Here is a 71,584-nt window from a genome sequence, read left to right on the forward strand (position 1 = left end):
TCATCCGAACTGAGGCGATACTTTCCACCAATATTGACCACTAATAAGTGGATACAAAATCCATTTGACGAGGAAAATTTAAAGAATGCCAACTTAGCAGCAGCCCAGGTATATACTAATTTTTAGATTAACTTTTTTGTTAAAAGTTTTTAATTCTAATTTTTTTATAATTATAATTTATAGTCAGTTATTCCAGTTTGTTACATATTTTTCTGAATTTTACGTTCTCAATGCCTAGCTATTCACGTTCGTGGAAAAACAATTCATTACTTTCAGAACAGCTGACAGCTGGTTGATATACTTACTGCAGCTTTTAGGCCCAGTACACACGTAACGATTTGGCCTGGAGGTTTGGCCGTTCAGGCCAAATCGGTACGTTTGTAGCGGGCCTCTGAAAAGTAAAAAAAATATATATTCTATTATCAATCTGTTTTTTTTTCTCAGGAAGATGCTTTAATTAAGTTATCATGTGACTCCATCATGAAAACGATGTTCAAGGAGAAAAGTTTGATCTCATTTTGGCTGAATGTTAAGCCAAGCTGTCCAGGTTTATTTGAAAAAGCAATGAGATTCTTAATAGTTTTTTCAACAACATATCTTTGTGAGCGTGCCTTTTCAACTTTGGTGCATATCAAGAACAAGTATAGGAACAGACTGGATGTGGAAAGTGACTTAAGACTCAAAATATCAAATTTCAACCCTGACATTGAATCACTGGTGCAGTCAAAACAATGCCAGAAGTCACACTAGTCCTAGAGTCAAATTATTTGCAATAATCAATATAATGAATACACTCTTATTTTTTTCATTATTAAACTGTGTACTTATTTATTGACATTTTCCCAATACCACACATATAATATATACACGATATAAATCTTACATAAATGAAAGCCTATATACATATTATTTGTATATATATATATATATATATATATATATATATATATATATATAAAAGGGTGGGGGATGGGTCGCTAAGATAAAAAACATCAAAAGGTGGGTCATAGGATTAAGCAGAGGCAAACGTAAAAATTACTTGTATTCTACATAATTTTATAACTGACAAAGAGAGATTTCATGGTCATATTTAAATTCTTCGATTACTTTGCTAATTCGTTCTATTTACTACGACTATTTATTATATATATATATATATATATCGCAAAAGAACTCCAAAATTTCTAGAAACTAAAGAAGCAAAATAAGCAAATAAATATATGTTTCTAGAAATTATTCAAAAGAAACAATGTAAATATACCGCCTGCTATAATAAAAAATTATATTACAAAATCAAATTTTAGGATTCCACTAAATCCATACAGGACCGGCTCTAGGGCAGAGAGGCGTTGTAACAGATGCTATCATAGTCGACACCGAATGTCGATTTAAAGCGTACATACAGCTCTACAGAGCTATATGAGTAACTCCAGCTTTTCGAAATTAATTGAGTAGACTCTATCGACGAGATGAAAAAACTCATTCAGTACATTTTACTAAATAAGTTTGGAAGAATTATATACAAATGTTTAGATAACAATTATAATAATGCTCACAGTTTCGGTCCGTACCGCTTCCGCTGAGAGAAGCTTCTCCAAAGTTAAAATTCATTAAGACCTCCTTGAGAAACACAATGAACCAAGACAGATTATCTGCATGTAAATAATTGGTGTGATAATTCGGCTCGTGTAATTCCACGTGTTTTTTCTATTGAGAAAAAAAAAGGCCTCGCAAACCTGATATTTAGAAGTCAGAAGACAGATTTAATTAGATAGACCGTCGTATTCTTTGTGGAAAAGTCCTTGAGTCCTTTCACCATAAGCTACTTATTTCTAAAGTTGGCGTAACTTTTAATATGGAAAGTATTGTACATTCAAGTGTTATTATGTCTGTAATTGAGACCAAACTACGCACCAACTATTGTGAATTATAGTAAGCATAAAACTTAGAAAGAGAACTACCGTTATTATGCTTACTTGTTGGTGCTATCAGCGAGAAAAAATTTTTATTGCGCTAGTTCAAACAGAGTTGAAATGTAAATCATTTTCTAATAACGCACAACTGTAATTGAAGAGAATAGCGCCTCTAGTAGCGAATTTCAACGCAGTAACTCCCATTAGTACAATGGAAATAAAAAGAACTATCAATCGTGACCCTTCGGCTGCATCGGTCAATAAACCAATGCTCTAATTCAAGTGCACGTTATCTCACTTTGCTTCTGACTTGTTTTTTGAACTATATCATCGGAACGAAGACGACCACGGAAGTTAGCAAAAAGTAGAGAAACGGCAACAGCTGTAAAGAAGTACGTTAATAGAAAGATTGAATATTTCGATTAGTGAATTTATTGATGGTGTACAAGCCGAAAACTGTCGAATAATTATAGATAAAAATATTCATTCGTTGCCAAAATAAATTGTGATAAAATTTATGTATTCCGGCCTAAAATATTCTATATATTTACATGAAACATTTCTGTTTTTTATTAACCACGAACCGATCCAATAAATCCTTCAGCTGGTAACTGATCTTGATTAGTATAAACTAGACAAGATGACAGAATGACGTACGTAAAGGTAGCTAGCGTACGTATCTGCCCGCCTTGTCTATCAGTCTGGGCATACCGTGACAAGTTGACGCGCTTGGCTGAAAAGTTTCGCCCCAATGCAACCACGTGTACAAACTCTCTCCAAAGTTCTTTAAAAAGCCCGAGAATCCGTCACACTTACTGGTTACGATCGCAAATAGAGAACGATGTGCCTTGTAAATTACAAACTGGACATGAAATGTTCGAAAATGACATTATTTATCATTTTATAAGCCACAACATGAATAAACCATGTCAGTTTAGTAGTATAGTCTTAGAAAATAATACTTCGAAAAAAGAATAACTTTTTATATTCTCCGCATTACAGAAATTAATAGAATTCCATTAATTATGTCAACATATGCAAAATTATCAAGAATGAAACACAAAATTTGTACTGCTCATCGAACATCTTCAAATTACCTAACTTCTATCCAAAGTCCCACACTACACATAAATTATAAACTCTCGGTAGCAATGAGAGAGTTATAAAATGAAAAAGCATCCATAATCCATAGGCAAATCACTAGAAAACAGTTTTACCTCGAGTAATGACCAGTCTTACAGCTTATAGTATCAAAAAAACAATAAAACTTGTTAAAGCTCATATTTTGGAATAGTAAGTAGGTTTTATTACTCTTTCGTACACTTCTAATCGCTGAAAAAACATATACTTACATTTTGCCTGCGTAAATCAGATTTTCTACCCAATGTCACTGTCATTTTTAGTGACAGATACTTCAATAATAAATTTGAGTTCAGTTTAAGTTGAAATATACTCAATGCCTCCTCAGTTAACTGAAATTCAGAAAGCTGTCATTATGGCAGATGGCTTGTCTATCAGAAAACTGGTAATTCATCTAGATCTTGATGCGAGTACCGTAGCCAGAGTGAAGAAGCGATGGGAACAAGACAGGACTTGCGTTGAAAGGTTGGGCCTAAAGACAATATCCAATGACGCACAAAATGTTACATTGATATATTTTTTAATAGAACAACCCTTTGAAGCGGCTGCTAGTGCTGCATATGCATCAAACTTTCTAGGATCCCGTCTTAGGGCATGTAATCTAATAAAAGCTAGGAAAGCATTGCACTTAATTATCTGTATCCTGATCTGGACTTTTGGGAAAGAATTGTCTTCACAGATGAAAAATCATTCAAATCGTGCAATGAGGGACGTATCCGCATTTACAGACAACCAAATTCGAGATTTGAATATGTTCAATTGGTTCAACTCTGAAGCTCACTCCAATATTCATTATGTTGGTGAATCAAACTTATGATGGAAACGATCCTATTTACCAACATGATGATTGTTTTGTCTAAACCGCCCTTATAATTCAACAATGGTATCGACAAAACAATATTGAGTCTTCACCATAGCCGACAAATAGTCCTGAAATGAATTCCATTGTAAGTTTATTGGAGTTGTAGGTAAAAAAAATTTAAAAAAAATTAAAAATTTAGTCCCTGAAACCAAGAAGAGTTATGGAAATCCATTGAAACAGCGGAAGACCTTGATTTAAATGGAAGTATTTGTCGGAATGTAAATCACTCCATGCCTAGATGATTAGAAAAAGTGATTGAAAAGAATGGAGCTCTAATTAATTACTAGCAAATTTGTTCCCCTGACTTTATTGAAATCAAACCGTAAAACAATCGAATTTGCTATTCTAGTATGAACCATTACGATCTGTAGCTCTATTTGGTAATAACAATGGAAGACCACATCGTTTTACGTTCTTTGTTTCATTGTAGATCACTGTAAGCATTTTTCTTAAAGCCCAAAGATCTCAGTTTTTGACCAGGTGTTCATATCAACTCAACTCTAGGTCGATTCAGAAAGATAGAGTCAAAAAAGTTTTTCTTATTAGAGATATAATAGTGAGAAAAATATTTTTATTACGAGGATGTATCAATATCTAGTTATCCTAGACCAGTTCCATGCATAAACAAAATATTGCGTTACCATAGCAACGAACAATAACTCATTAGAAGTGTCAGTGTAAAGTTTGACGTCAAAAAACTAAACCAGAGTTACGCAATAAATTAAAAGAAATTGTGAAAATCGGAAAATTGGAGTATCGAGTTACTATGGATGAGACTTGGATACATTTCTACGATCCAGAAACAAAGCAATAATCGATGGAAGGCGACACTCTGGTTCTCCAAGACCTAAGAAGTTTCGTGTTCAAAAATCTGCTGGAAAAGTTCTTGCTTCAGTTTTTTTGTGATGGAGTAATCATGGTTGATTTTTTGAATAAGGGTAGAACAATAACTGGAGATTACTATTCGACATTACTGACCACTCTACGGGAAAAAATTGAAAAGAAAAGACGCGGAAAGCTATCCAAAGGTGTTTAGTTTTTGCAGGACAACGCCCCTGCACACAAATCTCATGTTGCCAATCAAAAAATTTGAGATTTAGGGTTCGAAGTACTAGAACACCCCCCTTATTCACCAGATTTGGCTCCATTCGACTATCATCTCTTTCCTCAACTGATAAAAAGTTTAAAAGGTCCTAAATGTTCTTCCAACGAGGAGGTAATAAAAGCTATGGAAGTCTGGTTTGCAGAACAAGAAGAAACATTTTTTTTATAGGTCTAGGGACGTTGCAGGTTCGTTGTAATAAATGTATCCAATTAAGAGGAGAATATGTTGAGTAATAAAATATTTTGACATTGAAATGTTGTTTGTTTCTATAGAAGGCTAGGAATTTTTCAATATATTCTCGTATTAGTGAGTGATGGACTTTAGTAGTCTTCAGTAGAAAAAAGTCATGCTCAAGGATAACTTATAACGAATAAAAGGATTTGAATGGTAAGGGTTTATCCTAGTCGGCTGATCTGAAAGGTTTAATAATTATGATATAACGAATATACCTTTGCAAATACTCACCTAATAGTGATAACTAAATATTGGTAAACAAATGTACATAAAAACATAAAAATAGACTATAGTAAGATTGTGTTATGAAATGATCATAACATTTAACGCAATATTTTACAGAATCCTTTGTACTAAACATACCGATGTCATTGTCACATTTATGTCACGCCTATTTCCTTTTGTCCATCATCTGGCACAATTTCGTTTATCTGAAGAAGGACTATACAGCCGAATAACCTAATTAGAGAAGATATTTTCAGAGAATATATTATAATAATAACGCAAAAAATATATATTTAGACAAATTTTTATAAAACTATATTTTTGGGTATACCCAATGGTATACTGGTATACCCACGACTACAACCTGGTTATTACGATTATGAATTGAAACAAAAATAAAACAAGTATTTGTAACAACTAGGAAATTAAGAAAAAAACATAGATGATAATAATAGATGGAAAAGAACGTACAATAGCCCATGTAGGCGCCCCCAGACTTGAACAACGGGGCTTAGCTTGGACCCACGCTGGGAAACCCGGCCTTGGCAACCCAATAATGACCCAAGCCTGGTTAAAGTCTGGATAACTCAGTCCCGGCCATCCTATAGTCACCCAAGCCGGGTTGAACTCTGGATAACTCGACCTCGGCCATCCTATAGTCAGCGAAGTCTGGCTGAACTCTGGGTAAACCAACCTCAGCTATCTTATAGACAGCCAGGCTTGGCAGAACTCTGAATAATAGATATCTTGACATTAGCAGTAATCATTTTTGATGAATAAAATTATTTTATTTATAAAAGACACAAAAAAATAGAATAATAGTATAATTTCTTTATTTATTTAAGAATTTAGCTGATATTTTTATGTACATTAATTGGGACATTGTTATCATCCCATAGTCCCACCAATTCTTGGCCAATAATGGCTTCCAAGCTAGGGCCAGAGTTGTTCATACTTGACCCAAATCTGGTCCCATACTGGGCCCATCGTAAAATCCTATATGGGAGTGAGTAGAATGAATTAAATGTCCATGTGCTAGGGATGTGAAAATTGTGGTAATAAGCAAGGTAAAATGAGATGAAAAAAGCTCGAGAGGAAAATTAATAGACTCAAATCCACTGCACAAACTATTTTTATAAGAAGTTATAAAGATTAGGAGAAAATCATTAGGATTCTAATTGGAAACACTGTTGATAGAGTAACTCTTTTGGGTTGCTTATTTCTAATCATGAATTAATGAGCTTTGCAATTTGACTCAAAATTATTTGAAATTATAGTGTCATTCCCCCGAAAATATCGATGCAGTTCATGACATGATTTTATCAGACCGTCGAATTGTTTGAATTATTTTCGACATTTGTTGACTAATTTCTGTCAAATTATGGTAAAGATCGAAATTTAGTAAAATTTATTAATTAATGGGTTTTACCGCACATCATTATCGTATCCCACAAAAAATATTTCCCAAATTTCTATTCTATTTATAGAATATATTCTATATATTCTATGCAAACTTTATAGAATATAGGCAGTGGCGTAGATAAGCGTGGGCTCACACTTAAAGGGGCCCCGCGAGACTTAAACGCGATGCGATCAAAATCGCTATTGACAATTTGAGCAATTTTTGTATCTGGATTCACAAATTCCCCAAAACAGAGAATGAACGTACTGCAAACGCTTAAAAATTCATAGAAAATAGTTATTTTGAGATTTTAATAAATGTAAATAGAAAAGGCTTCACAAAAAAAAGTAATTATGAAGCTGTAGAGGAACCTATTGATTCCGCTGGCAGTAGATTCAAAATTGATTTATTTATTGCAATGGTTAACACCGTGATAAAAGACATTAAAACAAGATTCACTACACTCACTGAATATTAGAACAATTTGCAATTCTTGTACGACATAAATAATTCAAAATATCAAGTTTTTGAAGCACTGTAATTATTTAGGTATAGTACTTCAAGATGGAAAAAGCAAAGATATAGAATTTTATGTGCGTTACGAAGAAATACAACTTTTAGTACCTCCATGTGCCAAACTTTATTGAAGATGACAGTCAGAGTATTTGAAACATAATTACAAATAAACTGGAAGATATCTATCCCGATGATGATATTGCTATTCGAATTATGTTGACTATGCCTGTAAGTACAGCTTCCACAGAAAGAAGTTAAAAATTATTAGAAACAATACGAAGCAAGACCGACTATCTGGTTTAGCAATACTATCAATCGAAGCAGATTTAGTTGCAAAAATTAATTACAAATCCTTATTGCAGGACTTCAAAAACTATATTATTTTTAATAATCTCCCAGCACTCATTTATTTTTTTTTACTATCATGAGTAGGCATTTCGTCTCAAAGTATGTTTGGTAAAATAAATTTATAAGGTAGATCTTGAGAACGAAAAAATGGGGCTGATGCGACATTGCCGACGTCTATATTAGTCCACGATACGCCACTGAACATATGTGTAGTTTAAACATTATACTTCAATTTTCAAACTAATCTATGTATGTTTACATAAAATATATTGAATAGTCTATGCGATTGCTACTTATGAATAGCATTTCAATGAAAACAACAAAACAATTTTTAGAAAAAAAAATACCCTCTTAATAAAACATTTACTGTTTCTGTTTTTCTTTCATAGACACTTCAGCACCTTCAAAAGAGATGGTGGCGTTTTCTCTCAATTAAAAAAAGCGGCTAATGAAGAAACAAATAGCAGTATCTCTTCAGATCTTTTGTGTACAAAGACGCCGACTGTCACAGGCATTTTTTAATTTTGTCACAGGAAGCTTTAGTAGGTTGTTCATCAAACTAGTGACAGGCGATATTTGACACGCCCCGAGCTCTGCCTGCCTCATGTTAGAAACTTTTATTTTATACCTTAACGCTACTACATCAAAAGAAAACGTTCATCTTTATCATACGAGGTATATTGAAACTACTAATCACCATATTCAATTATAAAAATCTTGCTGTACAATCTTAATCTACATTGAGCAAAAATTTGAATCAAGTTAATATCTGTTTTTCCTTGGAATTAATGTTTTTGTAGTCACACTGGTCATTTTAACGAGGAAACACCCTGAAGTCGCAGGAAACTACGACTGGGCTGTACGAAGCCTGTACGACTTGGTTCTTCGTTAAATATCGCTACAAAAATTTCGATAAATGTTCTGAGAAGAACAACAAAACACTTTTTTAGACGACGCCATCTGAAAGTTGCTCGTTCTGTATTCATTTACATACCGAAAGTTGCGTTTTGAGTGTTCCATTAGTGAAAGTGACAGTTCCGAACTGCAAAACACTTTTGGAACGCTCTGGAGTAGACAACTTTAACTTCCTTAAATGTGACTTCACTTCAATGTTGACAGTTGATCTTGTATAACCTTACATTTTTAATTTTCTGAAATTATTTGTTTTATCCGAAGTTTTATCTAAATTATGAATAACAATGAATGATAATGAAAAAGAAAACATCAGCGATAAAGAGTTACTCGAATCTACGCCACCTGATCTCGCCGAAGAAAGCAATGAGGCCGTTCTTAATTCGTTGCCGGATAAATCTCGTGCAAGATACGAAAAACAGAACGAGGTCTTTATGAAGTGGTGTCACAAGAAAAAGGCGAAAAACTCAACGAAAAACGGAGTGCTCGCTTATTTTTCAGAAAAATCTAAAATCTGGAAAAGATCTACTTTATGGTCTACATTCTCAATGATTAAAAATACTCTCGCAAATAAAACAAGATGTTCACAGCAACAAATATCCAAAACTCATCAATTACACTGAGGAAAGAGAATAAATAAAAGAGAATTATAAACATTTTATTTATTGAACAATATAATGTACTTATTGATATTTGCAATGTCAATATTAATTTATTAATTATTTGCCAAAAGTAATGTTGTGTCAGTGTAGTTGGAAAAGTTTTGGATCTTATGCGTCGTCTAAAAAATGTTGTGTACACCGCGGCTGAAATACGACTCGTCTGTTGCTCGCCTAGTTCAACAAAGTAGCACTTTCAGTCCTTGGCATACAAATAACTAATGTAAAGCTGTAGTCGTTTTTCTGTGACTGCGTTCCGTAATTTTTCAACACACTATTTTTTTGTGATCGTAAAACTTCTCAGAACATATAAATATTGCCCTACATTCATAATTAAAAAAAAAAGTTACAGTGTTCACTTCCCCTCGACTTTTTGGCTGTTTTGGTATTGGCGATTCAGAATGCCTCCACTGTGAATACAGTCATTCTCCACAATGCAGTGGCGGTTCCTGCTAAAAAATTCCAGGTATTCTTCAATGAAAATACATAGTTAAGTGGTAATTTTAGTTTGTTTTGTTTGTTTCGACGTTATTCATGGTTAAGTCACAGTTACTCAAGATGTCTAAGCCTTTAGATACTTATTACTAAGGAAACCCAAATATGCAAAGCGCATATTTTACATTTATATGCATTTTTATCAAATATTTGCATATGAATACTTGTGAATTCAGTTGAATTTGCTTCTACCGAGGAGAACATAATTGATTCACAGATGATTTCTACCTCATCAGGTAGAAAATTTAGAATTTCCGGCGATAATACTTTCTGTGAATTTAAGAAAATATCAGAATCGATCATCTACAAACTAAATTTTTGTTAGTACTTGCTATGACCGGTACTACCATCACAACCCCATTTCGAAGTTAATATTAAATCGGGAGACATACGAGGATATATTGAAAAATTCTTAGCCTACTATAGAACCAAACAAAATTTCAATGTCAAAATATTTTATAACTCAACATATTCTCCTCTTAATTGGATACAATTATTACAGCGAACCTGCAACGACCCTAAACCTTTAAAAAAAATGTTTCTTTTTGCTCTGCAAACCAGACTTCCACAGCTTTTATTACCTCCTCCTTGGAAGAAAATTTAGGACCTTTTAAACTTTTTATCAGTTGAGGAAAGAGATGATAGTCGGGAGGAGCCAAATCTGGTGAATAAGGGGGGTGATCTAGTAATTCAAACCCTAAATCACGAATTTATTGCATTGCATTATGAGATTTGTGTGCAAGTGCGTTATCCTGCAAAAACAAAACACCTTTGGATAGCTTTCCGCGTTTTATCTCTTTCCCGTAGAGTGGTCAGTATTGTCGAATAATAATCTTCCTGATCGGTGATCATCTTCAATGGAAAATTTACCTCTTTTGAAGCTTGCAGTCCAATTTGTCACGGTCGCATACGAAGGACATTGATCACCAAAGGTATTAAGCAAATCTTCGTAAATCTGCTTACCTCTTAACCCTTTTAAATACAGGTACTCGATGATGGCTCAATACTTCAATTTTTCGATTTTCACAATTTCGGTGGACATCTTTTTTCTTTTAATTTATTGCGTAACTCTGGTTTACTTTTTTGACGTCAAACTTTACACTGACACTTCTAATAAGTTATTGTTCATTGTTATGGTAACGCAATATTTTGTTTATGCATGGAACTGGTCTAGGCTAACTAGAAGTCAATACATCCTCGAATCAAGGAGAGTAACGTCGAAGTACTTCCATAATTTGTTTAGTATTGTGGTTAAGAAGGAATTGCGATCCAGCTTCTATCATATTTCCAGAACAATTTATCTTTTGCCACACGAATATTGTTATAACTGGGTTATATATCTGCTTCGTTTCTACTCTTATTTTTTGGTACTGACTTGTTGTCAATTTTGTATCAATAAAAGCTGCATCTGGCGTATAAATCATTTTGATTTTTGTCACATTCTTCCAAGCTTTTCGTATCCTGAAGGCACTCTTGGGCGATTACTTCTGTAATCAGTTTCGACGCATTCAATTTTTCTTCCAATCTGCGAAATCAAAACTTCACATCTTTTCTCCAAAACTATTGCAAATCCAATGTACCAGGTGAATCAACACTACGAAGAATTAAAATCACCTAACCTAACCTAACCTGACCACCGATCCTAGAGGACGTAACATTGTTCATTTATGGATAGGTGTTCGTAGCGACCACTTTTTACCAATATCTTACCTCATTACATATAAAGAGTCAGAAAAACCAAATTTACCTATTGATAGTAGCCAGATTTGTACAAGAGACTCTTTCAAAATTTTTGCTTCCTACGCTTGTTCCTGGAGATAAATTTTTAGTCATTTTGTCAGATGTAGCACCATTCATTGAAAAATATGGGCAAAATTTGAAAATCTTTTACCTCAATTTAATACATGTAACACGTCTTGCCCATGCTTTAAATAGGAGATTAGGAAATATTTTTCTCTTGTAATAATTTAATTTCAGATATTTGAAAATTATTTTTAAAGCGTTTATAAAGTTTAAGATCTATAAAGTGAAATTACCGAGCACTCCTCTTCGACCTCACCTATTATTACGAAGCACTTGGTTGGTTAGGTTTTTTTATTGTCAGATTTTTTGTCAACTAAAAGATTTAATTCAGAATTGTCTGACGAATATTTGTAATCTCTTACCGATGTTAAGCAATTATTAAAAAACAGAAATAAAACACCTGCAAACACGATTTCGCTAAAGCGACTGTAGTAGCAGCAACGAACCGGATTCAATCTCGGATTGTGATAGATGATAGTTGAAATAGGTACAGAAATCTGTAACAATTATTTTTTTATCAAACCTGGTACATTTAAAATTTACTTTTATTGGACATATTCATCTAATAAAAAGCATAGTTATCATGAACTATAATTAACATTTGATTAGTTTCCGAGCATTTATAGAAATGAAACTGAAAAAAAATGTATAATCGCCTTATTCATGCACGGATGCGGCTGTCGTTGATTAATGGTAAATGGCGGGAGTCCCATAATTCACGAAATAAGTTCCAGAATGGATTGTCATCTGGAAAACGGCGCTAGGCCTTATGTCGGTTTCTTTAGTACATCGAATCGCTCCATTACACTTGTTAATGATGTAGACTGCTCGTCTCTCGATCCGCCATTTTTATAACATTCATTCGTTTGATTTTTAATTTTATTTCTAGTTTGCAGCCATTTAATGAATGCCATATATCTTCCACTCAACTGGAAACTCGCAGTTTCATCAAATTAGATACTTATATTTTATAACTGCATACCTGTGTTAAAAATATAGAGAAAGGCGCTAAATGCAGAAAGGATGAATTTCCAATCGAGAAGATTCTGATAAATACTCTCATTGTCATTTTTTATAATCCACTTGTCTAAGGAAATGAAAATCATTTCTCGACTGTATAATGAATCCAAAATATCTCATTACATGTGTCCGAATTTATATTTCCGACTTTGAGATCATTCCAATTTCTGGAATTTGGATTTTTTTCACGTAATTTATAGGTAATCATTTACCTATTATAAACCATTTTTAAGAACAAAGTTCTATATTTTCTTGGGGTGAGGTGGAGTTTTGGAAATAATAATATAAGTGAACATGTTTGCACTACAATCATGTTATAAATCAGGCTATTAATGTCAACGCAATGTAAGTCATTAAATCAATGAGAGCCATTGTATCTAAACTTGAAGAAATATTAAAAATCTTAATATGATTCAAGAAATATAAACAATGTATAGGCAACATATAATACAGTACTACATACGGTTTGATTAACTTATATGAAAAAGATTAAATAAATTATTAAAAACAGAAGAAATAATATATGACGTTGACATATATTTTGTTGACGTTTTCACTTAATACGCTTTTTAGGTTAAATTTAAATAAAATGGCTAAAAATCACAGTAACTTTTTAGAATTAGACATAGAAAAGTTGTTCGAAGAACATGGTATAGATGAAATTGTAGAAATCGAAAAGGCACTGGATGCAGAAATCGAAAGGAAACGGAAAGATTTGAGGTCAATGGTAGGGTATGTTTCCATAATTCCCCTTTTATCTTTGTATTGATGAACTTAAAATTAATAACGAATTTTAGAGATCGATACAAGGATGTATTAGCCGCTTCTGATGCAATTAAATCTATGAAAACTATATCGCAGGACATAGTTAGGAATGTAGAACAAATCACAATCACAACTAGTGAACAGCTTATTCAAAATCCTTCAAGCTTCGACAATAAACATAATTTCGCAGTGGACAGGTAGATACTTAACTTCTTACTATTCAACAGTGATTTATTTAAGATATTTTCAGCTTAAAAATTGAGGAACGTACTGTGATTAGTCGTATTAACTTGGCAATCTTTATCAATGAACAAATTTGGATTTCTTTAGATGGAGAAAATAATTTAGATGCAGTACAATACTATCTATTAGCCCAACATATTCATACAGGTTGATATATAATATTTTTAAATTGGATTATATGAAAACTAGAATTATAATTGTTTCAGGTATTAGTCTTTCAAAGAAGCAGTATATTGACAGAGTACCACTTTTGCAACAAATAAAGTCAAATTTGCTTGTGTTGAGGTCTAAAATTTTTGATAAAATTACTAAAAAATTAGAATCTGTAGAAACTTCAGCTAAAGTAAGTAGAATATTTCTTTCTTTTTAATATGCTGTATCAAAAATTATTAATTGTGATTTTTCTAGGACACTAGTGAAAACTTGAATGCTCTATTATTATTAGAGAACCAAAGTAGTGATGACTTAGTAAACATATTTATTGAACATCGTAAGACTGCTTTGACTACAGTTATTAATACCCCATATTCAAGTGTTAGAGCACAAATTTGTTCAATGGTTAAGTGTCTTATGACCACCATTCGACTTCTACATGAATGTTTTATAAGTAAGTATTCATAATATTATGAATTTAAATTTGAAGAATGTTTTCTTATTTCTTAGGTGTTAAAAATGGGTTCAAAGGTTTAATTTGGCAACAGCTGCAAGAAATTGTAGGTAATACAGCTCCCTCGACATTATCAAAATTGGAGTTACCTATCACACCTCTAAATAGTTATATACCAGAGATAATAAAACAATTTAAGTAGGTTCACTTATTCAAAATTTTAAGCAAAAATATTAATCAAAAATATGTTTTAGACCAAAATGTAAGTTTTCAGACCACACTGAAATGTCTTTGAAAGACACGGAAACTGTTCTAAATAATTGGATGGAGTCTACTCAAAAAATGATTAAAGATGGCTTAGAAAAGTCTCTGGATTTGGTTCCAAATATTAGAGGACTACATTTGACAAGAGAAGAATCCTTAAAAATTGGTAGAACTCTCATTCATGTAAAACAATTTCATTCTGACAAATTTTTTTATGCATTTTTAGAACCACCAGATAATTGGAATGAAATATGCAAAGACTCACATCTACCAGATAATTTTGATATATGGTACTACTTTTTCCAAAAACTTATAACACAAAGATGCAAAAATTTGATTACTAAAAAAATATCTTCAAATATTTCTGAAATTCAGAAAGATCTTCGCCAGATATTAGACACAGCTGCAAAGTCAGAAAAATCTGAGACTGATCTACGTTGGTACACCTGGTCAGAAGATATGGATGATATTAGCAAAATTGAAAACGCTCATTTAGGTGAATTCTCTGTATTTCGAATTAAAAAATTTCAATAACAATTTTTTTTCATAATTTTAGGCCTTTCAATGAAAACCAAGGGCCATTCTCAAAATATAGTTGGTCTATGTAAAAGATTTGATAAGAAATATTTAGAATTATTGGAAGACGCTTCTCAATATCTCTATGGAAAAGAATATAGTACCAATTTCACAATGATAGTAAAAGATTTTAAGTTTAAAAGGAAATACATGGATAAGACTGATATTGAAAAACATTTGCAAATTGAATGTACCAAAACTTGTGTCCAGTGAGTAGCTGAATCAACATTTATATTAAGTCACTTCATCTTCTTACCTCACCAAATGGCACTACAGCTCAGTGTGTGCCTTGGTCTCTTGAAAAATTCGCCTCCATATTGGTTTGATCTCTACCACTCTTCCCATTCATTCTTTAGATGTGGCCAAACCATCTCAACCTCTGGGCTGTAATGGATTAATTCATGGATTTTTCTATTATTACAGATTTTCCAATCCACTTCATTCATTCTAACTCCTCCATGCATATTTCTGATAATTTTTCTCTCAAATATCCTTAATATTTCTTGATCTTTTTGAGTAATCAACAAACATTCACTGCCATAAATTACAATTGGTATTATTAGAGTCCAGTAGATTTTTAACTTAACATTCTTCCTGTTATTAGTTCGTTTTTCAAGAGCTTCAGGTTCGCAAAATATGCTTTATTAACACTTTATATTCTTTATTTTATGGCAGTGCTTGGTTATTTATATTTTCTCTGAGATATTTAAATTAATTAAAAAAAATTGTTGTTTAATAAAATAGTTAGAAACAGGAGAAAATTGAAAACGACTCGTTAGATAGCGCCTTACCATTGATATCAAGTGGCTTGTTATGTTGATCTGCAGTGATTTAACTAGCCCTACTTCGTTCTTATTCCGTTTTTTTATGCTAAGTTCAACGGGAAGCTATGACATTTTGATGTCTACTCGGTGAAAATGCTACTGAAACTGTTTTACTTTTAAAAATAGTTTAGAAAAATGTCACTATGGAAAAAACTCAAATATACAAGTGGTTTGCATCGACCATCGAGTGACAATTTAACATTTGTATACCCCACGCACATTTTTTGCCTGATCTAGCCCTGTGATTTTTGGAAGTTTTACTATATATTATTAATTCTTCCACTTTTCTACAATCTTCTTATGCCGACATCTTTATAAATACAATTTTAGATTCATTAATAACCTAACCCTGCTCTGTACATTTTCTTTCTACATCTTTGAAAAGTCTTTCTGTGTTTCTAGCTATTATTGCAATATCTGCATATGCACAAATCTATTGCTTGATTGCTTTGTGTGGTAGTATTATAAAGAGTGTACTTGAAAGACAACAGATGTTATATCAAAAGAATCACTTAATTTGCCACCTATTTTGACTATGTTTGCATTCTTTCAGTTTGCTACGATGTCATGTATCAAAAGCTTCTTTAAAATTTATACCTAGTATATTTAGATGAATATCATGGTCATAGAATCTTTCCATGATTTGCCATACTGTAAATAATTGATTAGTTGTGTCTATAAATCCACACTGATATCCTCCAATTATGGTCAAAATAAAATTAAGAAGTTACAGTGTGCTAAACAAGCGATTACTCAAAGTTTGAGATTTTTAGGTCTAAGAGAAGAGTCTTCGTGCACAGGTCAAAAAAAAGGATGTTAGATCCACCCAGACTGTAAAACACGGCGGATGCTCGGGAATGAATTGGGGATATTTTCTAGAAAGAGAGTGGAGAACAGGTGAACATTGGAGGGATTTTGAAAAAATAAAAAATATTAAAGGAAATTGTAGTATGTTCTGGTCAGCGCCTGATTGGCAGAACATTTATCTTGGTCCCAATATGTTCAAAGAGTATTTGAAAGAATTGGAAAGGAAAAATGTATTGAAAGTAATGATTTGGTTGTCACAGTCACCCGATCTCAACCCGATTGAGGTGTAGGACAAATTGGACAGGGTAGTGAAAAAGCAGTGTTCTACTTCCACTTCACATCTTTGGAATATCCTGAAAAACGAATAGACGACGCTCAATTGTCGAAATTGTTACAGAAAATACCAAAATTGTGCACTGAAATAAAAAAGCAAAAGGGGGTTCCATTAATGAATCAAAAATTTGAATATGTAGTTTCAAACTATAGATTGTATTTGTTGTGTATCACCAAACTATAGTGAAGGCGTGTAGGTGTAGGTCCAATTCAGGATTATTTTTTGAGTAGGAAGAGCAGTGACAAACACAACAGTAATTATTATTCATTTTCAAAATGAATTAAACTGAGAAATAATTTACTTCACAATTTCAATTTTACACTACTTCAAGTTACCCAAAATACAAGAATGCATATTAACTTAGGTTCACAAACACCCTTCAGAGGGAGTATCACTTATGACGGGATACCTATAGGATATGCATCTGGAGGAGCGTACCCTTTAGGATTATATGCTGTACCATGGGCACATGTCTCTAGATAAATAAAACAAAACTCGTCCAAGCTTTGTAAAGTGTGTCTATTACAGAAAAAGAAAAATGTAAAAAATTTTTGTTAGCTATTGACTTGTCAGAATGTTTCATAAAATACATACCCTTCCAAAAATACCACGAGATGAAGATTGAACAAGTAACAAAAAAAATATAACTATTATCCACATGTTTTAATTTTACGTGCAGTTTAGTGATAAGTTTTGTTTGAAATAAAAGTTGTAATAATTAAAAATAATTAAATATATAAATTATTAAATATATAATAATAATTAAAAAGCTTCTAAATTAATCATGTCATATTATTAGTGGTGGATTGAGCTAAAGAGATTATTCCAGGAATATTTCATTATACTTTGTATTGGAAAAATTTCTAAGATGTCAAAAAATATTTAGTACCCACAATTACACTGAAAGTCCTTTAATTATCCTGTAAGTCACTTGATCTTATTTAGATAGAAGATTAGCAGTGTAATTTTGAGTTTTGGTGTGAGAGACCAAAAAAGGATAATAATGTTAATAGAGACATATACTTTTTAGAAATTATAATATATTGTTTCATTTTAGGTTATCAAATTATTGTATCAACGTTCTAATTGAAGAAACATCAGATCTTGTAACTAAATCTATAATACTGGCGAGGTTTGTACAAGCGATAACACAGTCCTGTCTTAACTTCTACAAGTGTTGTACGTTTAGTAACAGTGAAGATTGGTTGAAAATCTGTGATAATTTTAATAATACAAGTCATAAATTATGGTCAAATTGGATAAATGATGTATTGAAAGCAACAGAGGAACATTGCCTCGCTTTAAATGACATTTCTCCGAAAAAAATGCTCAAAATACTTAGTGTAAGTTGTACTTGAAATAAATATAAGGAAATTATATTCAATTTTTTTAGAGATGGGATGAAATCGAGATACAAGAACACACTGAAGAGAAAGTTTTCAAATCTCACATACATGTGCCACTAAAACCGAGTTTGATTTTAAATGATATTTTAGAAAAATTGATTGATACTATGGGCCTCAAAATACCTCACACCATACCAAAATCGATCCATATGCAATACATACAAAATAATATGATGGTTATTTTAACTCACTACATGAAGTTGACGGAAAAAGAACTGAATCAAAAACAAGCTTTACAGTTTTTATTCGACGTGAAATTTTTAACCACTTTGTGCATTCCAAGAGAAAATGTTCAACTTGTCAGTTATTCCCAAGATATTTGTGATAAATTTAGAAGTAGGATAGATCCTTTCGATTTAGATGTGTTTTATTCTTATTTGTTGAACAATGTCAAAAAGGCGGTAGCACAATCACAGGTAAATATTCACTGTAGTCACGGGGGCCATTTAGCACGATTTAGGCACGTTCCGGATCCGGCTCATAATTTGTAGCTAATTTGTTACTTTCCCTTGCAACTGCACTATTAAGTTACAACAGCCATTTGCTTTATCTCGAGACTAGAATTAGTTGTTAAAATGAGCTACTCGGAATATTTTTTCGCTATACAATTGATATAAAATAGCTTCATAAAGAAATTCTAAAAACCACCCCTTTCACTTTTACAAATTTATTTTCATTTTCACTGAGCCATTTCTTCGTCTTCCGGTTTTGTTTTTTATGATTCTTTCTTTCTATAATTTGTTAAGTTCCTCTTTAACCTCCGCAAGTTCCAACCACTTTTCAGATATTTTATAACTTTAAACATTTTCTTCACTTGGATTCAAAAAGCAGTCGTTATCAGTAGGTGTAGAATTTGAAACAGAAGGAGAGTCAAGTAGTCTGTTGACTAAGGTACTGTTGTCGGAGCTTGAAGAAGTATTGTACACGAGACGACCTTTCTCATCCAGAACTATTCTACCTTTAGGACACAAATAGAATGACGTCTCATCCATATTCTTTCCGGGTGTTTGTCATTTCCTAGTAGATCAAGTATTCGGAAAATTTCTCACTTCGATAATTGCGATAATATATTGTGAAACAAATTATTAGTTATTTTACGTTAAATGCTTGAGGATTTTTGAAGAATTTATATAATTGATATGGGGTGTTCAATACACCCAAAATATAACAAATTCTTCAATTAGAAAAGACATTTTTAATACTGAGAATGAAATTTTTTTGTAACAATTGTTATTTTGGAAATATTGTTCTCTATTCTGAATTTTCATTACTTCTTTTGATGAATGCTTGTTTTATCATTCTCAAATGAGACGTGTTTTAATGTTTTTATTTTGGGTAGAAAATGTTAACGAGCAACGAAAGTCCAGTTGCAGCTTCCAAAATTCTGCAGACACATTCAAATGACATCCAAACTTAGATGAGCAAATGGAAAATCAAGACAATCGAAACAAAATCTGCCCAAGTGACCTTCACTCTAAAAAAAGACCACTGCCCTCCTGTTTGTATGAACAATGTACAAATACCACAAGCTACTAACACGAAATACTTTGGCATGCGCCTAGATGCAAGGCTTGCATGGAAAGACAAGAAACCGCAAACAAATAGACCTGAAAATAGAATACCGACTAATCAAAATTAATACTCTTAAACAAGCCCCTACTCTATGAAACTATCATCAAGCCTATCTGGATGTACAAGGTTGTGCAAATGAATCAAATATAGCCATAATACAGAGGAGTCAATCGAAAATACTTCGCTTAATAACTGATTCAAATATGGTATGTGTTGGACCTAACCTTACATAAAGAATTAAGTCAGTTTTGTTAAAGATGTCATAAAAGAACGAAGCACGAAAATTCCAACCATGACAACACGTTACTCCATCCACTTATAGAACTAGAAGATGGTAGAAGACTAAAAAGAAATTAGCCAGCAGACCTACACAACCAATAAAGTCCATTTGTCGCTGAAGAAGACCTTATTACGCCATAGTGGAGCTTATATACTCTGAAGCCATCCCATTAGCTCAAAGATTGAATTGAAATTTCAGCAATAAAAAATGGACATGATCCTTTATAGAGATCAAAAATTTTATCATCACCGATTTATTGGTCTCAACTTCCATTGTTGATTGGTCAATAGTGAAGAACAAGAGAAAAATGGTTCTACTTTTAATCAAAGTTGAAACAAATACTGATGAATGTACTACATATTTGGTATCTGGTAGTTCCAAATTAATTTCTCTGAATTATACACCATAGTTCATAATTAATTGTGGGGAGCCAAGGGACCCACTTGACGTTACCAAAGATGTTCTTTGAGAAGCCGATCAGGCGCTTTGGCTTTAACCCTTTGAAATTATACAAAAAAGGTTCCATATATTCCAACTTATATCTAATTTTTTATGGTAAATGTCAGTTTCTGCTTACTTACAAGTTTCAATTATCTGTCAAAATTCAACTAATGTATGTTTTCAATTGTAGGCGATATTAGGATGTCTCTTGCCATCTACTAATCAATTATCCAGTTTAGGCAAATCAGAGAAATCCAAAGAAGATCAAAATCCAAATTTATTAGCTTTGAGTGTTCCATCTATGTCAACATGGTTTCCACTTTTACCTGTATCAGCTCCTTTACAGAGGTTACCTGGATCAACAACTAAGAATAAAGTAAGTTTAAATTAAAGACTCCCGAAATACACATGCTCATGTAACGCTTGTTTAGAACCTAGAAGCGAAGCTTCCAAATCTCAACTTTGGTTGAATTTTTAATATACAAAGTGTGTCTAAAAAGTTCGTGAAAGGTATAAACAATAAATATTGATCTTCAAAGTATTCAAAACACATTTGACAACGTTCATAAAGCTTATGAAAACTGTTAGAAAATGCTTCTTTCAGAATCGACCGCAGAACGTCGCTGAAACCAGTCGTAAATACATTTTATATGTTTTTCCCAATTTGTAACAGAACTTGATGTTCACTCGTTTCTCCATTGCAAGGTGACACTATTTCTCACCCTGACTACATTCGACTGCCCATAGCGGGTTTTTCCATGACAACCACGACGTTTCATGCTAGGTGGCGCTCGTTGGCACGTCTCTGGAGCATCATATAGAAACGCGTACGCGCAGCACATGTTGTTAAGGTATCAGGCCTTTCACAGAACCTTTAACACACCTCGTACTATTATTCTCAAGTTTTTCGTTTTTATTTTTCTGATGTTTGGAATAATACAACGACTAATAAATTTAAGAACGTTGGTGCTTAATCATTAAGGGGGGTGGTAAATATCTCAATTCATCTGATTTGAGTAAAATCAAATGAGTTCAAATTATCTGATATTTCATGCAAAATAACTACTGATATACGATTCAATTGATCCAGCAGTTTCTGTTTTACAAAATTCAAGTATCTGTTTCATTTTCAGAATAAAGGAGGGCTTTACTCGGTATAAGGTAATAAAAATACCAAATAGGGTATAACTAAAATTTAGTTTATTTAAAATAACGAATTTTTTTGTGTAATTTTTTTAACATAATTAACACATACCGAAATAAAGTAAAACATCTAAAGGGTATTTGGTTGTACATAGATCTTTGACTGAAGCCGTCGTAAGACAGATTTCAGCGCCTCACGTGTCTTAGTATCACAGGTTCTATGCCTACGGCCCTATTAGATCCTACACCTTTGGACCTAACGAGAGATTAAAGCCAAGAGAACAGCATATAGGCTGAATATCCTCAATTAATTCCAGACTGGAGAAACTGGCCATGCGAAAATCTGGCCACATGCTGCGGGTAAAAGTCCAATCATTTTTTTTTTTTTGATGAGCAGTAACCAAATGGAGCTTGTAACTTTTGATAATAACAGCTTGGAGGCATATATCACTGACAAAGAACAATGGATAGTATACTCCAAGTCTATAATATAAAATAATAGAGCCACGTGCTACAAGAATAGCTCTAGGATAAATAGCAGGCTTCTATGGAGGTTACTCCAAACTAAGCGTGGGGAAATGTTTTGGTATGCAATTTTGGAATGTGAACAGGTGATACTTAATTACGCAGTACTCCCAATCTACTTAGACAGTAGAGGTCACCATAATGACTGAATCAGTGTGCTGCTCTAGGCTTGTGTGTGCCAAAATATCTTACAAGAGCTGGTAAGTAATGGCTGCAAAGTCCATCTTGCTTGGATGCTCGATTACCCTGACAACGACGTGGCTGGTCATTTTTAGTGTAGAATCACATCTCTCAGTAAATAGTAAGATGGATTGAAATAACTGGTATGAAACAAGCTAAGGTACACATAAATAGGCCTTCTGCAATTCTTACCAATAACTGCTGCATACAAACAAGCGCGAAATTCGACTGGTGACTGTTCACCGAAAACGACATCTACTGGTATCAAGAACAATCCGAAAAGCTGTTGATGCATGGTGCAAGAAGAAACTGTATACCATGTAATCTGTAAATGCCCAGTGACATTAAAAGGTTTAAGCTTTCAAATGACAATGACTTTCGGTAGTTTTACGTGGGTTCTATTAGAAAGTCTATGTGCATAACGTCCCTAACCATTCATTAACCCAACTATGAACATATCACAAGTTTTCACTAATCTAGACTGACAATATTATTTTTATCGTTGAGTATAGTTACTAGTATGTCAAATGTTACCAAAATAAAATGATTTGGTTTGTGTCATCGAGTGCATTTGTCAAGTTTCAATTCCACCTTTAAATAATATTTTTTTGCTCTAATTCACTGCAAATCATCCGTTCATTTTTTTGGCGAAGTATTTTTAAACATAGTACTTCTATTTTCAGGAACCCATTCAGAAATCCAAAGCTCCAAAGAAACCCCAAGATCCTACAAGTATAATGAAGCAGAGCGCAGCGTCTCTGTTTGGTGGATTGACAAGTGATTGGTTTTCATAACATTTAAACATTAAATATTTGTTAATATTTAATCGTATTGTACATAAAAACAAATGTTATATCGACTTAGTTTTGTGTAAAACTTTTTACAGCGTATTTATTCTAAGGATATAGGTATTATTTTCAAATAAACGCCACAATTATAAATAAATCTTTTATTTCATTTTTATCACAGGCTAGTCATATAAATATTAAAATAGTAATTTACAAAGTGATAATCACAAGAAAAGCTACTTCTAGTTTGATATGGCAACACCGATAAATCAACTCATTCTATTTTACCGTTAATGAAGTTTTCCCACCATGGATAGAGTTCAAACTATTACTATGGATAGAAAATATGGACAACCTAAAGATGGATCAAACCCAGATTTATAATTGGTAACAAAATAACGAGGCGGAAAAGGCTCGCTAAATTCTTGGAGCTACAATGAATACCAAAGTTTAGTGTCGCATTTTGAAAAACTCAAAAAAGAGCCAATTAAAACAAACCTTGCGGACTGCTAAGTAGGATTAAAATTAGATTTGTTTCAAAGTCCTTCGCACGTGAATCCTTCTAATTATCATCTATTTGCTGCAATGAAGAAGTGGCTTTGGTGATAGCATATCACTGACAATGAGGACGATTTAAAACATCGGTTGAAATCACAGGTAAACGAATTTTTCACCTGTTCCATTTAATTCCAACTTCTTTTTACCAGAAAGTAATTGGAATGTGTAAATGAGGATTTGTTTGCTTTCACTGATTAATTTTTTAGATGAGGTACCATAAATTGAGATGATATTCTAAAAATTATATACACAAGATAAAAATGATTACAAGGAAATATTTCTAGACAATAACAAAATTTCTAATAACAAAACAATTAGATAATTACAACAAGCGAGATAATTTATGACATAAGTGAGACTGGAGAAGAAGAGAAAGTTAAGGTAATATGCTGAACAGGGACAAAAAGAAAAGAAGAGGTAGGGACTGGATTGGAGCCATAGTAAGCAAGGGTTAAGTTTATAAGAAATATTACCCCTACACCTATAACATAAGTTGAGCAAAAAAGAGAGTTTTGAGTATAAATAAGTATAGGAAACTTGTATTTATATTTGAGTTATCGGAGTTGACATTTTAGATGCAATACTATCAATATTCAAAGTCAATATGAGTTTAAAATACAGTGCATTTAATACTCTAATGAAAATGAGCTATTTAATGCACTGTAACTCTTAAGATAGTTGAGAAATACTAATATATTGAACATTGGTATTATTGTTTTAATTAGGTTAGGTGCAATTTTATTTATTATTGCACTTTTTGTATAGCTGGGCAACCTAAATGTGGACGTATAATTTTGAGGTATAATTGCATCTAAACTTAACATCACTAATCTGAAAATAACCGTGACACAATCCACTATATCCAATCATTGCGATTCTTGATGAGTATCGAAATAATTACAATAATATAATTTAGAATTATGTGTATTTGACAGTGGTAAGAAATAAATTTATTGATAATTATTGTCGCTAAAAGTCTCTGCGAGTGACGTCACTATATAGTATTCACCCGATTAACGCCGTTTTGACTATCAGTACACCAGTAGTTTAATTTTCTTGAGGTTTACAGACTAATTTACAGATTTACATTTAAATTAAATTTTCTTTTTGTGGGTATTTTTATTTTAAATTAAAAATTTTTACAATAGAAAGCCGATGCTCCAAAACGGATAGATGCATAGGTGCATTGAAAGAAGACAAAACACTTGGTGAATATAAAAATTTTATCAAAGAAAATCTGAACATGAATTATGATGAATCAGTGAACGCCATGTGGCAACACTTCAGCTACGTCATGAAACAAGCGGCCGAGAACACACTGGGTAATGAAACAACAAAGCATAGCAGCGGAAAACTTTAGAAACGGAAAAAAAGTACAGGAATATTCGAAGAGAATGAACAAGGACACATAAAAGAAAAAAAGCATGAAAGGAGAATCCTGGAATCACGAAAGTTCTACAAGAAATTAATACCGTACGAAAATATTTTAAACCAAATGTCAATATTTGTAAGAACAAGAACAAATACATTCTTACTAACAAGAAGGAAATTGTAAATAGGTGAATGGAGCACTTCTTAGAGCTTCTACGCTCTGGTAACCAAGAATTAGAAGCACTAAATGATTACAGAGTCGAACCGCCCAATCTGGAGGAAGGACGCCATCAAGAAGCTGAAAAACCACAAAGCCCCCGGAAAAGATATGATCACAGCAGAACTCATTAAGGCCGGTGGACAAATAACCATCCTACAAATCATGCAAAAAGTATGACGTGAAAAACAATTGCCGGACGAGTGGATTGTCGGCGTTATATGCCCCTCACACCAAAGAGATAATCACCAATTGCCCTGATGGTGTGCAGAAACTTCGCAGGGATGAATTGGGGTTGTAACCCAAAGATCCTACTGTGGATGTACATGGCAATTATGAGACCAATCATCACATGAAGCAGTGGTTTGGGGTACTGAAACAACCTACAGGGGCTGAGACAGGCAAAGACTCTTTTGGGAAACTATAACCAAAGTAGATCTGCTGCAAACTACGAATACTAACAGGAGCCCTGTCGCCTCTACAAACAACTGAAGACGCTAGACCTAGCAGATAATACGGCATGCAGATTTTGTTGCACAAAGGTCGATACCTCTATCCACAATCTCTCGAAGTGTGGAACACTAAGGAATTCCAGAACACTACACCTGCGAGCGCTTGAAATACAAGAAGATTTCTGGCAGCTAGAACCATCGCACATTCTAGACTTTCTAAACGGAGTGGGTTTAATGGATCAGCCCTAAACACTGAGTTCTCCAGTCTCGCAGCAAGAAAGGGGGACACAATAGATCCTTTGTGTCGCAGTGTATACGATACCCCAAAATCCATACATACATACATGCCCCTCACACCATGTGTCCTACTAAACACTTATAAAAAACATAATACACTAAAGAACACTTACTATATACTGACGTCAGTGCATCGCCATATTGGTAATGAGCGTTTTAGCGCGAAATTTAAATTGAAAATGACTTTAAATGTAATGATAATATAAAAAAATTATCATAATTTTTCATATCAAATTAGAGATATGTATAACATTTAAATAACTTTTCCCAAATTGTGTCAAATACTCTTTTGTGAATTCCTCATATCGCCAAAAATATATTTTAAGGTGAATACCAGATTGTATAATGGATTAAGTTATTTTTATATTTAAAATTGGGAATTTTATTGAACATATTCAAAAAAAAAACAAAAACAAGTCGAGGAAAAATTAATCGATCTAATAAAAAAAATTACGGGATATTTAAGATTATAAACGGAAAGTATAGATGCAAGGTCAAATATTAATGAGATAAAATGATAAGAATAATGTAAAAATTCAGTTATAAAAAACTATAAGCCAACCAAAGAAAGTTCACATTTAGATGGCGCTGTTTATATCTTATTTCACTAACAAATTTATTGTATTACACAGTAATTGATAATTGACTTCCTTGAATGAATTAACGTGATGCATTTCCATAAATATTCCAAATAAAACAATTCATTCAAAGATTTTATCAAAATATTTTCCGACATCTCACAACCCAAATATTACAATAATTTCAAAAATGGGTCAAATCAAAATTCTATCTGATTGAAATTGTGTGGTTTTATGTTTTTTACATAAATGGATAGAGAAATTGTACTTCTTTACATTATACTACTCATTCAATAATTTTAGTGCCTTAATCACAACTTCCGGAGTAATTGATTACATTTCAGCTGGTAAAATCCTGACGGGTGTTTCAAGAAGTAATAAAAGATAAAAAATTTGAAACACTACTATAAATCTGCATTATGGGACAAAATAATATCCCCAAAAAAAAACGAAATGGACAAGAACGTAACGATGAGAAGAAAAACTACAACGGTGTTAAGTGACTTGACCATTTAGATATTTCCAAAATGGAAAAACAAATTAATGAGACAGAAAAAATTATTAACTGATAAAAAATGATGTGTGATTATACTGAACGATGGAGTCGTCTAAAATCACTTGACCAGTTATAACGAGACTTACTGGGTCGAATGACATGTCTTAGACAAGAACTCAGTAGGTGTAATTAGGCCTTAAGAGGCTATTCTAGTATGGAAATTTGTAAAAATCGATTTTTTTGTATATTTTCAAAGCTTAGACCCCCAAGAATATGTCCTTAAACGAATTTTTAAAAATTGGCATTTTTTCCGGAGATACAGTAGATTTTGAAACGTGGCCGAGTGGAACGAGTTATCCTACTGGAATTATTTTTTTGAAATGGTTGACAAGATATCTCAAGTTCAACCCGACCGATTCCTTTGAAATTTGGTGGAAATCTTATTTACACCTTTCTATCGGGTCTGCCTTGGATTTAAAAAAAAAATCAATTTGGAGTATTTTTTAAAAATTCGAAAGGAGCAAAAAAATTGATATCTCAAATCGACGCCATTGTGTGAATTTTTTTGGCTAAGGTCAATGCGATAGCGATATCTTTACAAACTAAGAATTTTTTAATCCAGATCACTACAAGGGCTGGAATCATTTCAACCAGGGTGCACCGTTTTTTTGTAGCTCCCATTTTACCATTCTGTAATTTATTTAACGTCTGATTATTTTATATTCTTAAAAAGTCGATAAAAACCATTTAAAAAAGTGGATAGTAAAAATGTTTTTCATTTTGTTTTAAGTTAGTTCAAAAATGCCTAAAATTTAGGCTTGTAGTCCATAATACCCCCTTAAGAATATCAACTTTCTTTCAAGCAGGGCACAGAATAAACGCGAACATGATGCTGGTTCGCTAGTGAACATAACCTTAAAAATGCATGTATATAAAGAAATTTGAACAGTTATCAACTATTTTGAATTATTTAGAATTTATTATTGCCAATACAAGTGTAGATTCAGCACTAGCAACACCGTTTATGTCAATACAGAAATAACCCTTATTCCAAGCCGCCTAAATGACCTCCAAGTCCATATCGAATCAAATAACTCCGCTGCCAAAGAAACCCTTCTCATCCCCTGGTTCAACAATATAGGATCCCTCTGCTCAAAACCCAAGAGGAAACTCCCTTATCCGCCCCTTCGGCTGCTAGCAACAGCGTACGATGACCTCCCTGAAATACACCTCAACTTCCTCGATAATTCTCCCATATCCATCAGATAAAACCCTACCTCCCACACCCACCCTACATACTCTTCATTAATCATCATGTTTATGAAGGTTTTCTGCGGTTTCCCTGCAACCTGGTGAACCGGTTCCCCAGACAAATGGCCGACGATGAGGAATAACGCAGCTGTACCCAACCGCTCCCTTTTAAATTCAAAATAAACAAAAAAATTTTTCACGTTATCCCGGTTTCTCAACAAGTTGAACTATCTTTGACATTTTTGAACATCTAGAGCGCGTCATGCTCGCGTTCATTGTGTGTACCGCTCTAAATAGGTAAATAGGACTCTTTTCGATATATGCAAAATTGTGCTTCATTGGGACCATCTGACAGCAATCAACCAACTTATATTTTAATTATATGTTTGTGCTTGTTACCTTTAAACAGAGCATTTAATTAAGATTCGAATTTTGCAACAAGAATTATTGGTTTTCCTTAAGAAAACTTCGTTGCATATAATATAGTTTCAGTTTTGTCATACAACGGAAAACAATAGAGGGTGAGCAAGACTGGAGGGACAATTGAATACCAAGCAAAATAGTAAAATATTTGATCTGAAGAAGTCACTGGTCTATTCAAATAAATGAGTACACTTAAACTGCCTGCTTGTGCTAGTTTCAGATCTATTTTATTCAGTACACTGAACTGATGAAGTAGTTCTGAGCTAGTGCAGTAAGTTCATCCATAACCTAAATTACACCGAACAAAACACTATTTTGTTCGGCGTAAATCAGTGATTATCGGAGCACTTTTGATCTAGTGCCGTTATAATTTATCATCAACTGGTTAAATAATATCTTGTATCTAAAGCCTGGTTCACATTTTTCTAGTCCGGCTGTACTGGAATATAGCATTCTAGTGATCAATACAATCTAGTTGACTGAAATGGCTATTTCCATTCGAGTACCACTGGAATGGTGTGAATGTCTAATTCAGTGCTTCTCCCATTACTATATACATCAATATGAATCAAAATGATATATATACATCAGTTACTTCTTCTAACAGTAATAAAACAATTTCTAAGCTTCCTTTTTGAAAGCATTGTCAATATAGTGTTACTGATCTGGAATAATGTGGACAATAAGTCCAGCACTGGAATAATGTGAACCGGGTTTAACATGTCAGAACATCAAAATTACATTGATATTTTTGATATAATACTAAACACACTGTTTAATACCATTTAATTACATTGTTTGGTCTTTCGAGCCGGATTGACAGAAGACTCGAAGGACCAGTCTTAATAGACAGTGTGTTAAATCAGAATTTATATCTCATAAAATTATTCAATGGTATTTTTAACAAGTGAACATTTTTTTTAATTTGAAAATTAAAATATAAATTAATAATTATTGTGATATAAAGTTTTTTATATAAAAATACATTACTGTAAAATTTGAACAGTACATATTTAAATTTTTTTAAGTTTCCAATAAAATTATAGGACCTAAGAAAATATTAATTATTCAATAAAATTTAAAAACAAGTTTCATTCTCGTCTCGCACATTCTCACATATAAAATAAATAAAATATTTTCACTTAAATACCCAAAACTCCATTAAAAATGGCAAAATAATATCCAAAGGCAGATTCATTCAAAACTGTTGATGATATTCATACTAAACACACTGTTTATTACATAATTACATCGTCTAGTCCTTCGAGCCCGATATAAACCAGTGATACTTGGAAGATAAAAACTAAACAATGTGTTTAGTATAAAGATTGTTTTAATAAAAAATATAATACATAAACGGTATAAATGAGCATTGAACCAGCCCCTACCTCTAACGCAAATAAAACCATATAATGACCAAATAAACTTTATAAATACAATTTTCGGATATGTAGTGTCGATCTCTATAAAACATTATCTTGTTTCGCGTCATTTGTTATCGTTGGAATCCTAAAAAATCTGTCAGACGATCATCCCAATGGTGTAGCCAATTGTACAAGGACCCATGGGAATCTTGAGTTTTGGAATTCGTCGTGATAGGCATGTATTCTTCACCTCTGATACAGAAGTAACTTTTAATGGGTCCTCGACACATCGGGCAACGATCCAGTTTGTCAAAACAACTGGCACAGATACAAGTATGCCTGAAACATATTAAAATTTGAGTAGTTGATCAAAAACCAATCAAAATATATTTTTAGGAACAAAATTATTTTTTAGTAACGATCAGGTTAGGTGTTTTTAATAAAAAATAACTGAATTGGATGGAATAGTTGGTAACCACCTCTCCTATATTACTAATAACAAAAACACAACCATTTTTGCTTAAAATGTTATAATACCTGGTTATTTTTTTAGGACAAAATTAATTGTTAACAAACCGATTTTATTAATTGAACACGGTTCAAAAAATAAACTGAATAATAAAAAAACCAGTACAATGGTATATATTTTTAATTATATATTCATTTATACAATATTATTGATTATAATTGTCATGAAATCATTGAATAGTTACATATTCAACAATATTTAAACATGAGCTAATGAATCTAATTCTCCTACATTGACTATATAAGGTTTCCACAAAACTTTTTTTCAGTGTATACACTGATAACAGCGATAAATAATAAAATAAATTTATTCATTCAAGGACTGGGTCAAATAAAGTCGATGTTTCCTCTAGATGGATTTTAATTAGAAAAATATAAATTTAAACATAAAAAAATAATATACAAAGTGATCTAGAGTTATGCACTGGGATATTCACTATAAATTAACCTACACTTGTTATACAAAGTGATGGAAAAAATATTTTGTACAAAAGTTACTAGAAATAAAGTGAATTGTTCCGAAATTACCAGGAACGAATCAACAGAGGAAGTTCGCCTATATGTTACATGCATTTTCAGAAAAGCTCCCTTCACCTCTATCCATTGCCTCTCTCACCCTGGTGTAAAAGCCACCGCAAAGCTCATTTCTCGACAGTTCATCGATTAAGAAAGAACTAGTAACGAGTGCCAGAGATTAAAAGTTCTCTGTCAGAGGGACGAGGTGTTACTTGACCTGCGTAGATCGTATTTCTCGCTGGTCAATTAGGTTAGGTTAACAGTTGACAGTCCAGAATATCACAAGCAGGGCTGCAAACCACTCAGAACAATAAACCGCAGTTTCCTCAGACAGTCGGGATTCTTCAGCATAGAGCCCATAGTATGGTGGTATGAAATGTACAATATTGACTAGAAAAATTGATTAAAATAACCATCATTATTTGATATTCAGTTAATTAGTTTAGGGGTGGAATTATTTAGTTCATATTTTGTTATTAAAAATCTCAGCATTTATTAACACCTACTGAGCTTTCAATGTTACAAATTATTAAGTTCATTTTAATGGTCATCATAACATATTAAGATTGTCTGAAACAATCTGATATTCGTTCTTCTAGTTCAAGAAGGATGCCAGAGAAGTTTTATTAAGTATCCAAGTCTTCTACGAGTTAATGGACTCCTCAGAAGGTTGACAAATATTAATACAATCTTCACACCTGTTAGATTAGATTATATTGTTTAGGGGTAGTTCTAGTTTCCCAGCCACTTTTCACCTATAGCTCAAAAGATATTTTGTGCATGACTCCACGTCTCATTTTTCTACCTCCAGAGGAGACTTAATAGAAACCTATAAAATTCTTGCGCATATCTACACTTGCGACTTGGGCATTTTCCATGTGAATACAAAACAGCAGTTAAGAGGGCATTCAAGAAAACTATCTAAGGAAAGAAACTGCAAGTTGCCCCGGAAGAACTTTTTGACAAATTGTATATTATATATGTGGAATGCATTAGAAGAAGAGACAGTGACTGCTGCAAAAACAAATATTTTCAAGAACATATTTGATGCTGGACACTCAGCTACAAACAATCAAATTGAGCACTACTTTTAGTAGACTAAAAAGTGTGTATTCTGAAAAAGTTTCATTTTTAAATTTATAAAACAATAGCTTCATCGGTTTTTTTTAACCGCCTACTATTGTCAAACAATAATAATAATATGGCTTTATGGCTTGTTCCAAGAATCTGCAATTGTCACCCTCTGCCATGTCCATTGTATTCAGGTGGTAATTGACCTGCTAAAAGACCAACATCTTGAGAAGTTATTCAAACTTTTTAGTTGATATAGTTTGAATGCCTGAGTTTCTCATTCAAGAGTTCATGTGATTATTTAGCCATCTGTTTAGTTAGTTGTTGAAGTGACATATCCTGAGGTAACGGTGAGGCTCTAAACCAAAATATTGAGTCATTTTCTTTTTTATGACAAGGCTGTCTGCTTTCTCATTGCCTGGTATACCCCAGTGGCATAGTAGCCACATAGTGTTTTTGAGTTGGTTTACACTCCCACCCAAGCTTGGACGTGCACTTAATAGCCTTCGGGGCCTTTAAGGCCGCTTGGCTTTCTAATGAGGTCCAAAAAAGCCCAATCCAGCTCCTTACTCTGACTCATAACCATCTGTATAACAAAGATATGCATCTCGAGCTTGTGGAAGATCTTTATTGACCCATGATTGGCGATCTATTGGTTTGTCACTACTTTCTAGCTTCTAGAATCCTTCTAAGATCTCCTTATTATGTTTTTTCTCTTTAAGGTGAAGGGGAGGCAGATTTAGTATCCCATCTGTCAGTTTACTTGGAAGGTTAATTCTGGGTAGATATGGGTGGACCTTTTGCTTAACCTCATCATCAGGTAAATATGGCTGAAGGGCCAAAATCTTAAACTTACAAAAGAAAAGGTTACGTTACCTGCATGGTAGCAAAGCTCTGGACAGAGGAAAATATTGACAAACTACACACAATTGCTCTCCAGTGCTATTCCATAATGTAGGGTCTTCGTTAGTAGGACAAACGAGAGTTTGTTCCATCGAATCTGGACCACCTTCTACTGGTTCGGCTACAGCGAATGGAATTTGTCCGTCTTCATATCCCCCGGGATTTCCGGTAGCGAGGTATAATTGCTGCGAGACATAAAACTCAATATTAGATCGTAAGTATCAGTATTGAAGTGAATTTATTAGAATAAAATTGTTGTTTACTCACTTTTAGGCAAGACAACTGTCCATTGGCTTGTTTTAGATATTGCGCTAAAATACTAGTGGGTAATGTACAAACAGAGTCTTTGATGTGGATGACATTAATGAGAGCCACCTAAGAAAATAATTATTATTAGGTTATAAGACTCGAAAAACCAAAAAATAATACTAACCGTTTCGTCTGGGAGTATATTTTCATTTACGTCATTTCTAAATAATATTACAACTAAAGGATAACATAACCTTGGAGGGGAACCTAATTCTAAGGGCTCTTCTAGTTTTAGGGTCATTATTTCATCCGAATGGGGATTCTTCCTATAAAACACGTTTATAGTATTTTATATATTTATAAATAAAAATACTTACTCTATGTGAGGTCCTTTATATTGATAATATATATTCAAGAAATCGCCACTTAGACAAGCCTCTCTGAGATCCGCCCATGGTCGCCACAAAAAAATGTGTAATTCCCTAATATTCACACCCCAATACACCCGGATACCATATTTCCCTTGACTCGAAGTGCAACATTGCAATTCTGAAAATAAAAAATGAATACAAAAATCACATATATTTCAATCGTCGCTACTAAAACTTCTAGGATGCTATGATCCTAACCCAGAACGAGATTTTGATTAAATATTTATAAGATAATTGTTTGGATTAGTTGAAATAAGCATATGTTGTTCTGAAAATAAAGAAAGGACATTTAGAGTTTATTTCCTCTACTGATTCTTAAATAAGAAATAATTCTTAAAATAAAACTATTCACATCTCTTAAACCAACCGACAACGTCATTGTGACATCCATGACAGTTCTACCATTGTATAAAGAATAGGATAGTGGGTTAACCTTATGAGGATATCATTTGATGAGGTGGACGCCATCAATAGATGGCAATGGAGAGTTGGCGTCCACAGCACGTCTTTCCTTACTGTACGTCGTAGCTTGAATTACGTGTTTTCTTAGCTTTGGTTGCCAAATTACCCCAATAACAGATGGCGCCAAAATTATTTAAAATATTATATTCAACCCTTAAGCTGTGTTGTAAAGTTTCTTATTTTGGGTGCCTATAGCGAAGATGCAATTTGAGTTCATTATTGTATTGTGTTCGTTGTGTTATTGTTGAGTTTCGTTGGTTGTGCATTTGGATTATTTTTTTATTTGAGAATCTTTGAACTTGGATATATATATTTCATTTTTAAGGTAAGTGGATATTATTACAATTAATATACATCACTACTCTCTTAGTTAATATATTCAAATTATAAGAGGCACTGTATGTATAAATGCGACAGCATACAATTTCGAAAAAAACCTGTATATTTAGCGAATTACTTACAAAAATGTATTTATATAACAAATATTCACTTCTTCTTTTCAATTTTTTAGAAATGGCTGGAAATAAGTGTGAACTAAGTAAGAGATCAGATCCTACAATTAAAATGTACCGATTTCCCGTAAATGATCTTACCAGATGTCAAAAATGGATCATACACTCGGGTGAGTTATTCTTAAGACAATTATTTTTCATAAAGGAATAAAAAATAGTGAATGTGAATAAATGACTTTCCAAATATTCAATACTAAACATAAGTAGGTATTTAATTATCGTCAAATAAAAGATAATTCGTCCAATAGTTTTTTCTGATAATGAGTTTATTTGTATTATGGTCGCATTGCATATTATACGAGTACAATGATTTACTACATCCATTCAATCTTGTAAACTTATCAAAAGTACTTGAATCATACCTACATTTAAACTTAGAAGCCACCTTTATAGTAAAGACAGAATAGAATAAACTATTTTTAAAAATATTTCAAACTTATACATAAACACAACTAACCGAATACAAAGCACTAAACTTTAATATTTCACAAAAATTGAAATAGTATTTTTTGTTATTTTTTCATGTTTATGAACTAAGCACATAATAATAAGGTAATGCGTCTGTGTGTTTATATTTGGAAATTATCCTGTCAATGAGGCAAAAATTTCACCTGTTCAAATGTATATAGACTGTTTTTTATCACATATTATAATATGGTTATAATACTATATTCTATGCCATAACTTTTTTAACCAATGTAATATCCCTCCATAATATAATCACTATTTTTGTCCAATTGTTCATTTTTGTCCTCATATCTATTAAAGGTAAGAATATAGTAATGCCATATACCATCTTAAAATTGTTGAATACTTTCAATAAAAATGAATTTTAGTTTCAACTTTATTATATATATTGCAAAAAACATATTTAACAAGAGATAATTTTATTTGCTAGTAAGTACCAGCTTTTATGACCATACATACTTGGTTCAGATAAGTAGACCTTTTGCTTGCTTCTATTATACCATTAAACAAACAGATGGTTTTGTAAGCATTTATGGTCTATATTCTCATTGTGAAATATAATTTCTGAAAGTCAAAGGTAGCAACAGGCTCCTCAAGTACATTTTTCCAGTCACACATTATGAATGAATTTATCATCCCAACAAATATTGATGTTAGTTATTTATTTCACGATTTACCTATCCATAACTTCCTACAGTGATAATAGAAACAGCCTATTTAAAACTATAGAACAAATTAATTATTTTTAAAAAATGTTTAAAAAATCCTGGAGAAGAGAAATTTATATTTTCAACCGTAGTAGTTGATGTCTTTTTTGTAACGTTATAACTATATTAAATATGACGCCTTGGATATATTTTTTAATGGTATATATTTTTTGTATTGCACTTTAATAGGTTATAATTTTAAAAATATATGACTCATGCTTGATTTACCTATAACAGATTTGTGAATAAAATCAGCTTAGTTTTAACATTTCTATATTATTTTGTGGTCAATCCAAAAAGTATAAATAGATAATACAATAAATGATATTTTCGATTATTATAACTTTTGGCTCTCGAATGTGAAACCAAGGCCGGTCCTGGGTTAGTTGGTACACTTATCGGTAAGGATGAGGCCATTGTATAAATATCTTAACACAATGATAAAACTGACAAAACGATTATAAGTAGGTATTTTAGTAGTAGTTGATAGGACAAATTTTTTTTCTTTATTAGAAAGTTTTTTTATTTATTGGTCTTATCCAAATTTTCGCATTGATCCGTAACTTTCAATACAAAGCCAATTAATATAATATTTATATTAAAATCAGATTATTTAAATATCTTTGGTACGTATATACTTATTTGTATATTTTTTATTTCTGGTTTTATTACAATTCTTTCGAATGGTCTTTTTTGTTTGATTTTAAAAACCCTTATTAAAGATAAGTATGAGAGTGTTTTTGCCGTTGTTGTGAGCATACCAAGAAATTTCAATGATGTGTAGTTGTTTTTGAGAATGATACACAGGTATGGAATTATCTTAACACAATTCGGGAAAATTCTGTCATTCCGACGATGATATAAGATACAATTAGGGAAAATCCAAGTAAGGGTACTACTAGTCGTTATTCCATTTATGCCCGTTATTGAAATGAAATAAATTCAAGTTTTTGAACATAAAAAAATACTACTTTACCATAACCATTACAATAAATATGTATGTTAACATTGATGTTCCTTATTTCAAGTAATGCTGTTTTGGCAAACCTAAGCCAGAAATCACTAAGAAATAAGCTGATCTGTAGCAAATATTTCAGTGAAAATATTAGTCAATCTAAAAGAATGCGTACTACTACAAATAATCCAATTGAATGTTTCGTCACATCCACAAACATATTCAAATAGTGATTTTATTGCCCCGATTCATTCCAGAAACATTGACATGAGAGGTAGTTCTATCAGTAACCATGAAGATGAATAGTGGTTGAAAGAGTTACAGAACCTGCCATCTTGTTCTATGGAAATTGGAGGTAGGAAGGAATCATTGCAAGAAGAAAATGGACGATTGAGAAAGGAACTAACCAATGCTAGGAAAAAAGTCAATAACCTGAAAGGATTTTAGACCACCACCTAAAATCCTTTTCCAACAAGATTCCACACCCCTTTCTTATTTCAAATTTTATTCAGAAGGGGTGCTAAAGGGGAATAATATTTTCATACTGCAAATTGTCAATTTAAGAATAAAAATCGACCTGTTATAGTTTTTTTACATAGTGCATAATAACACAAAAATTGAATTTTTTCCATACATATGAACCGTATTGTATGTATAATATTTTATAAATTTCTCTAATTTCTTATTTCTTAGACCTTTTGATATATTAATGTTTCTAAATGTCTCTTCTGTTTTAAAATAAAATTAATTCAATATAAATTATCAATATTTTGATAACGACTGAAGTTAAGTCGAAACGTCAATTTTTTAACAATATTTTAAAGAAAACACCTCAAATCAAGAACATTTAGATGTATTAATATTCTGATTTAAGATTTTGATTTTACAACTTTTGTTCAGTTAATATTGTAATTCATGTTGATAAAGTTTGTTTTTTATTTAAAAAAAAAAATATTTCATCGTGAAAACACGTAATTAACAAAAATATGTAGCATATGGTAAAGGAATTCAAATTATTCAAAATAACTGAATTAATCATTTTCATATCAAGCGTGATGCAATTAAATAACAGTTAACAAGAATTAATGATTAATAAAAAACAAATTTTTTATTCAATATGAAAATCGCTTTTTTACACCATGGAGGTCACGTACAAATTCAATTATCAATTGCCTCATTAGTCTCATTTTCTAAAAATTCTTATTTAGAAAAAAATTCCATATTTATTGTTTTAATTTTATCTATAATATTTTCATCAACTGAATTGTTGGTTTGGATTATCATAACATAACTGTATTTTAATAAATCTTGGTTTGTGAACGTTCGCCCTCGTTGTAACTACATTGTTGTCAGATAATTGGTTTTCTAAAAAGTAACGATCTTTATTGTATAAAATTTACGTATATCTGCAAATAACAAGCGATCTTTATCGCACCTAAGGAAATTCTCGGAAAGTGCCTTCTTCAAAAATTACTTGAAATTATAGAGAAAAATTTATCATAAGGCAATAAAAGCTGTCAAAGATCTTTATTGTAATAGAAGACTCGTAATGTTTCTAAAGAAACATGGTCCATTGTGAATGATCTAAGATTCTAAGAAATGAAGCTTCTTCATCGAGCATGATCTCTACTACACCTGATAACTTTAATAATCACTTTGTGAATGTAACCAAAAATTTATCAAATTCTATAACTGCTTCACATGATCCGATTTCATATTTCCCTGATGCTAAACTTACACAGTTTCTTCTTTATGTCCTTAATACTAATTTGGGACTGATGGACTTACATCAAAAATGTTTTCGTAAATCCTTACCACTTTAATTAACGTTTCATTTCAAAATGGCAATTTTCCCAATAGCCTTAAGACCTATGAAGGTGGAGATAGAAATAAAGCATCGAATTATCGCCCAATTGCACTCCTTCTCACGTTAACTAAGATCATAGATAGATTGGTCAAAAAGAGGCTATCCACTTACAAACACGGAGCAAGACCTTTACCCATCTGCTCCACGTTCAGAATTATTTAAAAGCTCAATATTTTACAATGCAAAAAAATGCACAATCAGTTGCTAAATGAAATCAAATCGATATCATCTTTTCTCGCATTCCGCAATAATCTTCATTAAGATATTTTTATGTTTGATTTTTAGTTTTTACAAGCTTTTGTCTACAAATTATAACAATTTTTTGACAGTGAAGCATTCCTCTCTCTAATCTAAACGGACTCATTTCATCTAAAATCGTCTAATTTTAGATTTTGGTGTAAATTTAAGAAACTCTTCTCTAGGGTCCCAAAGGAAAACTTTAAATGACAACATCACTTGTTTTGTTATTTTCATATTTAGTGCATGTACGTTTTTTTACAGCAAACATCAGCTCAATTTTTTTTATAGATAACTAATAGTTTTTATCTCAATTTTTATTAATAAAAATTCCGTCTTATCATTTTGATCCATTATTAAAAAGTCTTGTACATGCACTAAACATGAAAATAACAAAACAAGTGATATAGTCATTTAACACGTTGAGTCCCAATCAAAATTGATTAACTTTTCCCAGAGCCCAAACATTTTTTTGTGTTTTTTCACTTCAAATGGGATGTGGAAGCAAAAATAATAAAAAGATTTATTTGAATAAAAATTGCAAAAAATGATGTTTGTTGTGTGTATTATAGAAGATTGGAGTTAGCCGGAAAGGACGTTGAAGTGATATAGGAAAATGCTATTGAGCTGTTATTTGGTACAAAAATGGTAAATGCCCATATTCTTTATAAAAAAATATAGCAATTACTGATTCTCAAATCAATGTTGCAAAGAAGTTACTGACTAAAGAAACTACGAATGTTGCTGATTAAGAGACGCCAAAACCAAAAAACCCATTGCCTAGTGAAGAAAGAATGTCCAAGTCACAAGGTAAGAAAAGATAGTGTATGGTCTCTTGGGTCGCGGAGAAGGTTCGAAATAAAATATGTCGGGGCTGTGGGGAAAATTCAGTTGCGGGCCTATGGACCGCACCGGAGCTCAACATGTTAAAGTTGACGATAAGAACAGTAAATTCTAAGAATATCATATCTTTATCTCGTAGTCAAAACGTTTGTTTCATAACCTGAAAATTGGGATTTCTTAAAATTCCAAAACCAAAGTTTTCTTCTATGAAGACTGGGCTGCCCAAGTCAACTAGTGACTGAATTTTGTCTATTATATGTATATGTACTTAATTCCCTCGGAGCATAAGTTTTTAATTCTCAACCGTTGAGACTCTAGATGCGATTGGAATTCACAAAAAAATGACTAAAACACATTATGCATAAGGATCTTCCGAGCCAATTATCTATTAGTACAGGATCCCATCGCTTGATCCTGCAGGTATCTATTTAATTTTAAAGAAATCTTGAGGATGCAATTACCTGTAATTAATATACTAATATGACTTGCAGCTATATGTTTTTTCAGTCAATCTTACAGCATTGAAACTTGAAAATATCGATTTTTAAACGTCTTTATTTAAATAGGCGGAAACAAGCGCAGAAAAGTTTTTCAAAGACTAAACCGCAACAATATACAAATCAAGAAGACTTTAAATGGGATATCGAGTTGTGACTGCTTCTATAAAATATTGATAAATCTGACAATCCGAATGAAAAAACACTTACACGTGTTATGTAAAAAATGCAGTGCAGGTGTTCTTGTCTTCCTACAATATATTCTTATTTGCTGCGGAATGAGAAAGTTTAAGTTCTAATATTGACGGTTGACCTTGGTATTATGTATTCTATGTCTATTTTAAAAGTAGCCCAAACGGTTAATATTTTTTCTTCAATAAAATCAAAACGAAATTGATGTATCCATTTTATGATTATTTGAATGATTTCACGTAAGATTTATCATATATCAATAACAAATTTTCAATATTTTGCAAGTATAATTAAGGTATTAATTAAGGACAAAACTTAAAAAAGTATATTTATCTAACAAAAATAGTAGACCAAAACAATGATCAGTGCGTGTTCGGCATGTGAACATCCCGAATGAAACGCGTCGTGGCATTTTTATTAGGCCAAATCAGTGGCACTATAATATACCAGGTGTAGTACAGGGACGACATCGTATTATCATACTGCAGTGAGATTGTTTGTATTCGTCTGTTGCGTAATTTTCTTAAACATGTCTGACACGGATACAGCTGGTGAAGTTTTTGTCATTAGCTAAGAAAAAAGATAAAAAGCTTCATTTGAACGCTAGCGAAAAACAAATGATTATTAATATTTATAAAAATGAAATGCAAGAAAATGATGACAAGAATTTTGATGACGTTATTTCCAAAATGGCAAATATTTCAAGTGTCTACGGAATCATTCGTGAGTACAGAGCTCACCAATCAGTGGCCGACCCAAAAAAGTATCCATCAAGAGCAACAATTAACAATTCAATTGATGATTTCGACAGGAGAGACATCAGAAAAAATTTTGCACAATTTTTTATTCCAAAATGAGTTACCTACAGTGAATAAAATTCTCGGAGTTAACGAAGATAAGGACTTGCCGGATTTCAAGAGGTCCTTCTCAGACCATCACCGTCGTGTTATGCGTGTTCAGCGATCTCAAAAACCCCCAGGATTTCTATATTAGGCCAATTTCATAACAAATTTCCACGAGGCTCCAGGAAACGACGTGTAAACCACCCATCCCGAGCCCCAGATCCCTCGCAGGTCATCGCCGTCGTGATATGCGTGTTCAGCGATCTCAAAAACCCCCAGGATTTCTATATTTGGTCAATTTTATAACGAATTTTCTACGCGGCACCAGGAAACGACTTATAAACCACCCATCCCGGGCACCAGGTACCTCGTAGTTCATCGCCGTCTTTATATTCGTGTTCAGTGATCTCAAAAAAAACCCAGGATTTTTATATTTGGCCAATTTCATAAAGAATTTGCACGGAGTTCCAGGATACAACGGGCACCAGGTCCGTCGCAGGTCGTAGAATAAATATTGAGGCTGTTAACATAATATTTTGTTTTTATAAATTATGTTTGATATGGAAATTTCATGATTTTATAATGAACCAGTAAATGTAAAAAAAAACATCTTAATTGCTTTTCGTAGATTCGTGCTGAATATTTATCAAAAATTGTGTGAAAGAACACTATGCATACAAACGGCCACATTTATTCTGTTTCAGAAATTAATTTAAACAAATCACGAAAAACGCCAGATTAAAAATCAATATCAAGGTTAACGGGTAACTGTATAGGGCAGTGGAGCAATCAATCTTAAAATATTATAATCACAAGAATGCTCTAATTAAATTTCATCACCAACAATTGCAGAAAATTGTTCAAATTTTAATGTAATCGTCCTATTTCCCGGATCTTTTGTTATTAAGCAAGGTAATTGTGTAGTACTAATAAAATCTATAGTTTAGAAATATTAGAGTGAAGGCTGAAGGTGATTTTTATTAGTATTTCTAATAGGCCAGTCTTAAGATGTTATTTTTATTTCGTCCACATAAATATTTTTATTCATATTGAAGCAAAGATGATTAAAAATCATCAGAAAACAGCTTAAGAAATTATTCCCATCTGTTTTGTATATTCTAATTGAAATAAAAAAACGTTTACCTTGTAATTCAATATTCAAAACATAAATTGGTTTTCTGTGTTAATATTGATTACTATAAAACGAAAGTAGTTCGATGTATCGCGTCATTTTGTAATAGCTATTAGTTATTATTTTAAATTTATTTCATAAAATAATTTTGTTTATAAGTAAATAAATCAATATAAATAAGCAAATTGTCAGTGTCAATATCATATTTTGAAAAAGAAAAGACCTAAAATGAAGAACATTTAGATGCATTAATAATTTTTTATCGATATTTTTTGATATTTTTGTCATTATCTTTTTTTCTTTCGGCAGTGTCTCTAATAATTTTGTCAAATAATCGTCCTCTATTTCGATTCTCGGGATATTCCAAACCCTTCCCTGTCCAATTTGTCTCAGAACAATCCAATCGAATTGAGATCAGGCGACTGTGACTAAATTTTCTGACGATCAGGCGCTGACCAGACGCACTACATTTTTTCATACCCTTCTTTTTTCAAAATCCCTACAATTATACCAGTTCTTCAGGCTCCCTTCCACCAAAACATCCCGAAATCATCACCGAGCTTTCGCCGGGTTTCACAGTCCGTTCTCCTTTTGACTTGCTTACAAATACTCTTGTCTTAGATCCAAAAATCTCAAACAGTAACTCATCACTCCAGAAAACTCTCTCCCACTGCATCCAATTTTTATGTTGTTTAATCCACTGCCACCTCATGATTTTATTTTTCATCTTACACTGCTACCCTTCCAAAAGCCCAGCTTCTCTGTCTCATTTTCATTATAGAAGTACTCAATTCGGCGGTAATGATTGTGTTACGAACTTGACCGTAAAGCAGGTCCTGTTCGGTTGTGATAGAAGGGTCTAAAATTTGGTAAAATTCTCGGAAAGGCTGTTTTTATTACAACGGCGATTTATTATCCGTTAGAACCAATTTCTAGGAAGGCCTTTTTGTTTATTTGTTTGTTTGTAAATACTAGCTATTTATCAGCACTAAGTCAGTACATTAAATGTCATTGCGAACTAATCGAAATTGTAAAAAGTAACCGGTGGATTTAAATAAATTATATATGTAGTGAATAGTTAATAGTGTTAGAATGAGTTCAAATAAATAAGAAAAATATTACACCACGATTATTTTTGCCTAGATCTATTGCCTATTAAAACTTGCGATTAATGCACTTTTGATCAGTAATGTATGTCGATACAAGTGAAATTTTTAAGGGGGTATTAAAATGACGTTATTTATTCAAAAATAGACAAGCCAAGACCAAGAACATTCACCTAAAGCACCAAATAAAATGATGGCTACAATATTTTGGGACTTCGACGGTATCCCTTTTATTGATTTCAAGGGAGCAAATACAACCGTTAACGCGGCATATTAGTCTTACTTACTTACTACGACAATTCTGCGCTTGCTTCAAGACAACGCTTTCGTCGGTTTGCAGGTTTTCTGCGGTTTTCCTGTAACCTGGTGAACCGGTTCACCAGCCCAATGGCCGACGATAGGAAGTAATGCCACAACTGTACCTGCCCGCCCCTCGATTACTCGCTTAACCATTCAAAACAAACATAACAAAAAAACAAAAAAAGCAAAGAGAAAAACAACAAAAAAATTACTAAATATATCCACAAACTTAAAGGAACCGTTTTTACTTAGACTGGAGCTCTCTTTTCATCTTCTTCGAGTTAGTTTTTTTCTTTTTCTAGCCAAGACAGCACAATCACAAACCAATTCACCACAACCCCAGCACTGCAGATGAGAAAATCCTATATCAGGGGCAACTCCAACAAACCTCCCTACATAAAAAAATTCCCTTAACCTACCCAAAAAACCCTCTCTCATCTTTCCAAAGTAATTGTACACGAATGTGGCTCCACAGGGATTGACCTCACATGACTATTTTTTGTTCGGAAAATAGTGGCTAAATTAAGGGGTAGAAGATCTAACAACGACGATGAAGATGCTTCATATATATTTTGATAGAAGCACAGTATTGGAAATAAAGGGAATAGGAAAAGATTATAGTGGAAAATAATTAATTTTTTTTTAATTATGACCTTTTTACTAGGATGTATTGAAAAATTCTTAGCCTACTATAGAACCAAACAAAATTTCAATGTCAAAATATTTTATTACTCAACATATTCTCCTCTTAATTGGATACATTTATTACAGCGAACCTGCAACGTCCCTAGACCTTCAAAAAAATGTTTCTTCTTGCTCTGCAAACCAGACTTCCACAGATTTTATTACCTCCTCGTTGGAAGAAAATGTAGGACCTTTTAAACTTCTTATCAGTTGAGGAAAGAGATGATAGTCGGACGGAGCCAAATCTGTTGAATAAGGGGGGTGTTTTAGTAAATCAAACAGTAAATCACGAAGAATTTTTTGCAACATGAGATTTATGTGCAGGGTCGTTGTCCTGCAAAACACCTTTGGACAGCTTTTCGCGTTTTTTCTCTTTAATTTTTTCCCATAGAATGGTCAGTAATGTCGAATAGTAATCTCCAGTTATTGTTCTACCCTTATCCAAAAAATCAATCATGATTACTCCATGGCAATCCCAAAAAACTGAAGCAAGAACTTTTACAGCAGATTTTTGGACCAGAAACTTCTTAGGTCCTGTAGAACCAGAGTGTCGCTATTCCATTGATTGTTGCTTTGTTTTTGGATCGTAGAGATCGGTCATTATCTTCAATGGAAACTTTACCTCTTTTTAAGCTTGCAATCCAATCCAATTTTTCTCTCTCACGTGTGTACTATTTTGTAGAACGTAGTTTCAAACGGAGTGGGAAATATTGAACCCATTCCAAAACTAGTCCAGACCCAAGCTGTTCCTGTATGGATCGAGTTGTGCTCGCAACACAGTTTCGTGGGTCTGTTCACTCTATGCTTGCACATTTTGTATTCCATACAAAATTAATTGATTTGATTAAGCATGAGTTCTGGAGATTAACTAAGAGCTAAACTTCTGTTCATTGAATCACTCTATCTGGAATTTTACTAGATAACTTAGACTTTCCATGGCTATCTCATTCGTTTAACTTTTTTATTTTTTTGCTGAGTAGGTAGAACATGATATATTTTTCTTCATCCTTAGATTCTAAATCGAGAAGAAGTTGGTTTGCTGCCGTCCTGTATATTGAAGATGGAAATTTGGGTGAGCATGGGTGTGGGCTGTGTTCAATATGCGTTATTATTATAAAGCATGTGCTTGGGTTGGGCCTAAGAACTTTAAGACTGCACTAGGTATCTATTTTTTGTATTCAGTAAATGTGGCAACCAGCTATAACATTAAAAACGTTTTTCAACAATCTAATTCATTGGAATTATTCACAAGATCGATTCGAATAAATTTATGTTAAGTAGGTAATATTTTGTAATGACTAGAAATTATAAATTTAGAGAAATATCAAGAATGGATGTAACGAAATATGCAAAATACAATAACAAATAAAATAATTTACACACATTAAAAATATCAATAACAACCATCAAAATATTGTTTCTTGCGGTCAAGGTTGGTACACATTCATCGTCATCGGTTTACCTTCGCGCCAGTTATAAAAGTTACTTCAAATTTTCCATTCGCCCTTATTCAAACATGTATAAGGTCATTTCGTAAGTGCTAACATCATCTTAAAACTATACGAGGTATCTTTAAACAGTTCATAAGATACACAGTGCGCTCATAAATCTATATAAAACAATATCTGGAAATTTACAGAAATATACTAATGGAAATCATAGTTTTTCCTGTGGTACAGTTTCCAGACACTTTTAAAATTTTTCCTTACCTTACTTCATAAAAACTTTTAGCAAGTACTTCTAGCTCTCAACTTTAAAAATGGAATACCTCGCTTTCTAAATACACAGTAAATATGTACATGGTGAGTCACTTGAATTTATACTATTTATAGTGTGCAAACGGTGGGTTTCATCAAGCCATCTAGTGTCAATTCTTGACAAATATAGTCTATTTCTATGAATACGAGAGTAATAAAATTACGAAGCATTCGTAATCCAAAGGCGTACGAGGATGTATGAGATTCATTGAGTTCTGCTCATAGTTCTATAATCTTCCGTCCCATTCACGTGACCATCGGATAGTGTCGCTTATCATGAGTCTTCTTATCGGTGCTGAGTAGTACTTACTAATTTTTAAAGATTGAAGAACCGCCTCATAGTTCCAATCCCAAGATCCCAGTGCGCCAACAATAAATGCCTCGAATTCTCTTGCCGTGCGGTAATAATCCATTGCTTACGATTCTCGAAGGTTAGCGCGACGTCAATAATAGTGATTTGGTGGCTAACGTCGTTTTTGATCACTATGTCTGCCTCACCGATTATGCCGGTGTATCTAGCTGCTTTTCGTATCTTCTACATCTCTTGTCGTTGCCGTGGTTCCATCTCTTGCAAGCTTTCAGGGATAGCACCCATAATCAAGCTCTATATATAAAACGCGTATTTCGGCCTGTTCGCAAAAAATTGTTGGAGACCTTGCTGACTGAAGTTGCCTCTAATCCCTTCCCCTGATCTGGCTTGGATCATAGTAAGTTGGAATAATGGTCTATGAAGCGTCAGCGTAAGAATGCCCGTCCTCTACTACTTAATGCGATGCTAAGAGGATTGTCTCGTTCTGAACATGACCATGTGATGTTGATCTTGGTGTCTAGTTTGGTTATAATAATCCTCGTTCATCTACGGATTTTTGTACTGCATCCATTGCAGCATCTCTCACTGTGTGCTCAGGTGAATACAATCTTTTATAAACATGTGAAACGGTTTACATTTCATATAAGTCCTCTAATGGTAGCAGACATCCCTGCGCGGGTGGAAGATTTACTAGTTCGACCCTCGCTCTCTTTGGTAATTGGAGGCACTTTTTGCTGTTATCTTCATTTCGTCATCAGCCGCGTTCAGGTATTCACATCATAAAGTCCAGCCAAGATAAAAGAAAAGTGACTACGACGTCGAGTTTTTGGCTTGTTGTGAGTAAGGTCTCGTCTACTTGTCTTAGATCAGCGAGGATTTCTGCGATGGTATAATCAGGTTTTTGCCTCACATGATAACTAGTTGGGATGCCGAGATGTGCGTATGCCTCTCCTATATATAACGCCTTAATTACCGTATCGTTAATGGTAAATTGTACCGGCTGGGTATTTTTGCCAGTTATGCGCCGCGTATCACTTTGATCTTCGCCGGAGGCCGAGAAGCGATTAACCAAATGATATCGCCGAACATCTTTGTGAGTGCGAGGCACCCCATAAACAAAAACTACGGTAGTTTCGTTCAAGATTTTTAAAGACAGAGGAGGTAAGCCGCAAAATATTCCTAAGACATGTAGCTCACTCTACAAAGTCGTTGCTGTCTGTAAACAGTCCGGGGTACACAAGAGACCAATAGGTGTGAGCGAGTTAAATTCACGATCTTACGCCCTAGCTCATCCAATCTTATCTAAAGACATCGGCATTTATATTTTCATGGTAGTCACCGGAATGAGTAGATTCAAAAATCAATAGACCACCTTTAACAAAACCGTTTCAACCTCCGATATTATGAGGCTGCGATTCTTCTGTTGGTTTTTTATTTTTTGTATAGTCTTGGGGTGATTTCTTCTCCATACTACAATATGGTACTTTTTCCAGCAAAAACCAATTTTTTAAAAGTTTCCTTCGGTGATAAGCCTATGGATTACGAATGGTTTATTATTTTGTTACTCTAATTCACAAAAAAAAAACTATAAATTATCAATTGAGCGTAGGGTTACACTCATTAGAAAAAATGGTGCTAAATGTAATGAATTTTTTTCACAGAACCATATAGTTTTCATCCCTTCGAACACCTACATTTTTATCTTTAAAACCATAACCATAACCATAAACATGTTGTCTAGTAATATCAGTAATTGCAATAATTAGTGCAGTTAGTTTATTCTTTTTTATTTGATTTTATTATACATAATCTTTAATTTTGCTTGATTACACTATTAAGGCAGACAGTGACTTGAAATATCAGCATGCATTTGATTCATTTCCTTGTGAAGGTTTTTTTACATCCTGTTTTGCAAATTAATGTAAATAAGTATTTTGCCTCATTTTATCACTATACCTACTTGTAAATAAATAATAGAACGTGACAATTGCAAAGTTATAATCAAAACTATTTTCCATACTATAATGTAAACGAAAAGAAATTGCAATGACTTCAAACAACTGCATACAAATTTTTGTTAAACAACTGCATTCAAAAACGTGTTCAAAAATTAAAGATATCGATTAAATCCGGTTTTTAAAGGTAAACAAAATTAATGGTATACGAGGTTGATACTTAAGTTTTGAGATAGATAAATAAATATTTATAGTTGGACGGCGGGGCTTTCTTGTTTTACAAAGGATTCTCTATTAAATTCAATATAATTATGCATGCATAACCTAACCAATTGTCAAAGCATTTTTTCCATTCCAATTGAGGTATAAGTAATTATCCAGAAAACACTAGCAGAAGAGTGAAGCGGAGAATATAGAAGACTTTCAAATAATTACAGAAAGGTAAGAAGAGTCAGCAAGCAGTATGGGCTATAGTCCGGAAGCCGGCAATCTCGAAACACCTGTGATCGCGGAATTGCAAAATTTTTATATAAATCGACAGCCATTAATTAGAGGAACAAAATGCACTCGTCAAGCGTCGATTTATTTGACTGAAAGTAAAAGCAATAAAAAAGATATTTTAATCAACTGAAATAAAAATAAAGACGAAAAAAAATTTCCCAATTTCCTTCGTTTCTATTTATCCTTTTAATTTAAAATATTACGCTTATTACAGAGTGAAATAATGTAGTTGAAGGCTTATTGCCATTGATGAGAATCGAATCCATATACAATAAAACTGGTATGCGCGATATTTCCGACCGTTTTTAGGCACGCATACCACGATATTTTAAAATTTAAATAAAAATAAGCAAATTAAAAAAAAGTTTTCCCGAGTGATGGGGAAAGTTAATCCCCAATCACACCCTTTAAATAGGTAAAACGAATTTTTTTCATTAATTCACAAAATTTCCTATCGAATAGTTTTTTAACGAAATCCGCAATGACGGAAAAACATTTTTGTATTTTTTTAAGTAATTATTTTTTTTTCATACTTTTGGCAAAATAAATCGACGCTTGACGATTGCATTTTGTTCCTCTAATTAATAGCTGTCGATTTATATAAAAATTTTGCAATTCCGCGATCACAGGTCTTTTGAGATTGCCGGCTCCCGGACTACTACACATGAATTTAAATAAAACTAAATACATGCACTTCTCGAAAATGCAAGATCAGAATGCACAGTTACAAATTGTAAATAACCACATTGAAAAAGTACAGAAATACAAATATCTAGGGATTTGGATTTTAATTCGAAAAATGACAGTATTAAAGAGATAAAAGTAAAAATGAGAAACTTCTTTGGATGTAAAAACTTTAATGAGGAATTGAAACAAAACATGATAAAATGTCACATATACTCAATCCTTCTGTACGGAATGGAGAAGGCTGCGTAAAACAAAGCAATAATGAAAAAACTGGAAATGTGCCTTTGAAATGGGGATATTGAGAAGAAAACTACGAATATAATGGATAGACAGAATCGCAAATGAAGAAGTTTTACGCAAAATGACAACACAAGGGGAATTATTGACGTCAATAAAAGCCCGCAAATTAGTGTAATGAGGGGACAATGATACGAATTCCCGAGATCGAGTATGCAGGGAAATATACAGGGAAAGAGAGGACGATGAAAAATATCATGGCTGCGAAACTTAAGAGAGTGGTATAACTGCACATCAAACCAATTGTTTAGAACAGCTGTGAATACAAATAGTCATTATGGTCGCTAACCATCGTTCGTGACACTTTAAGAAAAAGAAGAAGATTGAAGTACCTCCAAAACATATGATTTGAACCCATCGCCGCTTCTTCGGTTGTAGACATCGCAATTTGTTTTTGATCTACGGAAATTAGAAGAAATCATTGGGTGCCACACAAGGACTGTACGGCTGATGATGACCTATCAATTCGATGTTTTGACTGTTCAAAAATGTTTTTGTTTGAACTGATACGTGAGATCTCGCATGATTCGTTTTCCGCGATTGGTTTCCCTGATTTTGTCGAACACTTCTGGTAAAAAAATGCTGGTGTACCATTTAGAATTGATCGTTCCATGTTGCTCTAATGGAACGGTGGCTACATGTCAGTTATTCCGAAAAACAGGCATTATGCGGTAAACAATACTAACAAATATTTTTGACAGGATGGAACTAATGCCCAAGTGCGTCTCAATCTCACGGTATGTAACATGACGATTTTGCAATATCAGTTTACGCACAGTATCGATGTTTTTTGGCACAAGGGCCGATTTTGGAAATTCATCCTGTTGCGAAGTGCGACCACGATTGAATTCGGAAAACCAGCGACACACGGTTCGTGACTCGAGATAGCGCTTCATCACCAAAAGTCGACACTGTTGTTTGTTAAATCCAAGACGAAAGTCATAAAAAATCATCGCAAGAAAGTGTTGGTTATTTGATTCTACTTTTTGACCAAAATGAAATTTTCAAGTATCTGTAAACAGCGCTAATAACACACGTTCTTATGGCAATGTCAAACTTTATGATGGCAATGTCAGATTTGATATATTCACAACAGTGTTGCCATATCTCAAAACTAAGTATCAACTCTCGTATTTTTCTACTTCCGTTATTAATTCACGTTTTTTTTTATTCATTTGCATTCATAAAGAATGTAAATTCTGAATTGGTCAAGAAGCATGAAAAAAGTACCGTAGCGGTTCATTTTTTCACGCTTTGGCGTTAAAAAAAGTGCCGTAACGTGTCATTTTTTAACGCAATTATAAAATTGTTTTATCAAGATAGTGGGCTGTGAACGCTTTCTTTCTCATGTCAATTCGTTTCTCCGATAAATTGTCACACTTTTATTTCTTGATATTCGTTCAAGAAAATCCGTTTTGTGTCTAATTAAAAGGAATGTATTATTATTAGTGATGGAGAGTAATAGTGAAGAAAGTTTAAACTACACACCAGAAGATGTTGTTGAATCGGCAACTGCAGTGACTATGAATCTTCTCCCTGAGAAATCCAGGGAACAGTATTTAAAGGAATACAATTCTTTTATGCGTGGCATAAATAACTTCACAGAAAGAGTGTTACTATCTTACTTTGAAACTAAATCCAAAATATGGAAGTCATCAACACTTTGGTCGACTTAGTCAAAACTGAAAGACACCCTTATGGTAAACAACGATGTAGACATCAGTAAATACTCGAAACTCATTGCATATTTGAATCAGTCGGCTATAGACCCAAAAAATTTAAAACATTTGCACGTGAAGAAATTAATAAGTTTCTGTTGCAAGCTCCAGACGATCATTATCTCATGCATAAGGTATGACAGCAAAAAATTTTAATGTAAGCTTAGATATTATTTGTAACATCTTTTCAAGTTGCTTTAATATTCGGAATCGCAGGAGCTCTGCAAAGGGAGGAATTATATAAAATGAAATGTAACGATATTAATAATACCGGAAATGTTTTAATTATCACAGTACCTGATACAAAAACTCATGTTCAACGTCGATTTACTGTTATTGGTGAAATATTTGACTATATTTGAATATATTAAACTTGGTAAACATTTATAAAAAATATAAAAAACAAGACCCAACATCAAAACAGATCATTTCTTTTTGCAGTATAGAAATGTAAAATGCAAAACCCAAGTTGCAGGTATCGATACCTTTTTAAAATATTCCCTGGCTTATCGCTTATTATTTGAATTTACCTAATCCAAAAAACTTCACTGGGCATACATTTCGACACTCTTTGGCGTCTCTATTAGTGGATTCCGGTAGTGATATAATTCAACTGAAGAAGCACGGTGGGTGAAAATCCAACACAGTAGCGGAGAGTTACGTAGACGACTAAATAAAAAACAAAATGGATTCCGCAGTGAAAATTTTAACTGGAACAACTAGTTCGACTTCAAACAACATTTTAAATGTTTACGATCCTACCAACAATGCAATAAGTACTAATACAACTATAGAGGATGTTATTTGTTGCTCACAACTGTACTTTTGATATTACTATTACAAAATAAGAATTGATCAAAATTTTGTCTAATTTGTTTTAGTCTACGGACGTAGAAAACATTTTATATGAAACTCGTGAGAGTTATATTTTCGATGTCCGAAAATTTATTTTTAAAAATTTATTAAACTCAAAATTACAATATTTTTACAAAGTTCAATGAACAGAATTAATTTCACAAGTGATTAACTACAATTCATTGATTTACGAAGATATATTGAAAAATTCTTATCCTACTATAGAACCAAACAAAATTTCGATGTCAAAATATTTTATTACTCAACATATTCTCCTCTTAATTGGATACATTTATTACAGCGAATCTGCAACGTCTCTAGACCTTTCACTGCAAACCAGACCTCCACAGCTTTTATTACCTCCTCGTTGGAAGAAAATTTACGACCTTTTAAACTAAACTAAACTAAAGAGATTATAGTCGGACGGAGCCAAATCTGGTGAATAAGCAGGGTGTTCTAGTAATTCAAACCCTAAATCACGAATTTTTTGCATGGCAATATGAGGTTTGTGTGCAGGGGCGTTGTCCTGCAACAACAAAACACCTTTGGACAGCTTTCCGCGTCTTTCTCTTTAATTTTTTTCCGTAGAGTAGTCAGTAATGTCGAATAGTAATCTCCAGTTATTGTTCTACCCTTATTCAAAAAATCAACCATGATTACTCCATCACAAAAAAACTGAAGCAAGAACTTTTCCAGCAGATTTTTGGACACGAAACTTCTTAGGTCTTGGAGAACCAGAGTGTCGCCATTCTATCTATTGTTGCTTTGTTTCTGGATCGTAGAAATGTACACCCAAGTGTCATCCATAGTAACAATTTGGTTTGAGAAGTCTGCATCGTTTTCAAATCGAGCACAGATCGAACGCGATGCTTCTACCTTTGTACACTTTTGGTAAACATTCAAACATTTGGGGATCCATTTTGCAGTATTTTTTCTCATGTCCAAATTGACATGAATTATATGATGAACGCGTTCGTATGAAATATTCAGTGCTTCAAATAATATCCGTTTTAGCCCAATTCGACGGTCTGATAAAATCATGTCTTGAACTGCATCGATATTTTCGGGGACTGACACAGAAACTGGCCTTCCCGATCGGTCATCATCTTCAATGGAAAATTTACCTCTTTTGAATCTTGCAGTCCAATTTTTCACGGTCGCATACGAAGGACATTAATCACGAAGGGTATTGATCATATCTTCGTAAATCTGCTTACCTCTTAACCCTTTCCAATACATGTACTTGATGATGGCTTGTGAGTCCAATTTTTCGATTTTCACAATTTCGGTAGACATCTTTTTTCTTTTAATTTATTGCGCAACTTTGGTTTACTTTTTTGATGTCAAACGTTACACTGACACTTCTAATAAGTTATTGTTCGTTGCTATGGTAACGCAATATTTTATTTATGCATGAAACTGGTCTAGGCTAACTAGATATCAATACATCCTCGTATTATTTACCACAATCTTATTTATAATAAAATAGATCCTTCTGCGTTCCTGGAATTTTTTTTCACGTAACTTAAGTGAAGTTTTTCACTCGTAGGATTTGTCGAATCGTCCTACACGTGAAAAAAAGTATTACTTTACTCACTTGTTGCATAAATAACTATTTGTTCATCTCGTGTAAAAATTTTGGAGTTCACTATATAATATATCAATTTGAATGAAATCATTACTCAATGTTAAGCATAACTGAATTAAATCTCGCAATTAAATAGAGAAACAATAAAAACCGTTAGTTCCAGTAGAACTAAATAATAATAGTAACAAAAAAAGTGATTGGACCAACAGCCATTTCAAAATTAGTGCATAGAACGTCGCATTAACACAATCCAAGTACCTACAAAATGCGGTCAGCTAGCAGCAATATCAGTTACATAATCTAACTGCAACTTAGTAACAGTACAGTGGCGTCAGAATAATTTTAATATCACATAATTTTTTTTAAATCAGTATTTTATAATATAATAAATCGGTAATGTATTGTAGACAATTTTCACAATCTTTTTGCCTACCCCATAATCCATACGATAAATTTTAAAATAATACAAATTCCTTTATCATGTCTTCAAGTGAAAATCTCGGAACGGTGTCTTACTAACCAAAAATAGTGTCTACCATTTGGTGACTTTATACGAGGGCATGTTTATATTTTGTCGGTGAGTGCGACAAGTTAAAACTTGGGAGTACGGAATCATTTGTTCATCCATCTTCGAGCAATTCTTGTATATATGTTACGCTCAAATACCGAAAATGGCCAGTGGCCGTTTAAAACAGCCACAACGCGTTCTGTGCGACTTACCTTTGCCAGAACGCGTTGTGGCTGTTCTGATATAGCCAGAACCCGAATGAAGATTATTTTAGATTTAGAAGACGTCAGCTCACGTAATAAAATGCTGATTATTAATAATCATTTGGTAACTAAGCACTCATTATTTGAATAAATGTTTAATGACAATGTTTTATATCCATATGTCAATAGTTAATATAACTAACCTAACCTAAGCTAACTGCGTCAAACTACAATGCAATTCAAAATGCCACAACAATTCCTCATGCAAGAAAAAGGTGGATATGCAGCGAAGATTGATTTTAGTAATATACTGTTTTACATTAAAACTACTGTTAATAATTTATCTGTTGACATATAAAAACGTTGTCATTAAACATTTATTCAAATAATGAGTTTTGTTACCAAATGATTATTAATAAGCAGCATTTTATAACGTGAGCTGACGTCTTCTGAATCTAAAATAATTTCATTCGGGTTCTGGCTATATCATTTGACATTTTTGATATAACTTGTGAACCTGCAACATGGAATTTCTTTTTTTTTCTCTTTTTTAAAATGCTTATGTAAAACTTATTTTATTATTTCTAAATAAAATATTAGGAATTATATCATAACAAAGTCCTACTTCAAATTCACATATTTGAAATATCCAGAAAAACGAATTTACGACGATTATTTGTCGAAATTGTTAGAAAAAAATGCCGAAATAATGTAAGCAAAAAGGGGTTACATCAATGACTCAAAAATATGTAACTACTAAATTTCTTAGACCTTTTAATATATTATTTCCAAATGTTCTTGATTTTAGGTCTCTTCTATTTTAAAATTACTTTTTTTAACAATTTTTGAAAGATTGATAAAAAATTGTCATTTCGACTAATTTTAATTCTTTATCAAAATATATATTTAACGTCAATTTTTTATCAATCTTCCAAAAATGATTAACAAAAACTAATTTTAAAATAGGAGAGATCTAAAATCAAGAACATTTAGAAGCATTAACAATTACTAAATATATATCAGCGTTTTCGAAGTGGGATTGTGGCAAAATTAAATTAAACACCTAAGTGTACTAACTCTAATATATTTCCTAGCTTTCGAATACGTATGTATTCATCGTCTGGGAAATAATTAGTCAAGAATTCGGGGTTTTAAAATTGTTTTTTCTCTCAAAAAACATTAAATTCGTCGATTTCTAAAATCAATATTCAAATTGACGCTTGATTTTATCGTTAGTGTATGTGTTATTGATTTTTACAAGTTCAAGTTGGTCAAAAATTGAATTTTCTACACTTAATCAAGACAATCATTTAAAATAATTAATTTGATTGTATTATTGATGCTTTTTTATTAGACAACTTTCATGCTGAAAGTTGAAAATTCGACGATAATCTGTCACAAAATTAAAAATTTGTAGGAGAATATATATATGTATAAAACATTATTAACAAACTCTACTAAATCAAACTACTCTTAAGAGCAATATAATGAAATTTTAGGGTCTAATTCCTAAAGTAGACAATCCTTTGTAGTCCTACTAAAAAAATGTTCTTCAACTTTAAATAATATTGTGTGGTTGTGTCGTAACAATATTTTGAAGTTTAAATGTAATGAGAAAAAATCCTCCTTTAAAAAATCTTAGTGCGCCTCTGTAATAATATCAGTGAGTTAAAAGGTGAAAGTAAAATAAAATCTAGCACGACTTTATCTTAATTTTACTAATAATTGGGGAGGATTGAGAAGTATTAGAATTATAAATGTTGCAAGATGTTTAAGGTTAACAGTGACGGCGATTTCCAAACAAAGAAAAGAAAAAAATATCAGTCACTATTTTTTTAATAAATGGAATATACGATGGTGTAATAATTTCTATATTAAAAAGTAGTGCCAATTAGAAAAAAACTGCTTCTGGTTTAAGATAGAGCTATATTTGTTTCTCTGTGCGATGATTAGTGAAACGAGATAATACCATAGAAAAATATCATAATTATGTAATGGAAAATTGGTACGGAAAAAAACGTCCCTACGTTACGGTGCCTATAATATTCATTTTCTCTGTCGTTCGAGAACTTTATCTATACTGCGCATGTTTGAGAACACGCAGAATCGAGCAGGAACCTCGGAAGGTAGATAAGTCGTTATCATTCTGTCTTTTTTAGTCGGAACAGCTTCCACTTAGAAACTGTTCATATAGAAGTATTACATATATATTAAGAGAAATATAATGATGGAAGGAAAACGATAAAAGAAATTAAAAGGAACGCTTGACAGATATATTCTTCTAATATTGGAAGACGAATTCTATCGAACGAGCAGTCTACAATTACATGTCTATGAAAATAGCGATATTCTTAACTAAACTTCTTTTTATATATGATCAAAATAACTACTTAAAAAAGAAGAATATTTAGTTTTATATGATGGGGTGTTGTAACAACTGACTTTTCCTCGTAAATATTATTCGATTTAAAAATAGAAAAGTTGTACTTGTACTTGTAAATGTGAGTGATAATAATAAAAAAATTCAAAATGTCAACATATAATAAGGACACAAAACAAAATCTCGAATGTAATAGTCAATTTTTTGAAATATAGTAACATAACTGTTTCATTATACCACTGGATGATAGTTCGTAATCTTTTTTTAATTTAAAATGATATCCAATCAACATCAAATAATTTATTAAAAGATATATTGATCTGTCCTTGAATGAAAGACATTTCATATAAAAAACCAAATAGACAAATAATTCAAGCAGTTTAAAATAATTATAATTTTTTTAATGACAGATTCTACAGCCTTGGCCTCCTTTGACAACTTGAAGATTTCGAAAGAGCTAAGATACCTTAAAAATGAAATACATTGAATCGATGACTTCTATCCTTTGATAGAATATAATTTTATGTTATTAAATATACCATTAAAGTTGTTGAAACAAATGTAAATACATTTATTAAACATAATTTTTCACCTGTTATGTGAAACTATGAAATTATTTCTGTATTTCAATTCACTAAATATAATGTAATTTAACCAGTGGCGTACTTAGAAGGAATCTTACGTCACAGAAATTTGAGTGTAGCTGATTTATTCATTGACCATTGACATTGTAACCAAAAATAAAATTAGTAATTAAAATAAAAATTTACCTGAATATGAAGATGTGGATGTTTCTAACAATTTAAATGTGAAAGGTATATGAACCTTCATCATATTCATTTGAGGTATTCTATGTGGTACTTGATGTATGGGTGTAGGAAATACAAAGTCTTCTCCATGCACTCGTAGTACCATCATGTTCCTGAAAATTTTTCATGTTTTTTATGTTATTGAGAAATTATTTTATATACTTTTTAGCAGTAAATAGTATATGACAAAAAGTTTATTCTTATAAATTGTATTTATGTGACTTCTATTTATCAATTGTTTTCAAGAAAAAATAATTAGAAACTGCTCATAATAGTAATTTTTATATATGAACAATTTTTAAAATTAGTATTCTATTATAATATTATCTATTATAGTATTTCTCTCGATTTTGAAACAAAACTTTTGCCATTTTGCCAGAATAGACTGTGAACATAAAATTCATCATCAAATATTTTACTATGTAAATCAAAAATCAGGTTAAAACAACAAAAAAACTTCTCAAATCATAAATTCACACTTTTAAAAGCAAAAATTATTTGAAAATTATTTGGTAAATAATTGGTTTATCTCTGTTGACATATAAATAAACTTCAAAGAATGATAATCTCTATCAAAATATTTTGATACAGGCCAAAATAGAGAAATATATATATATATATATATATATATATATATATATATATATATATATATATATATATATATGTATGTATGTATGTATGTATAAAATATTGGGTGAGAAGTTCTTGGTCAATAGCCTTTTAGGACACAAATAGTCGTTTTGTTGTAACAAAAATTTTTTAATTCCACTGGAACTGCAGGAATTTAAAATGCTGGAATATTCTATCCAAAATTCACACTTTTTAGTTTTAGTTAAAATGAAAATACTTTTATATTTAAACTGGTTACTTTATTTAAAGTCATGTGAGTGTAAATAGGAATGAGATTAAATACAGATAAATTAAAATTTGGAAAAAAATCTGTGAATTAGTTCTCAACAAACGTTAATGCATAATGGAAATTTTAACTCTTTAACGGAAATATGTATAGTAAATGAAAATAATTTAGTAAAGAATCAAATATAAAGTGATACGGAGCTAGAAAATGTAGGATGAAGAAAAACGGACCAAAAATAAATTATCACATGATTGTTTTCGTATGTACAGTAGCTTATTTTTATACTGTTTTTTTTTAAATTTAAAATTACCTGGTTATGAATAAAAACATTGCACAAAAACATAACAGCACTGCGAGCACCGAAATAATGTTCGACAATTCAGCTGCCGACACTAGTAACGTAGTCATTGTCTTTGTCACCATTTACAATAATCACTAAACATTTCGCGTTACTAATCCTGCATTTACAATGTAAACTGTTTACAAGAAATGAAGTATTGTTTGCTCGTACATTCCCCCTTTTAATATTTTGATTTGGCATTGACTACAGTCAATTTATGACATTGAAGTCCTTGAAGTGATCTCTTCTTTTTTTTGTAATACGTAAATTGTCACTTGTCAGTCACTCACCTGCCACAGTAGTTTCTCTATAATCGATTGTAGTTCTAATGAACCCTATTACATATTATTTAAATAAAATCCAATGAGTTAATTTTCATTGCTAATATTAAAATATTTAATTTTACTTCTAACGTGGTTTATATTCTATGCAGGATGCTTCTCAAGTACTATAAGAGCTAGCTCAACAGCTCATTTAATAATGTAATATGTACCTACTTATCTTTCAAAATTTAAGGAACAGCAAAATATTATGGGGCGATTGATTATATACAAATTAAAAATAACTGAATATCTTTGGGCACGTTGACTTAATTAAAACATACAATAAGTAATGTTCAAAGTAGTTCTCAAAGATATACCTAAAAAGAACTATATTTTAAATGGAGAGATATTAGAGGTTTTTAGATAATACTGTATTGCTTGATTCTTCATTTCATTAATTATGAGGAATACACATCTTCAAAATGAGGACTATGGAAATTTCTTTATTTAATAGTTGATTATTATTACTAGGGCTGAATGATTGTGTAATTGTACTTTTTTTGAACATTACGACGAATAAAAGAAATCAGCAAGTTTTTAAGTATATTAATCTTTATTCCAGTTGCTGGAAGTAATGTTCTCAAATTTTCTCCTTTGTACGTAATTAATCAATATCACTCTCATATGCAGAACTCTCTGCATATTTTTTCCAGCACTATTTTCAACATAAAATAGAAAATTTTTATCATTCTTTAACTTTCTCATAATTCGTATTTGGCAGGATTATCATGGAATTCTAGAACTACTTACTTTAATTCTTATTTTTGTGTTTTATATTATTTACACTTCATCTAAATGTACCATTGTTCATTTTTACTTTACAACTTTAATTGTTAAATTCTTAACTTTTATGTATGTCTTTCCAATCTTTTAATTGGCCCTCGGGCATAGGGTGGTGTAAATAAATAAATGAAATAGTTAATTTTGCCTAGGGCATATTTGGTGTAGCACCATATTTAAAACTTCCATATTAATTTCCTTAAAAAGTTGTCATTAATCCGTGTAATTTGTGTGCATAATTTCTGCTTCAGAACTTTGTTTTTTAATGTGTGTATATGTGTTGAGATTCAGGATCTCTTGTGTCCCCTTGCCGTGGCACTGTGAATACATCTGATCTATTAATCCCACTCCTTTTAAAAAATTCAGGATTTGAGATGGCTCTAGCTGCCAAAGATCTTGATTAAACCTCATAGGTGTGATGCTCTTATACATTGCGATAGAATGAGAATAGAGGTTTTGTTCTATAGATAACAGAATCTATATTTTGGATTCTCTGCTAAATTTAGCGTCTTCAGGTGTCCATTGAAATGGCAATGTCCCCAAAAGGCTCCGGTTATTTTCTTAAATTGTCCTAACTTGGATTGATACCTTTAATATATCTTTGTTATGTTTCCATGAGTATCTTCGACTGTCTCAGCCCTTTTAAATTTCTGCAGTGGCTGGTTAACTTTGATTATTAACAAGTCAAACTGTTTAGGAACTTGAAGCAACCTAGAGAATCGGAGATTCAGCCAAAGTGAGCAATGTTATTCATAAAATAGAAATGTTGAAATGGAGCTGTGCTAGTTGCACCTCGTTAGAAGGAGCTATAACAGATGGGACCTCCAACTATAAGATAATAGTGGACCAGAATGTTGCTGTATGTATGAAATTGTAAAGTTTACAGAAACATGGAGAAGGATTGCAACAAATTTTCATTATATAAGAGAATTGTTCAAACCAAATTTATTAATTTCTTTGTAACAAATACATAACAAATGAACAGTTTTTGTACACAGTACATTAATCTACAAAATATTGAATTTTGTAATTGAAAAATAAATTAACTGGAAATTTCTCACTTGCCACGAGAAGCTTTAATTATATTAGAATTCTAAATCCATCGTATGATATAAAATCTACTTCCTTTTCTTCGGAAAATATTGCTGCATCAATTTTTGATTGTGGTCTGTCATTTTTTTTCAACCAGTTTTTCCTAAAGGTGAAAAAAAATATACACAAAATATTCAACATAACATTAGAGTAGAGTTGAACTCCCACTTAAATCTCTGATTAAGACAGTTGAAATTTCTGGACCCACTACTCCAACACTCACTACTACACTACCTAACGCGCGTTTCGATAACCAAATTATCATCTTCAGAGGCTGAAATTAAACTCAGTACCTGAAGATGATAACTTGATTATAGAAACGTCTGTCAGATAATGTAAGTGTTGGTGTAATAGTAGTGTAAATAGTGTATTAAGTACACTGATTATGGGATAAGCGAAAACAATCTTGTCGAGTAAATAATATCCAAAATATTACTTATCAATAAGTGGCTTTTGAATTATAGTTTACCCTGTATCACATTATAAACATCCTATACTGCTATAAAAAAATTCAATAGAAATATTAGTGAAAAGTGTTAGTTATTCAATTAATATAAGTTATACTAACATTGATTCTACATCGGAAACACGTCCTTCAACCACCCCTTTAAGGGTATTACGATCGCTGTTCATACACCAGCCTTTTAAATGTAAAGAATAAGCAACTTGCGCCGTATACTATAAAATAAATGAGTAAATAAATGCATTGAATTAGTAATGGGAAAGTTTATATTACCTTTTTGAAATAGGGTCCTGAAAAACAAACTTTATTAGTTTTTAAATATTAATTTTCAATTATTAATTACATTCTTACCTTGAACTTTACCAAAAACTTCAAAATCTACGGACATTAATCTTTTTCTAGACATTTTTCTCGTGGGCTCCATCGCACTTTGCATTTGAAAAAAAAATATGAAGTATAATAAACAACTTTTATCATTCCATAGCTATATGTGATGATATCCATTTGAATTAGTATGGTCTCTTTTGAACAGACATACATCCATCTGGTAAGAAGTTATATCTAATTCTTCTCTTTTATTTTGCAGCACATATCACATGACTAACTAGAAGAAATATCTTATTTCTAATAGGAGGTAACCCACAATTTTTTAAAAATCGCGCTATTTATGTTACTCTCTCCATGATTGTTTTTTCTACTTATCCAATATAAGGTATCTTGAATCAAGTTCAAAATATATAATATTTAAATATTACAATATATTGTATGAGACTCAATTCATATGTAAGTTCTAATAAATCACATCCCACAAATAGTAGTGTTCAATGTGATCTTGCGTATATCACACTTTGATAAAATGAAAATAGCATTGTGTAAACTCCGGAAAGATCATTATGATTTATTTTGCGCTTATGAAATGAAACAGATAGAAGGAAAGATATACGAAAATCATAGTAATGCTAAGAACGAAGGAAGAGAAGAACAAGCGAATTAAGGAAGAAAAAGCTGCCCTAGGTCAAATTTAGTGTTTTGTTACGGATGTACAAGGGGTGAGATTGTGTCCTCCATGCTATGAAACTAAATTACAAGTACATAATTTCATTGTATATAATCTAAAAAATAATTGAAGTGAAAACTAAGTATGGATGGAAACAGAAGCTGACTTGTCTTCCTCAGTATTTAAAACATGCCTTGATAACATTTAGAGGTATATTTAAATTAACATGTCAAACCGATGGTTTTGTTTTTAAATAGTTGCGGATACTAAAACTGGAACGTTTCTAGTTTAAATCGAATAAAAATAGTTGAGGAAACACACTTGAATGGAGTATGATTCTACCCACAGTTTAATGGAAAGGGACTAAATTAATGGCATTTATCAAGAGCTACCCCGCTACTCCAAATGAAAAGAATGGTAGATACAGACATTGCTAGAGCTATGGGGATTGATAGTTGTTCAATTATCAACCGGCGAGGGTGAAATATCAAATTAAATTGAGAAAAAAAATAATCAAAGGAAATTTAAATTATAAACTCTGAATAAGAATTTATTATGCTACTAGTCTAATAGTAAACTTAATATCAAAATATTATACTACTAGTCTAATAGTAAACTTAATATCAAAATTCATAGAGTGTATTTGCATGTATCCATTTTTATATGCCATAAATAAATAAGTTATAATGCAAATTAAAAAAAAATAATATGAAAATGTGAATTTATATGAAATATAACTTATTAATTTAGCAAATTAATATAAAAGTTTTCAAACTGAACGAATATTATAAACATAAATAATAAAAGTAACAAAAATGTACAGTACAAAATTATGAAAATAAAACATGTGTTTCTGTTTTTGCAAAAAATAGTTGAAATACCGCATTTTTAAATATTTCTCCTCATTTCTAATGGCAAGAAAATATTTAAATTAACAGAGAAATAATTAAACCCCCTTGGTATCCACTTTCTTGGGTAGGTTTATACAAAATTAATTTTTTAAAATGTTTTAATACATTTTTTTGTTCTATTATGTGCAATTCGTCCCCAAAACCATTATCAAATTTCAATCAGTTAAAAGCAGGGTTTACACTATATATAGAGCTTTAATTTCTTATAACTTTTATATATTTATATTTTTAAATAATAAGATTTTAGGTCTCTTATTTAGAAAACATAACATCTTATTTAAAAACATAAAAATAAAAATATCACATTAGCTGCTTTCACCGTAGCTACTGTGATATTTTCAACAAAGAAAATAGGCTTAAATTTGCTATATAGCCGAACTATATAGCAGATCTCCAGTGTCACTTTTTGAACAGAGCTATATAGCTGTGCTACACGTAGCTCCGCTACATAGTGTAAACCTTGCTTTAAGGTTTAGAATATTCCATAGGTATTTAATAAGCCTATTAATGTTTGTTTGAGCTATCGAGCTATCTATTGTTATTGCTTAATATTTATTTCGAGGCAGGCAAAAAAATATTTTGTCATAGTTTATAGTCAAATATTTTTTATTAAACTAGACTACCCTCATATATACTGATCTTTTTAAAACAAATTAGCTTTGATTGTATTTCCATAAGGCAGAAATATTTTCTAGACATTCAAAGTCTTGTACGTCAGCCGCTACTATAGCTTTAACTGCAGGTTTCTAATAAACAATGCTGTTCCTTAGTCACTCTGGAATTAAATCTACATACACTCAATAACTTCAATATCTGATATTAATGACAAAAGCATTCATTTCTTTCAAATTTGTTTGATTATGTTATGGTCTACTGTCTTTGGGTTTCTGAAATTTACCATTTTCAAGTGTATCTTCACTTTTAATATGAACAACAGATTTCCTAAGCAATTATCTAGTCTATTAAATACTTTAGAAATATAGACTTAGAACTAGAAAGTTTAAAGCTGCTGTTAATAAATGTATGAAACAAACCCTCTATCAGTATATATTAGATCAAAATATTACTCTATGATAATTTGGTGCTTTGAGTTTGTAATTTCTTATTTTGTAAAGACATTATCAAATCGGGGGTTATTTATCTAGGAAATGATTTAACCCTGCATATTTCTGGTAACAAATCATTACCTGTATCTGATTTCAAGACACTATTCTATCTACTCCTCAATTTCTAAAAAAAAGAGAAATTTAAAAAAGAAAATACGCTTACTATTGAAACCACTTGGACACTAACACTCTCATTACTGGCTTGAAATTTTTGTTCTTCCTATTCAAAAACTAGTTTTTCTCTAGTAAATCAATAATTCTTTCAACTTTTTTTGTTTTCCTTCTATAATTAATTATTCTTATTTATTTATATTCTTTCATATTCAAAACATGAATTGGCTGAAAGTTTTTGTAAACTGTGGTAGTATCAAGTTTTTTCAAAGTTTTAAAACAGCAAAATAGTTCAAATATTATTAGTTTGGTCTATAAAATTGTGAAATAAATCACCAAAGGTGGAAAATTTCTTTTTAAATTTATAATAAGCGAAATTTTATAGTGTCGTCAGCTTCTTTTATATGGGGTTCTTGAAAATGAGTGCTATAATTTGTGAAATACTCACATCCATATTAATCCAATTTATTTTTCACAAATATAATCACTGCACTCGGATTTTATATAATTTGCAAACAATAAAACACATCTAACTAATAACAAAGGATCAAAATTTATTAAAACATTATAAATACACAATATGTTACAAGAATTTATTCTTTAATGTACACTTTTGGTCTATCAAAAACTTTAATTGCTTCCTCTGTATCCCTCAATTCATCTTCCAATTGAATTCTCCTTTTCCTAATTCTTAAGGTATCACAGGTTATAGACAAACTATTTAAACTGAAAATTAATTTTTCATAGTTTTGTCGTAATGTTTTTAGAGTTTCAACTCTTTCTTCTTCAGATAATAGTACATGTCCAGGTGGGCAGTTCGGTTCAAAAGGAATTCCTGTTGGTTCATCTTTGAAATCGTTTTTAATGACATGGAATCCTCCTCCAAGATTCTCTTCATCCTTAACCTCTTCTTGACTATCTTGTTGTTTAATGACACTTTCTTCAGTTTGCAGTTCTACATCACCACAGCTACCTCCAAGACTGGTGTCAGTTTGCACTGACTTAGTGGAACATTGTGGTTTATTCAAATTTGGGATTGTATTCATCGTAGTTTTGTAATTCTTCAATTTAGACTGATTCTGGACTTTGTTTATTGCTTGTAGAGTTTTTTCTACTGGTTTCTTACTAATTTGGACAAGTTCATGATCTTTTTGGTTTGCTGCATCTGTTTTAAAACTTGCCTTTCTAAGTTCCACTGAAGATAGTTTTTCTCTTGGTTTTTTGTTGACATTTCGATCTAGAGAAGTCTTAGTATTTTCTTTTGATCTCTGAGCTACATGCAATATTTCTTGTAATTGTTTGATAGACTTGATATTTTCTTTTATGAAATTTTTTTTCGTCGTTTTGACGGGTTCGTCAAATAGACCGCACAAAGTTTTTAACGGCATTTTAAATTATTTGCTTAACTCATGTACATTAGCAATTTCACATACAAAATAAACCAGTATATAAGTCAATTTTTCTTCTTCTTTTTTAAATTTTTGTAAAAGGGAACCGTCAGTAACATTTGCTAAGTGCCTATACTCCTACTAGGGGTGCATTCCAATAAGCACTCACGACCACGATCTTTCTTGTTCCACTTACAATTAGTCCAGAGCGTTATAATCGTAAATCCAAGTGGAATGGATTACGAGTGTTGAGTTAAATATTAAGGAAGGGAAAAACAGAACAAATAAAGCAAAAGCTTTAAGAGGTTATATTATGATTTATAAGTTATTGAATTTTTTAGTGGAGGGTTTAACTGATTCACTTTAAAATAAAATCAAAATATCTTCTGCGGCCATAGTAAAATATTTGATGGTGCGCCACAAAAATGCTTCAAAAGTACTTATAATATCCTATACTGCATCAAATAATGAGATAGATTCCATGGTTACAATTTGCGTTGTTTCAGTTGTGAAAATGCCGCTAATTCTTTTAACGCTCACTTCGACCCACCTCTTGACGAGGGTCGTCGTTAATGTTACTTGTGACGTTTTAGCCACGACCACGATCGTAGTCTCTATGTAGATCACCCAAAAGACTATTTCAGGTATGGAGGGTAGAGGTAAGGAGAGCCATCTCTGTGCTACAGAAAGTGTCCATCGAATTCTTCACGTTAGGGAGGCGCTACTATCGCATGAGTGTAAATTTTAAATAAAGCGCTAGAGATTTAAGAATAAGGACAGAGAAAGAAAGAAGTGATAATTGACACATATCTTACAAATTCACAATAATTAATTAACATTCAGCGTTATCTCACGGTAGTTTTTCTAGGTTATATTTACAAAATTATTTTGTACTACGTGAATAGTTTAGATTTTGTATACCAATATTTAATTAACGTTTCTAGTCATTTGAAATACAAAATTTTCTAACACTGCATACTTCACTCTATCTAAAATAACTAAGTTCATATACATATCTTGCCCGACAAGAGCGCCATTCTGGTCAAATTTTGAATTATAATTTACCGTCTACAAGCGAACAGTTTTTAAGCTAAGCCCCCTTACCTCTACCCTTCATAATTTCAGGCTCTGTGAACGCTTAGTGGAATGCACCCTAGAGCTGAGTATTGTGCTTGCTCTTTTCGTATTATAACGCATTAAAAAAAGAAGAATATAATACTAATTCAAATAGATTATCAAAGGTATACATGGAAAATGTTGAATAATAGAAGTTGTTTATTATCCTTCAAATATCATTTTCATATTTGAAATTCGAAAACCACGGGAAATATGTCTTCCGAAAAATTAATTTCTCTAGAGTTTGAAATATTCGGCAAAGTTCAAGGTAAGGAGTGTAATTAATTTAGGTAGAATATTTAAAAACTAATAAAATTTATTTTTCAGGAGTATATTTCCGGAAGGTAATATAAACTTTATAATTATTGATTTGATAACTAAATTAACTTGTTTCGTAGTATACTGAAAGAGCTGCCAATCGTATAGACGTGAAGGGCTGGTGTATGAACACAGACCAAAATACTGTGAAGGGAATGATCCAAGGAAACAGTTCCAATATAGAATCAATGTTAGTACAACTTTGTTTATTTGAAAAAGTAAAACTTGTTCTTTATTAATATTTATCCTTATGTTTCTGCTCATTATTTTTTTTCTTTCGTGATCATTTAATCAATGATTCAAGTGCAAGCTCTATTTTTGCAGATATTGAATCTATTATAAAACTCACTTTTAGGAAAAACTGGTTGGAGAAAACTGGAAGCCCAAGATCAAAAATCGAAAAAGCGGTTTTTTCCAACGAAAAGGAAATAGAACATCTTACATATGATTCATTCAAAATTGTGAGATAAATTGAAACTTTTGGTGACAACTATTAGTGAGAAATTTTCAGTTAATTTATTTTTCGATTACAAAATTCAGTATTTTCTAGATTAATGTACCATTTGTACAAATTCTTTATTTATTATGTATCCATTACATAGAAATTAATAAATTTAAATTTATTTTTGAAAGTGTTTTCATTTAATTACAAATCGTATTGAGGAAGTTTAAAGATAGGAAGAATTGATTGAAATTTTGAAAAATATCATAAAATCTATTTTTTGATATCACATTTTCGGTTTAGGGCAGTCAATGTTTCATTGCTGGCAAGATGAATTTAGTAATTTGATATTCACTGGGTGCTAAATAAGCTCAGAAACAACCAAAGTTTCTCGATAGTAATTTCGATTATTGAAAATAGAAATCATTTAGAAACGAATTTTCCTTTTTTCATGTTATACTTTATAGCAGAGGTTCGCAACCCTTTTCCCTCTATTCCCTCATTCAAAATATAAGTTTCAGTATACTCCCTACTGCTACGTTTCTAGAATATTTCCAAAATATCTCTAAAAATGTGAAGAACAGATCAAATGATGTAAATTTATACAAAATCCTGTTAAATCAACCTTGGCAGAATCACTGCATTAGAGTATTCATTTCATCTCAATTTTTTTTATTGAATATTGATTTGTTTCTTATATAAATATTTTTACAATAAAACATTGAAATTCCGTCCATTTGTTAGCCCTACTTACAGTTGAGATGGTTCTTCTATGCCCAGGGTCTGAAGCAAGCTCGAATTGATGCACCATACAACAAAAAGTTGCAGAGGTACTATATATGCTAATGGAGATATTCATACTAATGATAAAATAGAAAGACTCTCAAGCTAAATATTAAATCATATCAAATGCATTCTATATAATAGGGATGTACACAAAAAGATGGGGAAATAATATTGAATAGAACTTGAAACGGGTACTGTGGATATAAATCTGTTAACCAAAAGATACAAAAAATTGAAGAATTGTCTATTCAGAGGAATATTTTTGGAACTAAAATGAAAATGCACTGCAATCTGCAACAATAGATATTTTATAAGATGAAATTTTGAGAAAAAGTAAACAAATGTAATCATAGAAATTAAATGTTAAAAGTTGTATATTAGGTTATCATATACATTGTTACCCAGAGGAACTATTGTGTCCCCCTTTCATGCTGCGATACTCAGTATTTATAGCTGATCTGTTAATCCCACTCCTCTTAGATTGTTTAGAATGTGAGATGGCTGTAGCTACCAGAGATCTTCGACTTCTATTCCATACACTTCCAGATGAAGTGCTCCAGAGCTCCATAGTGTCTCACATTTTGAAAGAATGTGGTTAGAGAAAGTTAATATTAAAATAAACTAGAATAAAGTTATCGAAAAATTTTTTTGAAAGTAGAGAAACTTTGTAAAAAACCATAAGTATAGTAGTACTCATGAGAAAAGGAGAAACAAATGTAACTATAAAATTGTAAATATCAGTCTAAACTACCCAAATAAAGCCACGATAATCTTTTGTTGGAAATAAAATGAAAACGCACAGTGAACAAAACCAAAATTATTCAAATTTTCAAATACGTAAACACTTTTTTAAGAAAGTGTGAAAAAATGAGATTTCGAGGCAAATGCTATGAACTCTTAGTCATATGCAAAAAGAAGGAGACACCTAACTAAAGTAAATGAAGTAACAAGTATTGAAGTGATTGTGGTAGTGGGAATTGCTAAGGGTTCTATGCTGGGTCCATTGCAATATCTACACATGTTCACAGTCTGCAGTATGCTGACCTTAATGTAAAATATTTTACATTCACTGATGATACTGTCTTATTATTCTCGAGTATGAAAAAAAAATGAGTTAAAAATAAATATTAATAGTGATATTCAAAGTTATTATCAATGGTTGTGTCATAATAAATTAACAATTAATATAGAAAAAATTGTATATATGGTTATACAACAGGTTGGAGAAAAAAAATCATAAATTGGTAATAAAAATAAATGATGTAATATTGGAAAAAGTGAAACAGTACAAATACTTAGGGTTAATAGTTATAGAAAATCTGACTTGGAAATAATATGTGGAAAACATAATACAAACAGTCAATATTAGGTGCAATTAAACGATGCCAAATATAAGGTACCTTATCCCAAGCTATGGAAATGCCACTGCAACACTAAATGATAAATTACAGAAACTGCAAAATAAAAATTATCATAACAGAATACAAATATAATTTTAGAATGTGAAACATGAGTCGATACTATAAGAAAAATATGTTAATGTGACATCATGCTGGTGCCAAGAGTACTATAAAAACTTGGGCATTCCGATTCCTCAAAAACCTGATTCTGTATCATTATTAAACTATTACATGTTACTCTTCTACTTTAACTTAATTTTAATCCAATAGGATCTACTTATGGTAGTTATTAAGGATAGAATGAAACTATCAGGAATTGTAACAAGTTGTAGAGTTAAATAACTGTAGATTCTTTAAGAAAATACTTAATTATATGCGGTATCACAAGTGAAAGTAGTTATTGTGCATATTTTTTTTAATATTCGAAACTATTCAAATCATAATTTAATTTTTTTAAGAAGATATATACAGAATTTAAAGCATAGAAAGTTAGTAAGTGTGAATTCTCCCACATACAGTATCCCTTTATCAATTTTCTCCCCCATTAATATCCTTTTAGCTCATTCTTTCTTACTTCCTCTCTAGAGACTCCACTTACAACGCACTTAGAAAGAATATACTGTGAAGAGGAATGTACACTTGTTTCCTATTTTTCTTAATTATACCATACAACAATGATTTAGCTA

General features: G+C 31.9%; 5 protein-coding genes across 9 annotated transcripts; 2 read left to right on the top strand and 3 right to left on the bottom strand.

The window, feature by feature from the left end:
* The first annotated feature begins 13,171 nt into the window (after positions 1-13,171).
* On the top strand, positions 13,172-23,546 carry LOC130451522 (conserved oligomeric Golgi complex subunit 1). 2 transcript variants are annotated; one of them, XM_056790595.1, is made up of 14 exons: positions 13,214-13,366; positions 13,432-13,596; positions 13,650-13,789; positions 13,849-13,985; positions 14,051-14,249; positions 14,306-14,447; positions 14,504-14,679; positions 14,740-15,009; positions 15,070-15,298; positions 18,112-18,397; positions 18,448-18,876; positions 20,944-21,129; positions 21,887-21,914; positions 23,285-23,460. In XM_056790595.1, exons 1-13 carry the CDS (start codon positions 13,224-13,226, stop codon positions 21,911-21,913), a joined length of 2,529 nt encoding a protein of 842 aa, XP_056646573.1. In that variant the 5' UTR covers positions 13,214-13,223; the 3' UTR covers position 21,914; positions 23,285-23,460. The 2 variants fall into 2 exon arrangements, with proteins under 2 accessions (XP_056646572.1, XP_056646573.1); XM_056790594.1 differs by lacking the exon at positions 21,887-21,914 and having other exon boundaries at positions 13,172-13,366; positions 23,285-23,546.
* On the bottom strand, positions 23,542-59,899 carry LOC130451523 (cell growth regulator with RING finger domain protein 1-like). Its single transcript, XM_056790596.1, has 7 exons — positions 59,636-59,899; positions 58,428-58,579; positions 34,041-34,212; positions 33,848-33,989; positions 33,682-33,789; positions 33,388-33,599; positions 23,542-30,735 (listed from the first exon to the last, which is right to left on the bottom strand). The coding sequence occupies exons 1-7, from the start codon at positions 59,746-59,748 to the stop codon at positions 30,528-30,530; spliced, it is 1,107 nt and encodes a 368-aa protein (XP_056646574.1). The 5' UTR covers positions 59,749-59,899; the 3' UTR covers positions 23,542-30,527.
* Positions 59,900-61,698: 1,799 nt separating this feature from the next.
* LOC130451524 (acylphosphatase-1-like) lies at positions 61,699-65,549 on the bottom strand. 4 transcript variants are annotated; one of them, XM_056790597.1, is made up of 5 exons: positions 65,501-65,549; positions 62,675-62,927; positions 62,597-62,613; positions 62,429-62,538; positions 61,699-61,963 (listed from the first exon to the last, which is right to left on the bottom strand). In XM_056790597.1, exons 2-5 carry the CDS (start codon positions 62,757-62,759, stop codon positions 61,849-61,851), a joined length of 327 nt encoding a protein of 108 aa, XP_056646575.1. In that variant the 5' UTR covers positions 62,760-62,927; positions 65,501-65,549; the 3' UTR covers positions 61,699-61,848. The 4 variants fall into 4 exon arrangements, with proteins under 4 accessions (XP_056646575.1, XP_056646578.1, XP_056646576.1 ...); XM_056790600.1 differs by having other exon boundaries at positions 62,675-62,751; positions 65,501-65,525; XM_056790598.1 differs by having other exon boundaries at positions 65,419-65,502.
* Positions 65,550-65,986: 437 nt separating this feature from the next.
* On the bottom strand, positions 65,987-66,897 carry LOC130451526 (uncharacterized). The gene has a single exon (XM_056790601.1). The coding sequence runs from the start codon at positions 66,834-66,836 to the stop codon at positions 66,042-66,044; it is 795 nt and encodes a 264-aa protein (XP_056646579.1). The 5' UTR covers positions 66,837-66,897; the 3' UTR covers positions 65,987-66,041.
* A 1,113-nt stretch (positions 66,898-68,010) lies between these two features.
* LOC130451527 (acylphosphatase-1-like) lies at positions 68,011-68,861 on the top strand. Its single transcript, XM_056790602.1, has 4 exons — positions 68,011-68,220; positions 68,280-68,296; positions 68,351-68,460; positions 68,626-68,861. Exons 1-4 carry the CDS (start codon positions 68,166-68,168, stop codon positions 68,738-68,740), a joined length of 297 nt encoding a protein of 98 aa, XP_056646580.1. The 5' UTR covers positions 68,011-68,165; the 3' UTR covers positions 68,741-68,861.
* Positions 68,862-71,584: the final 2,723 nt, after the last annotated feature.

The sequence above is a fragment of the Diorhabda sublineata genome, chromosome X (assembly GCF_026230105.1).
Source record: "Diorhabda sublineata isolate icDioSubl1.1 chromosome X, icDioSubl1.1, whole genome shotgun sequence".
NCBI classification, from domain to species: Eukaryota; Metazoa; Arthropoda; class Insecta; order Coleoptera; family Chrysomelidae; genus Diorhabda; species Diorhabda sublineata.

What these genes read in the sequence shown, in the direction of transcription:
- LOC130451522 (XM_056790594.1), top strand. Translation starts at nt 13,224, where the DNA reads ATGGCTAAAAATCACAGTAACTTTTTAGAATTAGACATAGAAAAGTTG. An exon ending in CTGTAGAAACTTCAGCTAAA is followed by an intron (nt 13,986 to 14,050) that starts GTAAGTAGAATA and finishes TGATTTTTCTAG; the next exon opens with GACACTAGTGAAAACTTGAA. An exon ending in AGAAGAATCCTTAAAAATTG is followed by an intron (nt 14,680 to 14,739) that starts GTAGAACTCTCA and finishes ATGCATTTTTAG; the next exon opens with AACCACCAGATAATTGGAAT.
- LOC130451523 (XM_056790596.1), bottom strand. Translation starts at nt 59,748, where the DNA reads ATGGTGACAAAGACAATGACTACGTTACTAGTGTCGGCAGCTGAATTG. An exon ending in ATATACTCCCAGACGAAACG is followed by an intron (nt 33,790 to 33,847) that starts GTTAGTATTATT and finishes TTATTTTCTTAG; the next exon opens with GTGGCTCTCATTAATGTCAT. An exon ending in GACAGTTGTCTTGCCTAAAA is followed by an intron (nt 33,600 to 33,681) that starts GTGAGTAAACAA and finishes TATGTCTCGCAG; the next exon opens with CAATTATACCTCGCTACCGG.
- LOC130451524 (XM_056790597.1), bottom strand. Translation starts at nt 62,759, where the DNA reads ATGCAAAGTGCGATGGAGCCCACGAGAAAAATGTCTAGAAAAAGATTA. An exon ending in GTTTCCGATGTAGAATCAAT is followed by an intron (nt 61,964 to 62,428) that starts GTTAGTATAACT and finishes TTTCACCTTTAG; the next exon opens with GAAAAACTGGTTGAAAAAAA.
- LOC130451526 (XM_056790601.1), bottom strand. Translation starts at nt 66,836, where the DNA reads ATGCCGTTAAAAACTTTGTGCGGTCTATTTGACGAACCCGTCAAAACG.
- LOC130451527 (XM_056790602.1), top strand. Translation starts at nt 68,166, where the DNA reads ATGTCTTCCGAAAAATTAATTTCTCTAGAGTTTGAAATATTCGGCAAA. An exon ending in AGTTCCAATATAGAATCAAT is followed by an intron (nt 68,461 to 68,625) that starts GTTAGTACAACT and finishes ACTCACTTTTAG; the next exon opens with GAAAAACTGGTTGGAGAAAA.